The sequence below is a fragment of the Nesoenas mayeri genome, assembly GCF_963082525.1.
Source record: "Nesoenas mayeri genome assembly, chromosome: 2".
In the NCBI taxonomy this organism is placed as follows: Eukaryota; Metazoa; Chordata; class Aves; order Columbiformes; family Columbidae; genus Nesoenas; species Nesoenas mayeri.
The window spans coordinates 93,541,712-93,602,659 of NC_137543.1; the positions used below are offsets into that span (position 1 = coordinate 93,541,712).

General features: G+C 41.5%; 1 protein-coding gene across 1 annotated transcript; it reads right to left on the reverse strand.

The window, feature by feature from the left end:
* Nucleotides 1-24,062: 24,062 nt before the first annotated feature.
* ADTRP (androgen dependent TFPI regulating protein) lies at nt 24,063-58,537 on the reverse strand (the record flags this gene model as incomplete). The annotated part of the gene is made up of 6 exons (XM_080339624.1): nt 24,063-24,106; nt 30,909-31,060; nt 36,055-36,170; nt 49,118-49,219; nt 50,804-50,938; nt 58,385-58,537. 6 exons carry the CDS (start codon nt 58,535-58,537, stop codon nt 24,063-24,065), a joined length of 702 nt encoding a protein of 233 aa, XP_080195750.1.
* Nucleotides 58,538-60,948: the final 2,411 nt, after the last annotated feature.

Sequence of the window (60,948 nt, forward strand, 5' to 3'; positions counted from 1 at the left end):
AATCATTGGGCTGGAAGTTGATAATAAGTCTAAATGCCTATTTTTAACTTCCTTGAATACATGCAGGACTGTCAGTTCTATCATTGTAAAGCAAGTGGAAAGATCTACCAGCCCTGCTTGGAGGCCCTGTACTGAGCCGGTTTACTTTTATTAAATTAATGATTATTTTAGGTCAAGCTTTGCCAAAGTGAGCTCCTGGGGATACATTTTGTTTTTCACCTTTAAGCAATGACAAAACCAGCACACTACCAGGAGTGGCAGTGGCTGGGCTGACTAGGAAGGAAAGAATCATATAGGAAATAATTGTGTAGGAGGTTTTTAAATATGAGGAAGTAGAAACTGTGAGAGTCAGGTCTATAATAGATTTGTGACAAACACATATATTCAACTATAAGCAGTACCTGTATAGAAAATAGATCTCTTTTTGTTTGCAAGGCAAACTGCTCATTTGCAGTATCACAGTTCTAATGTGCTATTCTTGTTTTTCCCAAATGTATTAATCTCTGCAGGTACATCTGAACTGGAAAATTAAATCTGAGCAACTCTGAATGCTGGGGAAAATCCAGGCTGCAAATCCAGGATCCACACTTGTCCCTGCTGTGTGTGAGACTCCGAGAGGAAGAATGACCTGCAGATTTGAACTTTGGAAAACCAGTTGACTGTCCAGGAGTTGTGGAGCAGGAATGGGATGAAGGGAAGGTGACCTGTGATTCCTGCACAGCTTGGATACTCGCAAGGGTCCTGTTCTCTAGTAGTGGAAACAACAAAATGTCTTGACTTCCCAAACCATGTATTGCTCTTAACTGTCCTGTTGGGCAGACGGCTTTTTCTGTCTATGCAGAATGAGCACATTTCTGCAAAGAGATGTTATTTGGGAGGAAGGGAAGAAACAGTCTATAGAAGTGAATGACTGACATGTCAACTTTATTTCTATGGCTCTGTGTTTCTTCAGAAGCACAGATGGGGAGGCAGAGGAGAAGGGGAAAGCTTTGTCAGTGTGTGGATTACCAGTGAAGCAAAGGGCTGATTGTCTTAAATCTACTTCTGAAAACAGAAAGTAAATTAATGGCAACCTTTGGGTTTTTCTTCTAGAGAGACATGCAGGCAAATTACACTTGTTAAATAGCTTTTTTTAGCACTTTCTTTGATCAGGTTAACACTTTCTGTATTCTTAATTAGAAGCTGCTGAAGTGCTTGAAGATAAGTTTTGGTCCTTGCAAGATGAAAATGGCTAGTAACTTGTTAATCTTTATTTAATTTTTAAAATAAGGTGATCTAAACAGTGATTTCTGAGGTCTGTGAGAGGTCATGTAACTGGAGTTGGAAACAGAGCACTGCATAAACAGCAATACTCAGAGCCAGGCAAAAAGATGCCTTAAGGAAAAAACAGTGGAAGTTATTGCACAGGACACCTACCTGTATTTGAACATTGATGTTTTTCTGGTCATGTGGTGTTACAGCCTTACACAGCAGATCCTATCCTAGAGGCTCTCTTCGCAGCTGTTTCCTGTTGTGGATGTGCGGTATATACTCACCCATGCATAAATTCTGAATGCTTTTGAGAAATAATGAGGCGGTGCCCACCTTAGCCTTATTTAACAGCTCTACTAATTATTGGAGGGCCTGGTGAAAGGCACAGCCTTGATACAGCTATCTCAGCTGTTGAATTGGCAATCTTCCTGGCACTTTCTTTTTTGGTGTACTGCTTTCCTACCTGGAATGGAAAAACGCAGGTGCTTCTTTTTTGTTTGTTTATTTTTGGTTGTTTGTTTGTTTTAAATGCCTTTTTTGTTTGTTTGTTCTGCTCTTATTTGTTGGTGGTTTTGTTACAATTCAGCCAATCATCTCTGGCATTAGGCCTTAGCAAAAAGGCATTTATCCTGCTGTCGAAGCAGTGTGTTGTGATACCCTGCTAGGGATAGTGATCTTTGATGATGTCAAAGAATTTTTACAAAGCAATACCACAAATATCTGTGGTGTTTGTACTGCTGGTGGCAGGAATATCTGGAACAAAGAAGCAAATGAGCTGTGGGGTGCTTCAGATCTGAAAGAGAAGCCGCAAACCTCAAGATTGAAAATGGTGTGAGGTAGTAAGCTTGATCTGATTTATGGAAGTGCACTGTAGTTGCTTTCTGACTTCTGGGGCACTCTTGATCTGTCCTTCAGTTCTCAGAAGGACGCCATGAGTTAACGCTTCTCCTGTGAAATCTTGTGCTGCATCACATACTTCATGCATGCATGGCAGAATTTTGTAAGTCACCTTAGCCAAGGGTGTTGTGTTTGATCTGACATTCCTTTCCCTCCTTTCCTGCAGCCTATGGGACTTGGCCAGTCAGCCAGCATCAGTAATTAATAGTGAATAATAAATACTCCCTGCAGTCATTTTATGATCTGTTTGTTTGCACAGACTAGTCACTGAAAAATGGGAAATAGATGGAGTGTCTTGGACTGTTTATGCTCAATTTGTGGAGCAGCAATGAAGTGACTATGTATCTATTAAAGTAGGACAATACATAAATGGAAAGGATAGAACAAAACAAAACAAAACAAAAACAATTTAGAGATGGGTTTAATCTTCCTAGCTGGTGGGTAACACTACATTCAGACAAGTAGTTATTTGTAATATACTATGGAAGTATCTGTTTACTACCTCTTTATTGTGTTGTTAATTTTCAATACGTTGTGGGTGCGCCTGCGTATTTAGTTTTTTTAACCTGGTAAAGATTCTTACAATTATCTTCTGTTGTCATTTACTTAGGCAACTTTGAGAGGGACTAGCCCTGAACTGTTCCGTTTTGTTTCCAGAAAATAGCCAGAAGTGACAAAACTTGCCATATCTTTGTATTTCCTTGAAAGCGCAGATGTCTAAGGGAGCGCTGCTTTGCAAGGACTTTCGCAACCTTTGTTTTCGACTCCTCTGGAATGTGACACATTGTTATCGCAGTTGCCTAAGAAGGCTTTAGTTGCAGGTTTATCATATACTCCAGGCTCATGAGCTATTTCCCTGGGGACCACACGGCATTCTTGCTTTGCGCGGCGTCTCGCGGCCAGCCAGCACCATTCAATTCCTGTCCTCTTGGCATCCTGTCTTAGAAAATGACCTTCTCTCCTCCCTCAGCAGCTCCGAGCTGCTATTGAAAAAGTGCCTGCTGTTCAGGAAGACCCACAGGGGCGTCTGGCAAGAGAAAACAGCACTGGAGTCTAGGAAGTTTCAGTGATGCACATACGCGTGCACACACAGGCATCTCAGGAAAAAGTGGAGATGTTTATGTTCCTGTCTTTGAAACGATAAAGAATGCAGAAAAAGTCCAAGCATGTACAGTAAGAAACAGGTGCAGAGGAGCCCAGCGGCACACAAAGGGCAACACATAAAACCCTGGCTTTCAAAACACAGGCTGAATTTGCGATTTGCAAAGTGCAAATTCGTCATTTATTTCCAATGTACAGTTGGGCAGATGCCAGAGAGCGTTTGTGTGTGTTTTTATTTTCATGGGTTTTTTTTTTTTAACAATCCAGTTTTGAGAGGAAGAAAAAAAACCCCAATAATCCCTTTTAAGGAATTCATTGCCAAAGTGTCAAGGCAGTTCTTGAACGGCAACACTGTAGACATTAAGACATTTATAGGCTCTAGAAGATCTCTATAGAACAACATTATTAATCAAGTATGCACTCAGTTATGTTAATTGATGCCGTAAGTAAAGCTGTGTTAAATTTTTGGGAGCAGGTGCCAACTACCCCCTCTGCATAGAGGAATGACACTCCAAAAATCACTTTCTGTTAATAGGAAAAACTCTTTCCTTAATAATCTCAGAAATAATGTCAGGTTGTTTTGTTTGTTTGTTTTTTAATTCCATGAGAATTTTCATCATGGCGCAGAAAAACATTTAGTCTTATGTTCATTAAACTGTCATTCCAAACTTCAACTACACATTCCCAATTGAGAAAATTGAACAATAAATTCCTGATTTATTTTGTAGCAACTCCTTGCAAATCTTACAGTTTGTAAGTTAGCAAGATGGGTAAATGCATATTCAGCTGCACGTATGCTGTTTTCAATGAGCTAAAGGTGGGGTACCTACTTAAATTTCTTGCTGATATGTGTGTACCCTGTGCAGACTAATCAGTCTGATATTTTTAAGAAACACAGTCTAGCTACATTTTATAAGAGCATTACTTGTATGGAAACCCAGTCTGTAGGGAGCATTTGTATATGTACAGTGATTTTTAGAATACTTACATATATGAGTGTATACATGAAGTCTCTGCAGCATATATGCCTATAGTTACTTTAGGAAAAAAAAAATCATGCTTTTAGTGGGTATAAGATGGCCAATGTAAATCATAAGCTCCAGATCATAGAGCTGTCAAAGGTCTCTTAAGAAAAAGAGAGGAAAGGAGAAATTTATTCCACCTATTGCACTCTTACTTGGGCTGCAATATCTGGGATTAGAGGCACTGCCAAGCAGTCAGTGACCCTCAAAGAGCACAGTTGGGTAGGTCTGACTGCAGCCCTTCCATGGGATCATTTTGGTTGGAAGAGACCCTTAAGATCTTTCCTTCACCTGGAGGGTCCTGAGGCACAGAAACAAGGTGCCTCTGGCAGGGCTGTGTGTCCCCTGCATGGTCCCAGAGCTGTACAGCTCCTGAGGCTGGAGCTGGAGATGCCCAGTCATGTGCATCTCATCTCAGCCATGGTTTGGCCTTATCGAGGGGTGTGCACTGCAGATAACAGTGTCTATTGCTTAAAAAAACCAAAACAAACACTACCAATTATTGTTAAAGTGTTTTCTAGAATGTTTAAAAACCCAGCTAAGGAACAGTGCCCTAGGAAACCTTGGCTTGCTACCCAAGCATTTTTCACTCATATTTCAACTTCAAAAATAGCTCTTGTTGTTAAGGTTAGTCTCAAGACAATAACAAAGTAATGATGATGATGATAAAAAAACCTCTACCTCCCTCAGAGATTGGGTAGAAGTTCATACCCTTGATCTTTCTTTCAAATGCAGCCTTTTCCCATCATAGCTTTTAAGACATTTTGAACACTAGTGGTGATTAAAAAAAAAACCAAAACACTGTGGTAGCACCAAGCAAGAGTTTAGTCCCTTATCATTTTAACACTAGAGAAATCCCAAACTGTTTATTTTATTCTCTTCAGATACTTATCTTCAGAACTGACAACGCTGATGCCAAGTGCCAGAGGCTTCTGTCCCCAGGTATGTGCCTTTATTGTTCTCTCAGTCTCAGCAAGTTTTAGGGCTGAATGCCACCTTGACGGAGGTGGGCAGTTTTGGGGGTGAGAAGTACCTTAAAACTACAAAATCTTCCCTTGACTTTAGATTTCAAGGGCATCCTGTTGTTGCTCCATGTCAAGCTGTGTCTGGAGATGCCCCTATGCCATTCTCAGTAACTCTGTTCTTGATATTATATCTAGTTCTTTGCCTTGGATGCTAAAAGTCAATGATCAAAGAATAGTTTGGGTTGAAAGGGACTTTCAAAGGCCATCTAGTCCAAGCCCCCTGCGATGAGCAGGGACATCTTCAACTAGATCAGGTTGCTCAGAGCCCTGTCCAGCCTGGGATGGGGCATCTACCACCTCTCTGGGCAACCTGGGCCAGTGTTTCACCACCCTCATTGTAAAAAATTTCTTCCTCATGTCCAGCATGAATCTCCCCTCCTTTAGTTTAAAACCATTACCCCTTATCCTGTCGCAACACACCCTTCTAAAAAGTCTGTCCCCATCTTTCTCATAGGCTCCTTTTAAACACCAAAAGACTCCAATAAGGTCTCCTTGGAGCCCTCTCTAGGCTGAGCAAACTCAATGATGTAGTATGCCTGTGGTCTGACACGGTTATATGCTCTCATACTGCTTTTTATGTTAATCCTTTGATTTTGGTTTAACCACATACGTTTACATTGATTATACAATAAGCTCGTCAGGTAGGAATACTGAATCTATTTGCAGTTGACTATCACCACCCTTACTGTACTCAGTAATGTTTGTTCTGACGGATCCTCAGATCTTGCTACTGGAACAAAGCTATTGTGCTTTCTTCTTATTAAAAACAAAACAATAAAGATGTCAGTAAGTCCTTTTCCCTCTCAGGAAATGTTTAGTGGATGTGGTTTGAAGTTTGTTGGGTTTTAATCTCTATGACATTTTTATGTGCCAGTTGAATAGAAAGCTGTAAACAAAAACCTTACATTCACTGTTCCTGAAAACCTTTGGTAACAATTTTATATTTTTAAAAAATTATTTAATATTTGAATACTGACCAAAAAAAGGAAATATTTTTACCAAAAGTTTCTTCTGTTTTCAGCTAAAAACTTTCTAGCAGACAGCACACAAATATTTATAATGTTTATAATGTTTCTTTGAAGTTTCTTTTTAAAGTACTGTTAACAATAGAAGTTAAATCAGCCATAATTATTACTACAGTCATTGATTTTTGAAGGGCAGGCATACTCAATGAAGATAACATCTGAAACATGCTCCAGCTTCTTCCCAAAATAAACTTTTGCTTATCTGGTAATGACACAATTTTTTTAATGTTATCATAAAATACTACTGAATTAAACTGTTAATCTGAACTTTTAAAAGGTTTGAAATTTTGGAGGTTGTTTACTGAGTGGGATAGAAAACATAGCTGAAATCAAACACCTGGATTATATTGGGAGGTTGCAACGATATTTTTTTTTAAAAAAAAAAAAGGACAAGAAATTGCCCAACTGGACTAATACTGGCTCTGTGTGCAATATATTTTCATTCCTGACTAGTGAGATGATGTTTCTTTGCTGAAGCAATTACACATTCATTTCCCCAGAGGCCCATGTCCTCATGTAAGTGTTGACACACATTCTTCTGTAGAAGTTTTTGGTCATGTCCAGCTGAGGTCATGGTAATCAGAGATAGAAAAGACCCTTTGGATTGCTGTGTCTTTCTTCCTGCCAATGCAACTCTGCTTTTTGGGGTTTGTTTTTTTAGGAGGTGTACTTTCCAAAGATTCTTTTAAATCAATTATAAAGTGACTCCAGATGAGGCAACTGCCCTTTGCTAAGGAGACTGTTCCACATCCAATAAACCAGTCTTCTTGTTCTGATGTTTTCTTATATTTTCCTTTGCTGTGATTATTTTTTCATCTGATAGGCACCTGAGAATCTCCAGTAACAGTTCAGTTTGGAGCTTGACTGTCATTAGCTACTTCCTACTTCATCACGTTGTGCATTAGCTCACTCCTTGAGTAGACACTTGGTTCAGAGCCCAGCACGTGATGTGAACTTTCTTAGCTTTTTATTACTCTGTTTTTCAGCCTCTTTCTTTCCTAGGAACTCTTAAGCTCTCCTGAGCTTGAAGTCAAGTTTGCTACATGTGAACAGCAGAATGTCAAACAAAGTCAGACGTGCAAATAAAGATTTTGGTTTGAGGAAGATTTGGGTTGCGGGTAGGTAGATATTTGGCTTTTTTTCTCTGGATTTTCCTGCTACTTCTTGTTCACAATACCATCTCAGTTAAACTATAACTAGTCATTAACAGCATCTCTCCCCAATACCTCTTTTGACCAAATTTTAAAGATTGATTATGAGCTCACTTACTCTGGGCTTAAATCATAACTATATCTCTGTTGAAGGCAATAGCAGTTTTTACTCGTTTTCCCTGGAGTTGACTGGTATAACTCAGATGTTGTCATTTCCATTGTCATCACATGTTCTCTCTTGTATGTGCTAATGTATTTATTTACCAAAAGAGGCTTTTCTTTCCCTGCCTTCTTCACTGGGTACTGGATGATGGGAAAACCTTATGTTCTGTCATCTTTAAATAAATACCTTTGTATTTAAAAATGGAAAAAAAAAAAAAAAGTAATTGTTTTCAAAAGCTTCATGAGAAGGAGGCTGTTTTCTAGTTATAAGTGGTGTTTAAGTTGTAAACAAAAAGAATTGGAAGATTTGTTTTTTAAATCCCCCATGTTCATAGCAGTCTCTGCTTTAGTGGAAGGTTGGGCTGGATGATCTCCTTAGGTCCCTTCCATCCTGGGTTAACTCATGATCCTCTGAACCTGTCTGAGGTGACAATGGATAAGCTAGATACATTACTTTAGGAAATTTCAGTAAAAAAATTATTCAGTAGGAATTGTTGTCTGCTTCTCTCTTGCATAGCTATATTTTCATAAAAAGCCACAGAATTTTAGAATGATTTTTTATATATATAATTCTTAGAATCTATCTCTGTTTTCTTTGTGTGTTTTGGTTTTTTTTCCTAATATTGTACACTATAAGAGACCACGGCTTTGTCACTGGTAAGCTAAGTCACCTGCCAAGCTCTGCTTTGCAGTCCAACTCTTGCTTTTACAGAGAAGATAAAAGCTCAAAGGGGAAAAAAAAGCACACAGCAACTTTCAAGTAGCATGCAGACAGCAGGGTGCCTCATAGACATCTTTGCTTACACAGTCGCCTTTTGAAACACCAGCAATTATACTGCACAAGGCACTATTGCTACTCGTGTGCCCATTGTCAGCTTTTAAAATATGACTTTTAGTTATATTTCCTCCCTGTGAGACACTAAGAAGTTGCTTAGCATTTTGAGCAAGCAAGCATGTTTTCTAAAGCATACATCCCTTGACAACAAACAAACAAAAAACAGACAACAAAACAACCCATACCCAAGCAATCTGGCATCTTTTAGTGGCACAGGTTATTCATAGTGTAAATAAAAGCAAGGGCTGCTGTCTGTATTGCCACAGCAACCTCACATCTGGACGAGTACCACAAATATGTACAACACCCAGGAGATCATAAGGGAAGAAAACGAAGGCAAGTTGTGGAATAAAAAGTAAGTCTACATCACCAGCTCCAGTGTTAAAATATTTTTGATTCAATTAATCGGAGTTCTCATTCCTGGCCCTACACCACTGTGTTTTCTTTAAGCGCTGATTAGAAATTTCTAATAAGAAATGTTCTTTTAGGTTCATTGGACTCTTTCACATGAAGAGAAAGAAAAGAATTGAGAAGCTGACTAAAAGGCTGTCAGGTAACATTGTGCTTTCTAGATGTCTCTTCATCCTCATGTTGGTCTCACCGTGTACTCATAGAAACTGGGAATGCAGAGGCATTTAGCCAAAGGGTTTGGTTTGTGTAGGTACTTCCAAATGTCTCTCTGTTATACTCCTTTCTTATTCTGTTATTGGCACTAAAGAAAGAGATGGGGAAACTGAATGACAGAGGCAGAAAGAATTTTTCTTGGTGGGGAGGGAGAGGGAACAAAACCAACCAAACAGAAGACCTTTCCAAAATATCAACTGAGGCTTTAAATTGTTGTCCCTTTCTTCTGCTGGCTAAGTGGGTGGCAGCAAGTCAGCTAAACAAGAAAAGGACCAGAACCTAGTCTCATAAGGGTCATTGCCAGAAGAGGCAGAAGGTGGACCTGTTTTTTTTTTATCATCTGTATTTCAGTTGTATTCTTGTGCAAAGCAGTTGGCACAAGTAGCATCCCACCTCCTGTACCACCTCTCTGTGCTACACAGCCCTGCCATGGCTGGGTGCCTCCTGTGAGGGCAGACCGAACCAGGGCCTGGATTCATTAAAGAAATGGTACTCGTGTGATAATGTCCTCTTGTCACTGTTCATTGAGAAGCAAAAGAAGCGTGAAATGGGAGTATCTGCTGTTCTGGCCTTTCGCAGGAGCTCTATGTTGTGCGAGCTTAGTGTTAAGTAATTTCTTGTGTCTGTCAGATTTAATTACAAGCATTTTCAGAGCACAGGAATGAAACAGCTAGCGAAAAGCCTCCAGTGCAAAACTAATTTATGCCACTAATTTTTCATTGTGATATGAATTTGATACAGTGACAGATGAATTGTATTAGAAGTTACACTCAGCAAGTGGCACTCATTTTTTTCCCTTAGTGGCACCAGTTTTAACAAAATGAAAACTGTTCTGTACTCTGAAAGAAACACGCAAGGTTGTTTGGGACAAACTATGTGTTGTTTCTCTCACATGGAGTCAAATATGATTGATATTTATTACTGTATATTGGTTCTGAATGTACTTCATGTCTCCAACAGCTGCCTAGTTTAGATACCTACAGCCTTTATTAGTATGAAAGTCAGGGAGGGAATTTAAAAGGTAGGTATAATAAACGGTGTATTTAAATTTGGTTTTATTAAGAATAAATAAATTTTTTTAAATTTTAGTTTCTGAACTGTTAAATTCCAGGTATGAGTCACCATAAGATTTAATACCTATTGCTCTAAAAGGATATGGCTGCTTATTTGCATTTGAGGGGGAAAAATCTTCATCATTATGGGTGAATAGTCGCAGGAAAACTTGCATTAAATCAAAACTAATCAATACCGTACTTAAAAATACATTACCTGGGAAAGCAAAACAGGTACTTGAGAAGAGGGATACTAATTAGCATTCTGTTGCACAATTTTTTTGAGAAATCCTGGACAGATTGTACCCCTTATTTTTTTGAGAAAGAACAGAAACTGTTTGCTCTATTAGATCTGACCCCTGATCTCTTATCAGAGAATTGCTTAAATCTTTTTCCTTAAAATGTTGTTTTGGGTGGATCCCAAGAATAGTTGTCTCTGTGGACTTGGCTTCATTTGTTCCAAGAGCTGTAAAGGTCTGGTTTTGCTACTGTATTTTAAACCCCTTTAATTCTTGAGAAAAGGATAAATCTTACCCTTTAATTGAACTGAATGCGATTTTTGTGTGGTTGCATTTATGAACAAGCAGGTAACCATTCCGCTACAGGCATGAAGTGTTTTGCCAACAGCAGAGCTGTGCAGCCCATGAATAAACCCTGTGTTAAACAGATTTTGGTGGAAGGATCACTGCTATGTTTGAGCATAGCTGCTGTCCTTTTTTCTCACGATAAATAGTTCTAGAAGTGCTACTTAAGGCTCCTCTCTGTGGAGAAGCTATTGAGGAATAAACTAGTGTCAGAAATTAAAGAACAAGAGCCGGTCTCTGGAAAGAGGCAGCTGTTTCAGTAAGACACCAGTACTCTCTGCACAGCACCTCTGGGTCACCTGGTTTGGTCCCTTCCAGAGATGCTCGAGGGCTTTAGCTACTTGCTTTGTGTCACCTGAGCTCCTAACCACAATTGTAGTCTTCATTCTAGTCTTCATTGTGCTTCTGAGAAAAGCATAGGACCTAATGGGTTGCTGGGCAGAATAAAAACAAAAGGAAGCCCAGCTGAAGTGCTTTTAATGCCATGGTTTTTCACCACAACATTTGAAGATGGTGAAAAGCAGAGTAGAGTGGCAAACTATGCTTATTAGTAACTTGGATCTCTAAGAGGCATAATTAAAATGAAACAAGCAAGGCTTAAGTAGGTAAGACTAGCAATATAAGAGTTTCCAGATACTGAATCAATCAATTAAAAAGCCATTTTAAGCTAACCTATTGCAAATTTTGATATCAGCATTCATCGCAGTGATCCAAACATAACTACCTCATGCTTATTCCTAAGAACCAAAAAATGGCAGACTAAATAAGAAAGTATAACAGACTCCCTCAATGACACAGTCCATGATAGGTGAAATGTCAATAAGGGCCATATGGAGTGATATGTCAGGTAATAATCACTATGTGGCTTACCAGATATAACCTTTTTTAGCAGTAGAAAAGGGGAGTTCTGCTAAATTGCAGGAGCCAAAATTTGAATGTAGATTACATGCGACTGTTGCCAGTGCAACCAGGAACAGAATGTGTTCCACTATTTTCAACTTCTATGTGTGCTTTTATTTCAAAATACCTGATTGCGTGCATGGGTGATGAAGCTGTTTGTTTCTTCAGAGTCTGGATAAGAGCGAAAGGGGAAGAATGTCCAAATCCCTTTTTGTGTCTCATTATTGTTTTGGCACAGGAAGAACTCTCAATCAATTATGGTATTTGAATCCACTGCTACAAACAACGTACTTTGTCTATTTTGCTGTAACATCACTTACTGCCACGTTGTTGCCAAGGCACACCCATATCACCCCTGTCAGAATGTCAGTTCAGATTGGTACAGTGATAGGGCTTAATTCAGGTACCTACATGATGTGGGGCCACTGCCCACAAAAAAAAAGAAACAATAAACTGCTTCAAGCTGGTAAGCTGGTGGTAGGGTTTTGGAGAAGGGAGATCTGGAGAGGAAGGCAAGTGTGTGTGAATTAAACAAATAGGGAGCTGTAATTACAATAAATTTGCTTAGCTTGATTACATGATAACCTCAGTTTTCAGCTCAGTATGGCCACATGAACTTTGAGGCTAAAATTTTACTGAAATAATACATATAGCTGTATAACATTTACTAATTAAAAACATAATAATAGCAATGCATACTCAGGTGGATGGCCAAAGTTAAAGCCAAAAAGGTAAAGGGTTTGTAGGGTTTTTTTGCATGCGTTGACCCAAAGCCCAGGAAAGATAAAGGGAATGAAGTGAGGGTCATCTGCCAAGAGCCGGAAGACTCAGATTGTCTTCTGCTAAGTCTGGAGTGTTCTGGCCAGGCCTTTTAGCTTCATGTGTTTTAAAAGCAGCTTTTGGTTTATGTACTTTTCTATTTGAAAGTAATCCAGCATAAGACCCCTATGACCTGGTCATCGAAAGTACTGTCAGACAACCATTTCTCCTGACTTCTGCTGTGCTGAGTCCTACTGAAAATGCAGCCTAGACACATTTTCATATGTGCCCATCCAGAAGCAGTGGGTATCATGGAGTACCTGGGCCTTGTCTTCTCAAATCCTCGGTTTCCCTGTTTATGTACATGGTATTAAAGTATTTATTCCATTTTTAGGCTTAGTTAATTCTTTTGAGATACTTAGATTTTCTTAGATGACAAAGCCACCATACAGAGTTACTTTATGCCAGGTCAGTGGCTCCAGACTTAAACTGACATGATGCCACTAACTTCAGATGGAGCTATGCTGACACCCAACTGAAACTTCTACCCAAAGCACCTGGAGGTCTTTTCAGGCAAAGTGTTTTTTAATATGCTCTCAGGAGGAAAGTCAATCTGCTGAAATAGATTTTCTGATTATTATCCGCTGCTTAAAGCTTGGAGCTCTGGTCCTGGGTTACCAAAAACTCTATTAATGTATGGCACACTATAGACCTTTTTCTGAATAACACTTCATTAGCTGGGGTTATTAAGATTGTATAAAGTTTTCATGTTTGCCCTGGAGCACAAGTGTAGAATGGGAGAAGGAAGAGGAATGGTACTTCAGGGAGGTCCTGAGGGCAAGGTGAAGGGGAACTTTGAGAGGGAATATGGCTTTTTGTAGAGGATGGGTGATTGGCATCTGCTAGGGAGTAAAGTGTAGGAGGAGGAAGAGAAGAAGGAAAGGGGAGGAAAAACAGAGGCAGGAAGGCTTCCTTTTAGCTCATTTTGTTTAAGACAGACATAGAAAGTTGGAATGACAGGAAAGAAGAGAGGTGGTCCTAATGTTTCCAGCCCTTCCAGGGGACAAGGGCATGCCCTGGAATAGAAATTGAGAATCAGTTACAATGGTAAAACTTGGATTCAAATTTAAGTGCTTTCTTCAATATTTGGGCTTTAGAAATGCTTTCATGAATGGGCAGAGGGATAGACGATGATAGAAGTTCAAGTGGTGGCAGTGACCTGTCCTTAAACATCAGTAATCTTGTCATAGAAGAAATTGTGAAGTTTCTCTTGTAGGATGGCTGGGGAATAGAATGAAGAGGAACAAAGTGGAGCAGATGAAAGCAGATTGTAATACTAATTGGTGGTTATTGATTATTCTGTGTTATATGAAATGTTGTCATAAACTTTTAGGCCTAGTTAAAAGTAAGGCAAAGAGAATTTTAGTAGGGCACAGTCTGGTACAAATATGAGGGGGAAACAGATGGAGAAGATAGAGAACAGGAAAAAGATTTTAGGAGTATGAGGCTCAGAAAAAGATAAAACCAGCAGTCATCCTTGGAGTGGCTGTACCCATCAAATCACAAGGCAAAGAGCACCCAGATGTATTATTGCAAGATGGAAATGGAGCATCCTCTGAGATGCCAGAGGCTTAGTGGCAGTGAACCATTATGAAAATCATAGTAGGGATATTTAACCAAATAAAACAACAAACAAACCAAAACCTCAGCTCACCTGCAAAGAGAGTTTGCAAAAAAAAATAGTTTCTCACAAGCAGAAACCAGGGCCAGAGCTTGCCCGTGGAATTGCTGTGCAAAATGAATATGAAGTATTTACAAAAAAAAAAAAAAAACAACAAAACCCACAAAACTAGGTGCGAGGAAGGCAAGGCATTATGGCAGACTGATAGCTGCACTGTAGGAAAGTACAATGCATTTCAGACTGGAAAATGAGAAAAAACAAGAGACTTTTCATAAAGCGTAGGGTGTAAGTGGCACCTACTAAATTTCTTTCACAAGCAAGTGCAAGCTGGGTGAAGAACCGCATCCTTTCTGTTGTATTTTCTCTTCCCTTCAGCAGTTACTGTTGGTAGAACGCACTCAAGGTGCACAGATCCGCTCCCCATTGAGTGGGTGAGCCATTCCTCAAAGCTGTCATCCAAATTAGGCATCCAGTGCATAGCAGCACGTCTGTGTCACTTTGGCAGGGATGGAGCAAGCTACTCTCCTTCCCATCTCCCTATCCCCCCCCCGACTCCATCCTCTCCTTGCACAGGAATACCCTAACCAGGGAAGTATGCAGGGGCTGTTTAGTGACAGGGTCAAATCTATTTGGATGAAATTCCAGGGCTGCCAGGATAACAATGGCAGGAAGCGAGGTCCTTGAGCTGGCCCATGCTGCCCGCCCACAGCAGTGTGTTGTTGGCAGATGTGGCCAGCTGCTGCCCGCACTTGGAAAGACTTGTCTGCTCCCGGCACCACGGAGAACAGAAACCTCACTGTAAGCAGGGTTAGACAGCAGGAACCCCTCCATTAGTTATGAAATTATTCTATGACTGCACTGCTTGCCCAAACTTCAATAGGGACAGACTTCTTAGCAGGGCCTGTTACAATAGGACAAGGGCTAACAGTTTTAAACTAAAAGAGGGGAGATTCGGGCTGGACATGAGGAAGAAATGTTTTACAATGAGGGTGCTGAAACACTGGCACAGGTTGCCCAGAGAGGTGGTAGGTGGAAACATTCCAGGCCAGGCTGGATGGGGCTCTGAGCAACCTGATCTAATTGAAGATGTCCCTGCTCATGGCAGGAGGTTGGACTAGATGACCTATAATTCTAAATCTCCTCTTTAACCCTTTTAAGTGTTTCATGAGGTGGCACGTTAGCAAGCAGTGGATTCGCTTTTGGTCTTTGTTTCTTTCCCATAGGAAAACCTTCCCATGTGAACCCCAGTGTGAGCATGCTTTGCATTACAAGCTGAGATCTCAGACACTTTCAGTCTGAGGGAAATCACACTTTGCTGATTGCTCCTCAAAGCATATGAGGCAATGCACAAATAAGTTATAGCGCATAGGTTTCACTAGCTTGTTACTGAGGTTTTGATACAATGGTTTAATTTTCATTCCTTCAGCTACTGTTTTTGCCTCCTTCATTGAAACTCCCCATCAGCTAAGGCAGGTCTGCAACTGGACCAAACCCCAGGATGTGAGGCTGCATCTGGCACTTTCTACAGCCAGTGCTGTAGCCTGGGAGATGTTTGTCTGGTTCCGACCCTGAGATGAGGAGGAGGAGGAATGGGAGGGCTCATCCAAGTTAAAAAGAGTGTAAGCACATTTTCTCATTTCTAACATGCCATGCAGTGCTCAGATTGCTTGATAGCGACTGTATGGGAAAATTCCATCTTATCAATTTGTTTAAAATGTCTTTCTCATTGGGGAATAAGGAGACAGCACTCACATGCACAGACAGAGAATGTAGGAGTGCTTTGAGTGCTCTGATAATTGGGAAACTCCAAACCCCAGTAACTAAGCAAAACAAACGAGAAACTCCTAAAAGGCACCACTTCCAGTAAAAGGAAATGCATTTTTTTCTGTCAGCATAATGACCAGATTAACCTCATTTCCGTTATGACTTTTGTTTGGGTTTTTTGATTGGTGTGGTGAGTGGTGTTGTGTGGGGTTTGTTTGCTTATGTTTTTGTGTTTTTTGGGGGAGGGAGTTTAATTCTGGTTGTTTGGTTTTGCTTGCTTGTGTGGTGTTTTGGGGTTTGTTGTTGTTGTTGTGGTTTGTGTTTGGTTTTGGTTTTGATTTTTTTATTCCTCCCAGCTGATGACAAGAGGACACTGGTGGAACTGTGTCCCACACTGTTTCCTCCAGGTCATTTCCTTTCCTTCAACTCTGTAAGCAGCTTGTACCGTGTGGACTCCGGTGGTTGGACCTGGACCCACATGCTTGTTTCTCTAGACATACAGATGCTGACTCCTCTGAGGAGGAAGTTGCTGCAGCTGTACGTTCAGTGGAACATACTTTTGTGATGAGCATATAGACACGTCACTAGGGACAGAGCTTGGGGGATGCATCTGAATGGCACAGGCTTTGCCTACAGACTATGCTTTATGTTGATGATATTTTTCTCCCTTATAAGGGGTGGACATATTTAAAGAGAGCTTAACTGAGTCTCTCCCACAGTCTGGTCTTGCTGGCCACTTGGGGTTTGGGGTTTTTTTTCCTTTCTTTTTTTCTTCCTCTCTGATGTTTCTCTACTATTCTTCTGTGACCTTCTAACACTGCAGATCATTTATCAAGTAGCCAGCTAAATAGAGGCCCATTATAGCAGGCATTTGCATCACTTTGTTAGCAATTAATATGCTCTGGTTAGTAAATACATTGTAATTTGATAGCATTAGGTAGAAATAACAGCTGAACTATTTGCCAGAAATTCAAACTGGACTTTTTTTTTTCTTTTTTTTTTTTTTTAATTAGCTTTCATCTGAAATAGTTGAAGGGAGTTTTCTTGGCCTGCTTTGTTTTTCTATACCTATGATTCAGACTTGGGTCAAAGTTCAGCTCTAAATTTCTGTCAGAATCTAGAACTGAGATTGGGGATGACAAAGTAGACTGACAACTAGAAGTAAAAATGTGAAGAAAAACTTGGAAGTCAAACTTCCACATGATGTCCAATGTGCGTGTGGATTTGTCCTTTCTTTCAGGGCTTTATCAATAAGATGATAGGTTACTGATAAAAGATGAATTATCTTTATATCAGGAAATTTACAGCACAAACAACAATAATATGAAGTTCGACTGGTGACCAAGATGTCTGTGCCATGGCTTGGACTATTGATAGCGGAAAAGCTAAGCTGATCCTTAACTGCTATTTTTTGAACTACATGTAGCAATTAAATTCAGTTAATAAGGAGGGACTTAGAAATAACTCCTTTTTTAAAAATTTTTTCCCTGTATGCTTTTCTGCAAAGTCTTGAATTCAGTGCAGACTGCCCATAAGCCACAGGATATGTATATTTAATCGTGTTTCTATGATCCCTATGATATCCAGATATTTCATCTTCAAGTATCTGTTTTCCCCAACCAGGAGGATTAACCATTTTATGTTCCCTCACAAATAGTTGGTGATTTTTTCTTGAGAACCAACACTGGCAAAGTTGTAGTAGAAGCTGAAGAAAAGGGGTGAAAAAAAGCTGAAAGAAAAACTACTTCAGCTTTCTGTATCTTTTCCCTCTTTGCAACTCATTTTCTCTCTAGAATCACAGCTGCATAAAGGTATCATTTAAGGTGCAAACATGCAACCACTCTGCTCAAGAATAATATGCAATTTTTAGTGATATGAGCACGTGGACAGGGTACTGAAATATTTGTGTTTTGTTTTCATTTACACAACAGCCTAAAAACAGCTGCTTAAATTAGACACTTCACTATCTTTTAATATAAACTCTTCATTGTAATGTTTTTTTTCTCTTTCATTCCCTACCACTTTCTTATTCTTACTCCACCCACTTCCAATGTTTCTACATGCTTTTCAAATTGTTCTGCTCCTTTTGGGTTTATTTGTGCTGTACACCATCCATAAAGTAATCTCTGGAACTTACAAATACTTCTGCAAAGACAACAGTGGGAAGGCGGTTACACATCATATTATTTTTGGCTAGATCCTCCAGAAACATTGGCTGTTGTTTGACAGCTACCAAAAGGAGGCTCCTTTAGCCATGGAACAGTTTAAAGCCTGGGGGTTGTTGCTCAAAAGGTTGTGATCCACTTTAAGGTATGTGTGATTCAAGGTCAAAATTACTTGGCAACATCTGTTTTGGTTGGTTGGTTGTTTTTTTTTTTTATTTGGTTGTTTGGTTGGATTTTTTTGTTGTCATTGTTTTTTGTTTATTTTTTTGCTGGTGGTGCTTTTTGTGCAGGATTTTATTGTCTTTTTTTGGTGTGGGTAAGAGGCAAAATATCACCAAACCTCAGACTATGGATGAAAATAACATGCTCTATTAACTGTTGTTTCTTTCTTCTTGGACGGTTGTTACATGTGTTCACCAAAGTGAGCAACTTCCAGCTTATTCTCCCTGTGATTTTGACTTAATAACACAGTCTAGGTTGGTTGTGAGATGACACCATGGGACAGAGTGTGGGTTTTCTTTTGGGCTGGGGCTCATCTGGACTCCAAAGTGTGTAAATGAAATAATGCCTGTGCCCTAAGCCTCCACTGGTGCTTGAGGAATAAACACTAACGTACCTGTAGCAAGTTCAGGTGGCATGTCCTCTAGTGAAATATTAATTAACACTGTTTATAATGTCAAAGCAAACCCCAGTTCCCGCATCCCTGAACATTGTAGGTGATGTTGAAATAACCCACAACTGCAGCTTTTTCTGTAACTGAGGAGGTTTAGGTTGGACATGAGGAAAAGGTTCTTCCCCCAGAGGGTGGTGGAGCACTGGAACAGGCTCCCCAGGGAGGTGTCACGGCCCCAAGCCTGACAGTGTTCAAGAAGAGACTGGACAAGCCCTCAGACACATGGTGTGAACTGTGGGGTTGTCCTCTGCAGGGACAGGAGTTGGACTCGATGATCCTTGCGGGTCCCTTCCAGCCCAGGACATTCTATGATTCTATGAACTGCATACAACGTCGCAACGACCTGCAAGGGGGATCGGTGGGGCGGGGCGGGAGCGGAGGAACCTTTCCGGAATGAGACACGGCCCCTCCTGGGGCTGAGGGGCGGGCGAGCAGCCCCGGGGGTTACCCCGGGGGTTACCCTGGGAGCCCCCGCACCGCTGTGCGCGCAGCTCCGCGGGGGCGCGGGCAGGCGCCCGAGCGCTCCACCAGGTGGCGCTGTGGCGCCTCGGCAGAGCCGGGGCCGGGCCCGCCTTCCCCAATTCCCACACCCCCCCCCCCACAATCGCACCCCCGCCCCGTCTTCTGAAAATTAAAAATATAGAATAATCAAAATGTCAGAAAGTTCGATGGAACGAAGGTGCTGAATTTTGGCTCGTTCTTCTGAGGTGTGAGAGTCCAGCGGTAGCGATAACCCCACTTCAAAATGTGTTTCTTGCCGTTTTGAAGGACTGCTTCCAAAATTGCCCTTGTCTCTGTCAGCACCTAGAAAAGCCTGATGGAAACAAACGTTTAAGCACAGAGCTCCTCTTCTTCTCTACATGTGTCATCATGCCCAGTTTGGGCATGTGAAACCCTGCCACGGGCGCACACCGCTGTCCCGTAACCACCGCCTGTGCGAGCTCCGACTCAGGAGCTGAGACCGTTCCCAGGATTTTGGGAGCTGCTGCTGCTGGCTCAGGCAGGGAAAGGTGGTTTGTGGGGGACAGAGTTGGTGAACTGGGGGTCTGAACTCGTAACAGATGAACCCTTTCTGGGATGGACCTCATCCCAGAGCAAGGGGATGCTGCTATCGGAGCTTTGGATCCTGACGTGGAAGAAAAGCAGCAGAATGGAAAACTGGTGTTTTCAAACACAGGCAGAAGTGACGGCATGTTGTAGGACACAAACTTTTAGTAGAATCAGTGAAAAACCTGCCTTTCACCTGCCAGCTGGCAACGGCATTATTGCTAGGTGGTTCCATACCACAAACTTGAATGAATACCTCAAAATGAAAAGCAGGTGTGTGTTGGTATATGTAGGTTTCTGCCTCTTCTCCTTGAGGAACATTGTCCTTACTGACAGTGAAAATAGATCATCCTTTGTACTCGGAGCAGGTAGTTCTGTTAGTCTCAGTTGTAGAAAAAAGCGTTATTTTCTTATGTACATGTTGCTCTTCGGGTAGTGAGGGAAATTATCCTCTCAAGCAGAAAGGAACCTGAAGGTTTGCTTAAATGTTTTTAGAGCAGTTGATAGAAGGTGACATTTGAAACACCAAGTATTATTATTAAAACTTATAGCTCAGAACTATTATTGGGCTGTATCCTAGAGGTTTTACTCAAACCCATGTTTTTAAACATCATTGTCTGCAAGTTAAAGTGTATTGACATCAAACACCTTAGGTATTTGGTTTGCTTTTCAGAAGCACTGAGCCTCTGGAGACTTTAAAAACACAATAATTTCACTTTGGAGCTTTTGACCACTTGTTATGAGATCTGACCTATTGTAATTGTGTTTGGTTTATACCTGCTGTTTTTTCCAAACAGTTAGTTCAGTCACAAACGCTTCTTAGGTGTAAGCAATAGCTTTAGTTCAAGAACAGAATTTGACATTTGATATTGAGGTCATTCATTCCACACAGCAAATAACCTCTTCCTCTGAGGTAACCAGGTCATCGGTAAGGTTGAATGCTACCGAAAATTATGAACCCATATATGAATGCAATGGTATTTTTTTTTCCCCAATATTTACTGAATAACTTGCCTGGGAAATGGGTCTTAGTTTGACTCTCATGGTTGATTCTAAGCCTCGTCTTACCAATACCCCTGAGACTCTCTGGTTAATTTTGTGGCACAAAGTATTTAATTATGTGCTTTGCCAAGTGAATACAAGGTCTCAAATTGAATTTTAGCCTCCCTGGGCAACTATTTTAAATTCTTTGGTAAAATGTAAATGCATATTTTCTGCATGCTAGATCCTGGCCCCATATCCATCAAAGTAAATCTTCAGTAGTTCTGCTGGAGGCCTGGACCCATCCTAAGTTATGTTATTGAGGTCAGATTGTGACCCTGAAGCTCTGACACAGACTCGAGCCAAGAAATTTGTGTGGGAAATTGGGGAGGGCATAAATTAGCACTTGCCTATGCTTTTTGCAGGAGTAAACCGCTACAAAGGTGTGAGCTAACATGAAAGCTCATAATCGTGGTGGCTATTGCTTTCCAGCTGTTTCTGCTGGAAATAGGTCTTTGTGTATGGGATAGGTCCTTGTTTTCTGATGGTGCTCTATATCAAATAACAACCAATTTTATTTCCTCCCACTGTCCCCATCCCTCTCCTTCCCTCCAAAGAAAAATCGCTTAATCTTGTAAAAAGAAAGTGCAGAGGTAGGGTCTAGTAGTTTGTTGTTGTTTTGGGTTTGTTTTTGTTTGGTTGGGGTTTTTTCCCCTCTGGTTAATTTAAACCTTCATTTTCTCTCTCTGCCAAACAGAAGTGACAGGTCTAAATGGCGTTAGGAAATTGTGGTTGTCATATTGCACATTGTACTGTGGAAAAAATTAATTGCTGGGTTTTTTGCCTGAGGGTTTAAGCAGTGGTCCCTTCATCTGACCGGGTGCATGTTGTTTTCCTCCTGATTGAGACTGCGTGCCATCGAGCAGCATGAAAGGATTCCTGTACAGCTGCACTGGGTGAGTGGGCGGGCATCTCATTCAGTAATAACATCTAATTTATACAGCCATGAAAATCTACAGCTATAAATAAACAGTTCTGACTGACTTTGCATACTTACTCAAAATAAAATGAGAGAGAGAAAGAGAAACAGACTGGAAAGAGAATCTAGTGTCAGTGTTGTAAAGGCTAGATCCTTACTTAGAGTACCTCAGTAAAACCTTTTTGAAATCACAGGGAAAATGTCAGTTTGTGAACAGAGATGCACACTGTCTTACTTACAGGACTTTGTGTGCATCAGAGAAAGAAGCAAAGCAAACCTGAATTCCCAGCAGCTGTGTTTTGGGGACAGATGTTCCTGATCACTTTTTTTCAGGCTGGACATGAGGAAGAAGCTTTTTACAATGAGGGTGGTGAAGCACTGGCCCAGGTTGCCCGGAGAGGTGGTAGATGCCCCATCCCTGGAGACATTCCAGGCCAGGCTGGATGGGGCTCTGAGCAACCTGATCTAGTTGAAGATGTCCCTGCCTATTGCAGGGGGTTGGACTAGATGGCCTTTGAAGGTCCCTTCCAACACAAACTATTCTGTGATTCTATAGTTACTTTCCCAAAGGGCATGACTGGGATCCATTCCCTCCATGCAGGACGTAGCAGACAGCAAAGCCTCTTCTGAGCCCTTTTCAAAGAAATAAACACCCCCACTCTCACCCCAATTCTTCTCAACCCCCTGTAGTCCAGCAGCACAGTCACCACACCAGATCCTGAGGGTGATTCCAAGTGTGAGCAGGAGCTGAGGGTAATATCTGCCATTCACCTCCTCTGGTTGGATGTGGAAAAAACTGCCCCCTGTGTCAAGGACCAGGCTTTGTTTTGAGTTTCTGACATTTAGACTGTTTGCACTGGACTACCAGGACAAAATAAAATAACTTTAAAAAGAGAGAGGAAAAAATACCCCATAAACCTGTACAGGGAGTCTTTTGAACTTTCTCCTCTTCCCTAATTCCCTTCATGGCTTTTTCTTCTCTGTCTCTCTGAAATATTTCCTTTGACCAACATCTTTCAGCTGAATTCTTTCCATGTTCTCAGTTAGCTTCAACAGAAAAGGAAGGGGGGTGGGGGGTGTGCAATTGCTTACATTCTCCTTGCAAAGTTAGCTAGAGAAAGTTACATAGATAAACTGGGAATTACTGAATGCATGCGCTAAGTTAATTGAGTTAACTTAGTTCACAGTCTAGTCCTAGTATGTTAACTTCCCAGACTAGAATTTTATCAAGTGCTTAACAGTTGAGAAGAACAATCTTATGTATACACTTTTTTTTAAACTTTTTTTTTCTTTTCTTTTTTATGTCTCACAAGCAGCTTACAATATGTTTAGTTTTTACTAAGCTCCAGCAGCCTTCAAAAGATAAAAATAACACCCTGGTGAACTGTGCACACAGTAGCTTTAATCTGGGGGTTTTGGCAATGAGGATGGAGTTAGACATTCAAATACTGCGACCAGTTTCAAATCCTTGTTTAAATGCAGGGCTAATAACAGACATCTTTCTATTTCACATTGACCATTAAGGAACACTTACACTACTGTCGGTTTTGCCTGTTTATTGGAGTTTGCAAAGCAGATCTTCAGTGGTTTAGACATTAACAAGATGTTGAGGCTAATAACAGAAATCAACTATATTGAGCAAGATTAGTAAACATGTGAATGGAGTGTAATTATATGTCAGGCAGCTTTATGTTAAACAGTGCTTTAAATTAACATGCTTTCTGTCAAAGCAATCATACAGTCAGTATAATTAGGTTACTTTTGCTACAAGATTAACTGAAATCAAGAAAAAGGAAGAAAGTGTTGCATTCAGATTTCCTGTTAAAATGGAGGGGAGATATTATGCATATTAATATTCCAAAATGTTTCTCGTTAGAAGAACTTGGCTTCATGGTGAACCTTCTGAGCAGACTTTCCTAATTACAGCCCTTGTTAGCCCAATTTGTTATCTATCTAGCTTGGAAGTTATAGCACTGTTAAAATTATCCCTCCTCTTAATTTTTTCCAGACTTGATGAAGAGCAATCCAAACAAGAGCTGGCTCACATTCACAGGTCTTTTACAGAGTGGTGCCAAGCTCATGAGGGAGTTCATTTACCAGTGACGAGTTTTAACCATGGACACATCCTCACGTACATTGTGCAAGAGATGAGAAATCTCTGTAAACAGATGAACACAATTTTCTTCCTCATAGCAGTTGCAGAGTTATCATGTAAGAGGCAAACATTTCATATTTTCCACCAGTTTTCCATATGTCTGATGACATGATGGCTTCACCAGAAGCTGCAATGCATTGGAGAAAGGATTTATCACGGCTGCATTTATTTTCCTCTACTTCATGGCTTCAGCATTCATGGAGAGATTGTTTGGCTTGAAGAGGAGGATTCACTTGCCTTTCTGCCTGTAGTCCAGTATTACTATTGCATCTCCTGTTTGGAGGCAGAGGAGAAGAGATTGTTGGGGAAAAGAAGGCACAAGAGAGAAGTGGTCTCACAGATCAAGCATGCCATTGGGCCAGGAACATGTCATCCTCCCCAGTCTCCCAACATCCCTGGGGAACCAAACCTGTCTGGGAGTGGGAGCGAGATATCGGTGCACGGCTTGTACCTGCTGCTAATGCCAAAGTGCTACAGAAGTCAAACGAGACAAGGATGTCCCCAGCAACTGAGAGATCACTTGACTCCTGAGGGCTGATTTGAAATCTACCACGGACCACATCCATTGAGAATAACTGTGCTTTGCTAGCGCGGAAAATTATCTGCCCCCAAACAAACTTGGCTTGATGTAAGAGTATGTTGAAAAGCTTTAAAAATAAAACTTGTCAGGGAAGGCAGCAAATATTAATCCCTGCAGCTAAGATATCTGGAGCATCCTCACATGGTTGGCCAGGATGGCACAGGACCTGCTGAAGACCCACAGCTTTCTGGAGCACCTGTTAGAGACCAGATGTGCTACCGTGGGGCACAGAGTGTGGCAATAACCCAATATTTGTGTACCTTATCTAAAGCACTGTCTCTTCTTCCCTGCTGATCACTTAAACACAGGTGCTTTCCTTGTCCGTAGACCTCAGAGGCTCTGCAACACTGATTATTTTTTTGTTTGTTTCTTTCCAGCCTGCACAGCATTTGGCAATTGATCTGATATGGAACAAAATCCTGGCATTTCTTCCTTCCCAAATGAGCCTGTGAGTGTTGTGTGCTGACCAAACAGGTATTTTAAAGATGGGGGGGAAAAAAATGGCCCACCAAAAAGGAGACTAGCCTGTTAGGCCAGGGACAGCATATTAGCAAGCACCTGTTACTTTCTGGCCTCCAGTGATGAAATTGTAAGCCCTGGCTTGCCAGAGCTTCCGATCCCATCTCCCTCCAGTGGATCATCAGATAAACTTGTCAGCAAGAGTAAGGCATGTGACAGATGGTGCAGGTTTCCTTTAAACAGCCAGGCTCCTGTACCCGAGGGGTAATCTGCACCTCGGGGGAGTGACAAATATGAAGGATATAAATATACCATCACAGGTTTGCGGCACAACTAGGGTGGATGGATGAGACAAAATTCCAACTTGAGATATTCTATAATTCTATGAAAAAGTTAATACTCACATTTAGGTTGCAAACTCTGGGCTGTAAATCCTCTTAAACCCGAGTTCCATTCATCACTAGCAGTATAGTGAAATTTTAGATATAAACTTCATTTGTTCACTGAAAGAAATAGCCATAGCCTGGACTTTTATTCTTTGTTCTTAAAAGCGTGATAGAACAAATGAAGGTATCTTCTGGAAAGGAGTCTCAATTCAAAAATCTCCTTTGGAGCCTAAAGAAGAGAGTTTTAATAACCAAGTGTGGAACCTCTATTTGGATCTATAATGACCTGCAGAACATGGGCATTTTAACATTTGCACAAAAACTGCTGTTTATAAGCCTGTACAAGTACAATGGTAGAATGACTTAGTGTCCCACACAGGTGCCCTTGGCACTCCTTCATTTGACCTTCTGGTTTCTGCAATCTCCATGGCTGCTCAGGAGAATGAGAGCATCAAGAATTCAATTGTACTACAGTATTGCTTTGTATTGCATGGATTCGTGAGCTGTCACACAGGCTGGGTTTCCTGATAGCTGACTACAGGGTATTAAAGGAGCTTGATTTCACAAGCATGTAAATACAAAAATAAAATTCAGGGAAAAATAATCAGTTCCTAAAACATGTTATATGTTTCTGGAAAACGCATTTCATGCCAAATTACTTCAAAAAGAAGAGGAAAAATATGTTACAGAGAAGATTGCCATCTAACTTTAGCTCAATGTTGGGTGAATATATTTCAGCAGTGTCTCTGTAAGATGTTCTAGAGGTCCCAGAAGACCTGGAGAAGCACATCCATCCATGCCCTGGGCACAAGGAAGTTACCCCACCATAAGTTTCTTGAGAGCAACGGCTCTTATTCTTGTTGTGCTGCCTTATCCCTTGCTTTACAATATCATTTATTTGGCTTTGCCCCTAGTGTTCCTCAGCCAGCCGTTGGCCAAAGCTTTCCATTCCTAGGGACAGCGAGCAGTCAGGCATGGGGCTGTTGGAGCTGCTGCCCACTCTGGCAGCCAGCCTCCCTTCCTGCCCCATTTCTCTCCCAAAAGACAGTTCCACCACCTGGGGGTGAGCATTTTTCTGGACTTGGCAGAGGCTTTGCGGCTGTGAAGATCTTGAAAGTGATTTGCTCAGCATCCCTCAGCAGGCATTTAAATTACTGGTGGAGCAGGTAACTGTTGCTATATCATGTGTTGAAATGAAGCAGCTGAATGTGGTGGGTCTTTTTTATGTATGTATGTATTTATCTATCTATCTATTTATTTATTTATTTATTTATAGTGTGTTAAGTGGAAGGCAAATGAATCTGCTCCATCTTCAAATGCTGGTGCCAGAGAAGGGACCTCACCTGAAATGTTGCTTTGTCTGATGTGCAGAACTTCAATCTGAATTTCTCCTAGGTATCTGGTTGTCTCACCAGAAGCAAAACCCCAGGGAAAATGGCTTGGTTTTATTTTGGGGCAGTTCTAGTTTGACTGGTCAAAGAAACACGAGAGCAGTTGCCTGCGTGATGTTTTCTACCCGTCAGGACTGAGAGAAGCTATCACATGGTTCATCTTTGGTGCTCAGACCCTGCAGCCAAATTCTTGGCTGAGGTAAATTTATGGCAGTAAAAGAATAAGACCATTGTTTCCAATTATCCTCTTTGGAGTTTCTGTATTGCTCAACATTGTCTAGTACTCTAGAAACTCTGGGATTTAAAACAAAAAAAAAAAGTCATTACTGGTACTATTTTCTGTGCCTCTCAGGCTGTGCAGCTGGGTTGCCTTAGTTACCACCAATCCAACTGTGCAAGGGGAGGAAGAGGCACATGAGAGATAATACATTTTTAAAACCTCCAATACAGTATGAAACAGTTTGTCTATAAATAATAAAACAAATTTAGGGTCTGGCATCTTTTGGCTGTTCTGAAAAGGAAAAACAAGGTTATATTATTTGACAGCCTGGATTTTCCAGCTCTCAAAAATGATACTGCATCTTTTTGCTCAAGCACAGGACGTAGCTTTAAGAATAACTTGCTCAAAGCTGAAAGCTGCCATCCATAGACTTTGCAATAAGTTGGAGCTGAATATGTATATATATTTACAGTGAAAAAAATAAATATTTATGTAGCTGGTTTTAGGAAAAGTGTTAGTGGCCTGAAGCTATAAAGGAACATGGAAAAGAGCCCATATGAAGCATGGTACACTGTGGGCCAAGCTTGATTTGCAGCCTGCATTCTGCCAGAGGATGTAAGTCCAGAAGGAGTGTCCAGTTCTGGGCCCCTCAGTTCTGGAAAGACAGGGAACTGCTGGAGAGAGTCCAGCACAGGGCAACAAAGATGATGAAGGGAGTGGAGCATCTCCCTTATGAGGAAAGGCTGAGGGAGCTGGGTCTCTTTAGCTTGGAGAAGAGGAGACTGAGGGGTGACCTCATTAATGTTTACAAATATATAAAGAGTGCGTGTCACGAGGATGGAGCCAGGCTCTTCTTGGTGACAGCCAATGATAGGACAAGGGATAATGGGTTCAAACTGGAGCACAAGAGGTTCCACTTAAATTTGAGAAGAACCTTCTTCTCAGTGAGGGTGACAGAGCACTGGAACAGGCTGCCCAGGGGGGTTGTGGAGTCTCCTACTCTGGAGACATTCAAAACCTGCCTGGACACCTTCCTGTGTAACCTCATCCAGGTGTTCCTGCTCCAGCAGGGGGACTGGACTAGATGATCTTCCAAGGTCCCTTCCAATCCCAAACATACTGTGATTCTGTGAAGGAAACCAGGCTTGCCACTGACGTGAAGTTATTTGTTAACCACTTCTTGTACCTTCAAATCAATGCAGCTTATCTGAACACAAACTCAGACAGCTTTCTTCCTTCAAGCAGAAAGGAAAGAAAAATGAGCAGCTGCCCTGGAGCTTTCATCCCTGCCTGGGATGAAGCCTGTTCACAGCAGTCCAGGCAGGTGCCACCAGCATCAGATCTAAATGCTTGGTAGCCACAGGTGTTATGATAGATGGTGTTTCAAGATGTGCCTGTAGGAACTTTTGAATTATTCTGTAACTCAGACTGTGTCTTTGGGGGATAAAGCAGGCAGCAAAAGGGAGGGCAGAAGTGCCCTTCCATGTGTCCTGTCTTTTGGGAGAGGGAGGAGGTGAGCAGGGTGGAGGGTGAGAAGAAGTGAAAACATTTGTCTTCTACCACCACAGATTATTTTGCTTTGTGTGTGTGTGGTTTGTTCATTGGTTTTATTTTGTTTTGGTTTGGTTTGGTTTTATTTTGTTTTGTTTTCCTCTTTTTTTCTCTGTAGGTTTATTTTAACTGCAACATCTGCCTTATTGTGATGGGGAGGTGAGACAGAGAACAGTAGGATGAATAAGAGCCATTTTTGCTGTGAGAAGAAAGGTATGCTGGTATTGTGTCCTCATTCAGTTTGCAGCTGTTTTTACTCTAGCAATGCCGAGCCAAAGATTTGTCTCAGTCAGGAACATATTAAAACCCTGGCACACTGTAATTTGGAATATCTTCCCTCTGGCTGTGTTTCAATCCTTATTGGGACCCTGTTATCAATACCAGCTTAAGGAAGTCCTACCCTTCCCTTGAATAGACACAGCCAGGAAATGGACTGGGAAAATGATCCAAGTTGAAAACAGTCCCTGCTTGCAAGAAACAGGCATGTGTGGTGGAGTAGGAAGGAGTGAGTAGTGGTGGGCAGGAGCTTACAGAGAAATTATTGCTGCCAAAGCCTCTTGTATTATCAAACTGCAGCCTCGCGTACCAGTTTCCAGCTGTTGGGGTGTAGCTTCTTTTGTTGGTGTATGGCAAATCTAGGGGATGCTGCCATTCTTCGGGATGAAGAGTTGAGGATGCACATGAGTTGGCACAGACAGTGGGAACCATAACTCAGGGGGAGCATCCTGCACGTGGATGAAGGCACCATGTAATTGTTAAGGCTGCGATTTTGTGGCTTTTTTGGAAAATATCAAGTATGCGTGGAGAGGCAGACCCACCACACACAAGGGGCCTCTCTGGATTGCAAGATCACATTAGACATCAAGGGAAGATATCGTGTATGCCAAGTTTAAATGTATTCTCTGAGGTTACATTCATGCTGTCACAACTGGGGGTGATTTTCAGCCTTTCCTCTGTGCACAGAACAGAAAGTTGAGTGCTTGCACTGGTTTCTTAGAAATATCTTGAATTAACATCCCTTTATCACATGAGTATATCTAGTCAGCTGTTCAAAATGTGTCTAATTCTTGCAGATAATTTGATCTCTGCTTGGCACAGTGTTCTGTCTGGCCAAGTAACACCTTGGAAATAAAATTATTTTAATTTTTATTATCTCCAACTTATGTATCAGGCATACTCTAGGCCCGAAATTACAAATATGTACTCAGTGATGAAAAAATCTGATACTTAGATGATAAAAGGTCTGATACAAGATCTGTACTGTCTTGCAGCGATGCTGTGGTCTTTGATAAAATACAGAGGCAAAAGTTGTTAGTAGTAATGGTTACTATTTATGTGATGCCTCTTAAACTAGAGCTAGTGCAGAAAGGCTGCGAGTTTGTTTTCATTTACCAGCAATCCTCATCTCGTATCATGTTTATGCAAGAACAGAATTCAGCCAGAATTTCCAAACATGGACATGTAGGGCAAGCATCTTACTTGCAAAGGTATCAAGCAGTGAAGCTGGTTATTCAGCACATTTGAAAGTCAATCTGCTGCTTTTAGGTAACTGAGTGCGGATAGTGAGAGACCAGCTACAGACACTCTACTTTGGCTTGACAGGCATGTGAGACTTCACAAAATGCATCAGGCATCAAAAGTTTCCTGAGAACAGAGGGAGGTTGTCTCATTTATTTTCAGAGGTGTTTTTGCAGGGTTTTTTCTTTCATCAGAAAACAAGTTTAAGAAATTGCAAATGTTCACATATTTGTCCTAAATAAAATACACACGTTTTCCTGACAGAAACACTTTCATCCTCAGAAACTTAATGTTGATTGAAAGAGAGGAAACCAGAAAGGAAACTAATAATAATAATAAAATCCCAGGCCAAACCCCCAAAGTTGCTTCATCAGTTCCCTCTTCCAACTGTTGAATGTGTTCTCTTAAACTATTTTTTTCTAACTGCTCATTTGTCCGAGGAGGCTGACTTTCACTTTCTTCAAATCACTGCTGATTATTCCACTAATGAAGCAGAAGGGAAATGTTCTCAACAACCTGTCAAAACTTCCCGAAATACTGCTTTACTCATGGAGCTGCTGTGATGCTTTCACTTGGATGCATTGATGCTTTCCTATAAATTGTCAGTGAACAGTGCCATTCTCTAATCAGAAGCACACCACAGATGCAGGTGTAAGAGTATCAGCCAGAGAGGTTTTGCTTCTCTGGAACTTTATTTGAGAAGGAATTAGAAATTCATTGATTATGCTGGTAAGAGGTGCTGCTCAAGCCACATTAGAGAAAATTGGCCCAGATTTTATATGGTAACACTGGGATTCTTGCCCCGATTTTTTGGTCTGTTTATTATTAGCTAGTTAGGACCTGGCAATCTCTATCAGACACCCAAATGCCGGCCCCCTTCCTCTCCCCACCTGCCTAGGTAATCACAGGAATCCATTTTAGATTATTTTTTTTCTTATGGATAAAAGTGAAAAACAAAACTTGGACTGACCCCATATCATACGGTTGAGGAACTCCCCGAAGCTGTAGAAAGTGACGATGATACCAAGGCTACCAGCGAAAAAGGCTACTAGCCCGGCCGGGTTGAACAATGCAAAGAGAGGATATACCCACTCTCCCGTTACAGAATAAATCCACAGGACCCTAGTCAAAGAGAGAAATGACTTTTGGTTAGGACCATTCAGTTAGAACAACCACTTCATGATTTCTAACTCCTGAAGGGCCAAGTTATCAAAACAGTCTTGATACAGACAAAATTAGCTCAGCTGTTGATACATCTCCTCACATTTGGGCTATTTGCTGTGAAGCACACTTGAGCCACTGCTAAATTAGATGGGTTTCAGGGCAGGCTGAAATGCACATAATGTTCTGCCGTCACCCCGGTGGCATTGGCTATTAATGGCAGTAACATAGCAATAAAATAGCAAAATACTCAGAAATGTGCACTTGGCTTATTCAAATAAGCTCTTATGTGTCTGCCCTTTAGTTACAACAGCTTTTCAGTCCCTATCCAGATCTTGAGGATCTGTGGAGACAAAGTGATGTTTTTCACAGTCTCTATCCTCCTGCTGTTGACCATATTTTGTGGGGTGGAAAGAAGTTTTCAGGAGTGGAGAGGGCAAGGGGTATTCTTCAGAACCTCTTCTCTCAGTTGAACAGGAGGAGCAGGTAGGTAGGAAACAGAGATGTAGCTGCTTTGTTCTGGAACCATTTGCAAAGCAGCATTTGTAAAGGGGAAAAAAGGGAAAAAGGATGTCTGCTTTACAGGGCTTCTTTTCCTCTACTTAGGCCTTCTCTTTCTGCCTTTTTCTTCTCTCTGAAAACATCTGTTAGTAGCTGTCAGTTCACTGATATTATTTTTACTGTTTATAGATCGTAAGAATGACCGGTAGCAAATGCCTGGATGTAAGAATACAAAAATGGTCTTTATATATTAACTATAGTACAAAATACGTTTTTATGGATGCAGCTATATATCTTTGTATTGGATATGTAGAGAATATAGTAAAATATTGGGCAGGCCTCCAGTGATTGTTATGAGGATGTGCCATTCTAATGACAGGCAGCACTTCCCTAAAAAGAACCTTTGGGTCCAAGGAGTCCTAAAAGGTTTAATTCTTGACTTAAAAAAAAAAAAAAATAAAAAAAAAAAAACAAAAACAAACCCAACCAAACAAAAACCCCCCACATCTGAGGAGTTTGCCATACTTTCCACAGCAGTGTTAACACAGGAATGCAGTCCCAGTGTCTCTGAAAGCACCCAGCCTGCCGCTTTGCACTGAGCACCATGCCTCAAAGAGAAGTGACAAACCAGCTGGCCCATCAGCCTGAAAATGTGTCACGAAACTGAAGAATGGGAGCATGCTAAGAAAAAAAACCCCACATGTCTGAAAAGACAATTTTTCATTTCTCTAGTTAGAGCAGAAAAAGGTAGGGCACGACAAAGGAGTTTTTTTCCTTGCCTCTGAGGAGAAATTTGTTAATCCTCACCTAAGAGAGAGAGTGGGGAAAGGGAGGGGTTTGGTAGTGGAGCTGAGTTGAGCATGGAAATGTTGTGTAGATATTCATTTCCATAATTTAAGATAGCTTCTTTCATCAAACAAACTGGGCTGTAAAACAGCTACGTAATTTAAACAACAACAAAAACAGCCTGCACAAAAGGCCACAGCAAAGCTGAGAAGAAATACCAAATCCTGGATGCCAACAGGAGCCCATGCAATGTCAGTAAGCATCCTTCACTGCGTAGGGCTGCTATTTTCTTAACATGCCTTGAACAATAAAACAGAGAGTGTCAATTGTCTATTTCATATAATGAGGAACTAAATTATCTTGATCCAATTCAGCCACCTGACATGCCTGATATGAAGCACTTCCACCCAAATTTTCGAACCTAAACAAATGACTATGCAGAAGCACTAAAGTACTTTCAGCTTTCTAACTTGGTGGGAGCTGTGTCTTGCCAGTTGTGTTGGTTGGGGTTTGTTTGTTTGTTTGTTTTATCTTGGGGCATGCCTCCAGATTCCTGAGCTTACTCATTTTTATCACAGAATAGTTCACAGTTTTGGGGTTTATTTATTTTGAGTTTTGTTGTTTTGTTTTGTTTTGTTTTCTAGGGATTTCATAAAATGCACCCCACAACTTACAGATGCATATTGCTTATTTTTCATGGATAATCACCTGTGAAATATACATGCAGGATTCAGAGGCTTATTATTTTGACAATTTCGTTTTACCCAATTTCAATTTTTACCAAGAATTTACCTTGGATATCAGTAGTGAGTCAGAAACAGACAACATCCAGAATAATGGGGAGGATATATTGAAATAACAGGCCTGGGTATAACCAAAGTTGCCAAACTGCTATAGGATAGAGGACAGCATATACATACCAGGGAGAGGTGATGCACTGTCATAGTACAGGAGCTGGACTCAATGATCCTTGTGGGTCCCTTCCAACTCAGGACATTCTATGATTCTACAGCTGGATGTAACTGGGGAAATTATCTTGTTCTAATTACCTGTTCATTAATGATAATGGAACCACTGCATTTACTGAGGGAAAAAATAATTAAAAAAAAAAAAAAAGCATCTATAGGGAATTATTAAATGGGATGATCCAGAATGGAGAAAACATATTAGCCACATACAAGCTATCTGAGGCTGTGGTTAATTCAAAATTAAGAGGTTGTGAGCTGAAAATGAGCACACAGTGAAGAAAAAATATTTTGATTCCTAACAGAGGTGGAATATGGGCATATTACAAGAAAGCCATTAGCCTCTAGATTTAATTTGGTTTGGGTTTTTATGTATTTTAGGGTTTTTATACAGAGGCAATCTGTAATGATTTATATTCCCTCACAAAGGTAGTTTGAACTTTTCTCCAGAAACACATGCAAAACTGTGAAGATTAATATTTATTTTATACTGATCTATTACCACTGAAATGGGAAAGGGCAATCTATTGTTACTTCTTCTTAAGATTTAAAATGTCAGTTTTAAAATTTATATAGTCTTCAGCATTTTCAATGTGATGACTCCAGGAGTAAGGTATTACCTAATGCAACCAGGGGATTCAAGGTCCATCCTTGCAAGAATTAACTAACATGCCTAATGTTTCTCTTCACCCCGGTGTCCCACAACTGAAGACGACCTCTCCTTTTGTAACACCACAGGTATCCAAAGCCCTGTGCAGAGGCAGGTACCTGGTGCAAGGCATCACTGGCTGCCCGGTTTCTCGCTGCCTTGCTGGGACCTGTCAGTTCTCAGCCCACCAACACTGGGGAAGAGAAGTTCAAGGAGAGGCTCATTTGAAGGACAGTGCAGTGTTGCTTGCAAAACGTAAGGTGCCCAAATGGGGCTATTAAATAACTGGGTTGTAGCACTGACAGTAAAATACATACACGTGTTAAGATTTCAGTGCACAGGCTAAAGCATTTTTTAGTTAGTTAAAAGCTGCTGTCTCTGGTTACAGGGAACCAAGACAAGGAGGGAAACAGAAAGCAGATGGGAGGTGGTTCTTTGCTGCTTCAGGAGGAGAGAAAGCAGCAATATTGAAATCCTAGTATCTTTTATCCAGTTATCAGAGCCTTGGGATACAGGGCCAAGTTCTCTAAGGGACCCCCTTCCACTCAGGACCCTGGCAGCACCGTGTAACATCAATTCAGAGAAGATACTGGGAGAGCTCAGATGTGTTAATCCTTGTGTAGATCCTCATCCTTTGATGAGGATTCTGGCCCTGGTGTGAACCATTTCTCTTGTGAGGTGAAATTACTCAGCTGATGGGGACTTTAGGAGAAAGCATGGCACATGTGGCTGCAGTAGTCACCTGGAGAGCTGTCTGGTCTCAAAGACAGTAAAAACCAAATGTCGTCAGAAGACAAGAAAAACAAAGCTGATGTTAAACAACAGAGTGAACCAGAGCATAGGAAAGGAATTTAGGAAGCCGTGGTTGTAAGCCTATTAGGCTGTGGGCTGGATAAGGATAAATGGCTCCCAACTTGGTTACATAAAATAGAAATGAAGTCCATGGCTTCCACAGCCACTTTGGGGGGTTTCAGGTCACAAGAGTGTTTCAACTATGCAGTTTTTCTATTCCAGATTTTCATTCTGTGGACTGAATGGAGTTTCAAGCTGAGAGTGAGATCTGCTGGATAGGAATGGGAAAGATGGATTCCTTCATAGTTCCCAGTGACTTCTCAGAAAGTTTTGCATGAGGACAAGGCCCCTCCTTGCTGACCAGTTGTTCTGTATCCTCCACCCTGTGCCTAGGTACTTCCCGAGCTCTAGAAATTGATATCACAGTGTACCTTGAAACTATATGGACCTGTTCCTGAGCTGAGTGTCAACATAAGGCATCATCAGAGTGGGTCGAAGTGTTGGCAGCTGCCCATAGTTAGATGGAGTGGCCAGTGCCTCCAGACCTTCACACTGCAGTTGGGATGCAATGAGCAGGAGCGGATGCAAACCCAGCTCCAGTGGTCTGTGATGCACACAGGAGGTGGGTGGAGGGTTATGGGTGGAGTGGGGGAGCCTAGTTAGATATAGTTCATTCTCTTAGGATAATCTTCCCACAGGTTGGAGATCAACTGTGGCACATTTCTGGAAACTTAAGTGGTGTCCGTGGGTGGAGTGGGATGTGGCAATGGGGGAGATGCTTCCTCGCTACCTGTCAGTTTGCACCTGGCTCTGAGTATCATTTTCTGTCTCAGGTTTCTAAACCCAGTTGACAAATATCAAACTGAGTTTTACTCCTCTTCTGCTCCCATGACCTCCAGGCCTTTGAGCTTTGGTGGTTTTGCAGTGAGAAGACAGCAACCAAGGTAAGCTTCATGGTACTGGTAGAAATGAAAGGAGAACTCCAGCTCAGCAGAAATAACTCAAAGTACCCCAGAGTTTATGACAGTTTAGTTGCCTTTCTATTAGAGGTCTCAGGATTTGTATTGTGTTTGAAGAAACCCACTCTGCCTGTGTCTGGAAATAGTTTTCATGGGTCTCAGTTGAAGTTTAAACAACTTCTCCACAGAACAGACTACTGTCTCCCATGTGTCTGGGAGGGAACGTAATCTAAGTACAGTGTTCAGCACAGTTTTACAAAGTAGATTACTTGAAGAAAATGTTTTAAAGTATGTAATACTTACCAGCTGATATACAGTAAAAAGACACATCCCAATAGGATCAATCCCTTCTTCTTTGCTGGGTAACGATGTGGTGTGGCAAGGATTTCCAGGACAGCAATTGGCAATACAGCCGTGTGCTGAGGAGAAAAGAGAGTCCATCACTGATGGGTCGCAGTGCCTCTCCTTTGGTCATTGTTGATCGCAAAGCTCATGAGCCTGCCCGTGAGCAAAGCAGCATTTAACAATACTGAATGTGAGTATATACAAGCACACATACGTATTCTTTTTTTGAAGTGAAGAAGTACCCCTGCGGTAACAAGCATGTAAATTTTTTTGTTAGTAGACTGTAAAAAGTACTGGAACAAAGTCTACCTTTCAGATGATCTGCATTACTTTATAAAAGGTGAATTTTCCTTTTACATTTTCTAATGCAATAAACTTTTTGTTAATTCCCATTAGAGTACAAAAGACTTTGATGTCTATTGTTATGTGTGCTTGAGGATGTCAAAAGTCTCTTCCTTGAACTCATTAAGCAATTGCTGAATTACTTCATGATCTCTTCAAGCTGTTATTGTATTTTATAGATTGTCACTTATTACTTCAGTGCAATTGCAGTGATTCTCTTTGTAAACTGAAGAACATGGTGGTAAACAGAGGACTTCAGTTAGCTGTGATTCAAGATGATGAGGAAACTTCACCAAGCTTAACCAAGAGTTAGTAAAGACTTAGCTTGCTGGAGAAGCTTTTTTTTTTTTTTATTCTCTCTTTTATTGTCAAAGAGTTTTAATTGTATGAAGTAGCTTCAGTTTCAAGGACTTTTATGATGACCACTGTCTGACCACAGAGGATTTTCTGCAGAGGACAGACAGCTTGGTAGCACTCACTGTTTCACGGTGGGCAGCTGCCTCCCAGAAGGATGCTCCTCACTGTGGGGAGGTTGGGAGCACAGCAGAAGTCCTTTGGGCTCAGTTGTTAAATGGAAAATTCTGCTGGTATGCTGAAACCTCAACTTGTTGGCTGATTTGTGACAACTTCAGAAAATAATCTGTCGGGGTGAAATTTCCCTGCTGAAAGTTTTGTAAGATGCCTTGAGCAAACAAGTGATAATTTCAAGTTGCAATACCTAGGACAGAAGGCTAAACAGTGCTGGGGAACACACAGCAAAAACAGCCAATGAGGTGCAGCTAGAGAAAACAATAGCAACAAATGTAGCTGACTAGTTGGTTAAATTCCCATTAATAAAGCAAATAATTTCACAGGTAGATGGGGAATAAGAGGGCAGGGCAGGAGAGAAAAATAGATTTTTTTATGAGAAAAAACCACCCAACTAATGATTTTTTTGTTTTACCTAAAGACGCAAACCCCTGGGTATATGGTATGAAGTTTCCTCTTGTACCAGGAAAGTGGTTCTAGTACCTTCAATGTATGTATTTGTCAGAATCTGTGCTGAGTATCTGATAAGGTAGAATGGTGTTCAAGTTTTATTGCTGTATATTTATAGTATCTGTTGCCACAAATACACACAAAATTCTTTAAATGCACAATGAGTTATATACAGCATGCATGAAAACATTCTTTACCTATTTGATTAAGAGGCAGACATCCATTCTTGTCTGCCGCTGCCAAGTGACAGCTCTTGGGAAGCTACATGTGCTCCCTCAGGAGCTGCTGTTAATACTTCACTGTCCCACTACCAAAATAGCCCTTCCACCTCAGTTATCATTTTGCAAAGAGATAGAAAAGATTTACTTAATGTTCCAGTTCCTCTCACTCATTGGCCCTGAAATTTCCTTCTGTTCTGTTTCACAAAGATATTCTTCAGCTGTGCAACCCATTTGGTTGATAGCAGAGGTCTCGTTGTATCAGTACAAGTGATTCCTGGATTCATTTAACCAGAAAAATGTCTTCACTGCACATATATGTAATCCCTGTAAATATCTTTTAGTCAGAAATCTATGTGTTAAGCTGCTTTTAGAATGATTAAAAGAAAATTTGTTTTCCATAGGTGGTCAATAGTTTGTCTTTTAATAAAACAAAAATGCTCATGCAAGGCAGCAGTGACAGAAAACTTGCAGTTTGTCCTAACTTGTAGTCTTTAGCCTTTTGCAGTGGATCTGTCCATTATGTAAAGTGGATTTAAGTCCTGCTTTTTCATCTGACATCCAGCAGGCTACAAAATTCCTTTGGGATACATGAAATGTCCTTGCTAGTCTTTTCATTAATTTAAACACTTTTAACAACTATAAGCTGGTTGTTTCAGCTGTATTATTGCTGTCCTAAGAGGGATTTAGTAGGAGTGACCTGGTGAAATAATCCTTTGTTGAAGTGAACAGTTTTTAAGTGGGGGTTATTTTATATACTTATTTCCTCAGTTTAGGGCTTTTTGTTCTCAGAGTGAATGTTAAATAAGTACAAGTCAGCAGTACGATGCTGCTTTAATGAAAAAAGTGTGTGGCATTCTGGGATGGTATTAACAGGAATGTTGTGTGTAAAAAAAGACCTGGAAAGTAACTGTGCTGCTCCACTTGAATTAATGAGGCCTTGGCTGGCACTCTGTCTCTGATTTAGGGCACCTCATTTTGACAGGTGCAGATAATTTGAAGCGTGTCCAGAAAAGGACAGCATAAACAGTGAGAAAGTATGAACAAGAAAGCAGTCCAAAGACAGGGGTAGAAATCAGGACTGAATGTGGTGTTGTGTCTGTTGAGAAAAAGAAAATGAGAGGGTATTGAAGTCTTGAGAGGCTGGTACAGTGATGACTGTGATGGGCGAGTTGTCCATGTCTATTGTGGACGGGACCAAGAGTGATTGGTTCACTTTTCCTCAGGAAGATTTAGCTTTATGCTGGTAAACATGCCACAAGGGCAAGTAGGGAAGTGAGCACCTCAGGGAGCAGGGTGAGCCCCTTACAGGAGAAGCCAAGCAAGAAGCTGAGTGTGATTCCGCCAAGCCCCCTCTGGGCATCTCTGATCCAGCCTCAATTTTCCTCTGAACCAGCTGTCGAGGGCTGTGCAGACTCCAGAGCTGGTGCAAGTAGATGTATCCAGAAGCAGAGGATGAAAGCATGGAGAAATGGGGGCTCTCCTGACAGGGGCAAGCTGTCATGACTAAGATCACCAACTTCTCCACTCGCTTAGCCAACTCCCTCTCTTTCTCAGTTCATACACCTTTGCGCTACCTTACAGTAAGTGAACCCTACAGGAAAGGGGAAAGATGAGAAAAAAAAAACAAACACTTTGCATCTCATTTGCAATTTCTCATTTGTTTCACAGCGGGGAGAGGCATCGCACTGGGTGACGACCGGAGGGACCCCGCAGCAGCACATCAGCAATGTGCGACCAGCATGATAAAGTCACGGGGAGCAGCAAGCTGGGTGCAACAAGGAGGAGCTCACTGCTCTGACACATGCGTTGGCACTGCGGATGAGTGGCAAACTGGTAGGGGTTGCGAAAGACAGTTGGGAACTCAAAGTTTTCTTCTGTGATGATTTTTAAAATGTTGATTTCCATAACTAGTAATTTTTTGGTGGGGATCTCCAATTATGGAGGAATTAGAGAAAATAGTTGGTGGCCTCTACATCAAAATAAATTTGAAAGTCACTGGTAAAACTGGGAAATTTGGCTGCTTACTGAAGTAGCCAAGAGTTTAGTGGAAGGGGTGGATTCAATTTTCTGCTCTGCCTGATTTGCAGGGGCTTTGAGCAGAGTTTCTCAGTACCTGGAAGAGTGTTTCCATCTCCAAGAGCAACAAAAGCATTCAGGAGTGGAGCTGTCTGCCTCTTGTTTTATGAACAGTTTGTTAAAGGTTTTTGATGTATCCTGATTTGGGGGGAAAAAAAAAAAAAAAAAAAAAAGAGAGAGAGAGAGAAAACAAAAAGAAAGAAATTTGTTGTAGCATAGGAAAGCTGCTTTCTTCCCAAGTCACAGAATCACAGAATGTCAGGGATTGGAAGGGACCTTGGAAGATCATCTAGTCCAGTCCCCCTGCCGGAGCAGGAACACCCAGATGAGGTTACACAGGAATGTGTCCAGGCAGGTTTTGAATGTCTCCAGAGCAGGAGACTCCACAACCTCCCTGGGCAGCCTGTTCCAGGGCTCCGTCACCCTCGCTGTGAAGAAATTTCTTCTCATATTTAAGTGGAACCTCTTGTGTTCCAGTTTGACCCCATTATCTCTTGTCCTATCATTGGTTGTCACCGAGAAGAGCCTGTCTCCATCCTCGTGACACTCACCCTAAGTCCAATGTTGACACTGGCACATGACTTAGAGTGTGTGCTGTGTCTTCTGTATAAATAATTGTATCTCTTAAAAAATATTTTGCCATATGTTAATCCAATTTTATTTATTAACAGATTATTAGCTTATTCCTAGTTAAAGAGATCCACTGTATATATTAAATAGACACGATTTTTGTAGGGCCATTTAAACTTGCCATGCAAATGCCTTCTTGAGACAGGTTTCTACAACAATTTTCAGCTAATTCATCCATACCCAGGATGAAATTTTTTTTCCTTTTTGGATATAAAACTTCTGTTGTTCCCCCCCTGCCACACACACACACTTCCTTCTCATGTACTCATACACCCCCCAGCCCAATAAACACATGGGAAAGTCTTCCCTTGCACTTCTGCTATCCTGGAGTCTGCTGGTGACTTCACACATCTCTGCCGAGCCCAGTTTGTCCATTAACGGTAAAATCACAGTGGGATTTCTATCAAATAATTGATTGTGTTTATGAGAGCAGATGCGTATTTATACAGCAGACACCAGAGGAATGTGTGGTTGGCTCCAGGGTGCAAAGCCTGCCCTTCGCCTACAACACGCCACTGGCTTTCCAAGTGATTTCCCTCTCACAGCCGATAGACGTTGACTTTGGCAGCATCGTTAGTGATAGACCATATATCATGGTTAATCACATCTACTTTAAAGACTTCTCATATCCTTCTCAATAAAAAAAGATGTATTTTCTCATTCAAGTTATTTTTATCATAGGTCTCCAGTGCATGGTCATTAAATATACTTTCAACAGTATTTAGCTGTGCTTTATATGGGTAAACTGATGTATGTCTGAAGAGTGCAGTATTTGTATGAGAACAAAACAAAATATATAGCTTTGCCTCTTGCCTTAAAGAAAACTTAATAATTAAACTCAGATTGACACAGATCAAAACATTGGCAAAAATTGCTGGAAACAGTGACTCATTTTTTATTTCAATTAACAGTTTCTGAGTTTCACATGTAAACAGTGAAACTGTCAAAAATAATTATCACAGAGGGAGAAAAACCCTATTTCACTCCAAGGTAAGGAAAACAGGCTAAAACAATAGCTGTGGGTACTGATCAAGCCATCAATGAACTGAACTGAATCAGAGAGTTTTTTGCTTCTCTTGGCGGGAATCTTGTTAGTACTTATTTTTATGTTCTTTGAAATATTAATATATTTACTTGTCTAACAACCTCTGTTTGTTGAGAAAAGCTTTCAGCTTACAAATTTTGTAAGGACAAAAGTATTTTAAATTCCTTTAAAAAAATATATGTATTTGTACAGAGGAAACATAAGTTATGGAACTTTCAAAATTATCAGAGACATTTTGTTAACTAATCACACTTATAATCTGAATTCTGTTTCCAAACATTTGATTTAAAAATCCTCTGTGGCTCTTTTTGGCACGTGTTAAGATTTTTAAGTTGGATTAGATTTCTTTGGGTTTTTTTCCTGACAAACCCAGGTGAATCTGAACTAGTCGTAAAACTGCAAAATTCCTTTTGTTGCTTGTAAACTTTGGAATATGTATGAAGGGGAAAAAAAGGTTTCTTAAATGTATGATGAACTTTATCGGAAATACTGGCATGATAACTCACCTCCTGCAGAGCAAATGACATTGTAACATTCTCCTGCTCCTGTAATTTTTGTTTCCTACCCTGTGTTGTATGTTGTTTCCCAGGATGCATTTCAGGTTCATGAGTTTAAACTGAGATATATAGTCCTCTCTGCATATTATTTCCACTGATTGGTAAGACCACATGGAGTTTCTACATCCCGTATATGTTATTTTGAATCATTTGTGAACTTGTTCATCATTACAGCCTCAGTTTGCTGTTGAGGACGTAAGTAGGAGCAAGTTTCCAAGGGCTGAGGAGGCAGAGTTGGGTCAAGTCTGTGCTCAGCTGCAGGCTCCAGCCTGGGCTGTTTTAAGCCTATGAATAATCTCCCCAGAGATGCTGAGATCACTCCCAGGCCTAACGCGTGCGTGGCAGATTGACTCAGTTTGACCCCGTTTGACTCCGGAGTGAAGGAAATGATGCCTCGGTTGACCATGGCTGTTTGTTTCTCATTTGTCTGCATTTACATACCCTCCTTGTCTGCTTTCCATTAACATGTGGGACTTCAGTGGCATTTTTTTCACAAACATTTACCACTGGCCAAACTAAACTCCACGGGGCACAGTTGGACACCATCAAGTGCTTTTGAGAAACTGCCCGTGATTTCTCCTTTCAGACAAATTCCCCACAGAGCTTGTGTGCTGACAGCAACTCGTGGCTGATACCCATGCTTGTATCTTCTCTGGCGGTATGTTACTGCAAGGAAAACGCAATAACCCACTTTGGTGCTGTCTTTTGAGGCTCATGAAGCCAGTGTTCATTGGTTGACCCTTGAGATATTTGCTCAGTTATTCAGCTCTTTGTTGGGAAATGTCCTCTTGTCTATGGAAATTTCCTTGGGTTGAATGCTTTTATAAACAATTACAGCCTGTGCTATCTGAGAGTAATAAAACTAAATGGCTTCCTGTCACCATAACCTCTATTTAGTTTTATACTCCTCATAATTTTCTGAATCTCTGTATGCTCTCTCCTTTCTTGGCTTTGATTTGGAACAAATTCCCTCTTTTTATTTATTATGCTATGATACTGCCTTCATTCAAATGCCTCATTTAAAATTTTCTTTTGTGATCTGTCCTTACACATTTTTTTCCTCTCTTAACATCTGGGGGTTTTTTAGGGTGGGAGGGGCTTAAGCATAATTGTTCATTTAATTTCTTTAACTAGTATGTTGCCTTGATTTAAATACTCAGTTGAAGAAATAATTCTCTCTCAGAGTTACTACCTGTCTTTTATATTCCCAGCCATTAGTGTATTTTCAGAGCACCACAGGTTTATTTCACGGACTGAGCGGGAGGCACAAGGAGTCCTGTTACTGAGCGGGTGTGGGGACAAATTAGTCAGGAAGCTATTGCTCAATTTAACTCCAACCACCCTCCTCTCTGAACTGTCAGCTAATATCTGTTTCTGCCCTTTCCAGGTCTATTCATGCTCAGCTGAAAAGCAAAAAAATTTTTTCTGCTTTTTCTGAAACACGTAGGCAGTTTGGGAGTGTTACTGTGAAAATGGATGAAACATCAAACCAGTTGTGTGATCAAAGGTGAAAGAGCTTCAGAGATAACATTTCCTGCATGTATGCACACATTTTTGGAAATAAGACCCTGGCTAAATATCCTATTTCTTACTAGCAAATGTTTTGTCTCCATGTCAGTGCCAGAATTTTAATTGCATTTCTCCCTGACATAAGATACGTAGTCTAAGGAGCTGATGTTGCACTGCAGCTGGAAGTTGATATGAGACTGCAGTGACACATCCTTTGCTGTGGGATATTTGTCTCCAGCTGTTCCTTGGCAGCCTGGGCTCGGAGACTGCACCTGTGTGTGCCAGGGTAGCGGCAGCCCAGGAGGATCCCCTGCCGTAACATTTGCCTGTGAAACACATACTTTCTCCTTGGGGAAATAGGCTTATGTCAACAAAAACGGAAACTTAAATATATATATAAATATATAAATAAATAAATATAGATATTAAAATAGATATATATATTTTTTATATATATTAAAAAAAATATATTTGTTTAATATATATATATATATATGTAGTGCTGGGAAAAGCCTAAGCACCTTTTCTCTTAAATCTGCGAGGTGATTAATTTTGTGTGCCATACCCCTCACACACACACACACACACACACATTCTTCTTCTTTACCAAAGCTGGAAGTAGTTGGAAGGTTATGAATGTCCATAGTTGCCAGACAGCTTAAAACTGAGATACTGTGAAATGCAAAGAAATGGAAATATTTCTCTCAAATAAATATGTAGGAATGATTAAATACCAATTGAAAGGAGAATCCTTTCACAGTATCACAGTATCACAGTATGTTTGGGATTGGAAGGGACTTCAAAAGATCATCTAGTTCAATCCCCCTGCTGAAGCAGGAACGCCTAGGTGAGGTCGCACAGGAACATGTCCAGGTGGGTCTTGAATGTCTCCAGAGAAGGAGACTCCACAACCTCCCTGGGCAGCCTGTTCCAGTGCTCTGTCACCCTTACTGAGAAGTTTTTTCTCAAATTTAAGTGGAACCTCTTGTGTTCCAGCTTGATCCCATTACCCCTTGTCCTATCATTGTTTGCCACCGAGAAGACCCTGGCTCCATCCTCGTGGCACTCACCCTTTATAAACATTAATAAGGTCACCCCTCAGTCTTCTCTTCTCCAAACTAAAGAGACCCAGCTCCCTCAGCCTTTCCTCATAAGGGAGATGCTCCACTCCCTTCATCATCTTTGTTGCCCTACGCTGGACCCTCTCCAGCAGTTCCCTGTCCTTCTTGAACTGAGGGGCCCAGAACTGGACACAATATTCCAGATGGGGTCTCACCAGGGCAGAGTAGAGGGGAAGGAGGACCTCTGTTGATCTACTAACCACCCCCCTTGTAATACACCCCAGGATGCCATTGGCCTTCCTGGCCACAAGGGCACAGTGCTGGCTCATGGTCATCCTGTTGTCCACCAGGACCCCCAGGTCCCTTTCCCCTACACTGCTCTCTAATACGTAATTTCCTAACCTACACTGGAACCTGGGGTTGTTCCTGCCCAGATGCAGGACTCTACACTTTTCCTTGTTAAATTTCATTAGGTTATTCCCCGCCCAACTCTCCAGCCTGTCTAGGTCTCGCTGGATGGCAGCACAGCACTCTGGCGTGTCAGCCACTCCTCCCAGCTTCGTGTCATCAGCAAACTTGCTGATAGTGCACTCTATTCCCTCGCCTAAATCGTTAATGAATGTATTGAATAATATTGGCTCCAGTACAGACCCCTGAGGCACTCCACTAGGTACTGGCCTCCAACTAGACTCCGCACCATTGACTACCACTCTCTGGCTTCTCTCCTTAAGCCAGTTTGAGATGGTCAAAGATGAACCTCATGTGGTTCTTGTATACACATCTGGAGCAGGACTCCAGTTAGAATGGCCTGGACAAGCGGGTTCTGCTCCACATGTTGATTTTGCACCTTCTTGATTGGTTAGTGTTGCAGCAGCTTCCTAAAAGATCTGTAGGAAGATATAATCCTTCACACAGATGTCCTCATGTAGGAGTAAGAGTGACTTGTGTTCACATAACTTATTTTCTTTTCCAAATGGGAGTAAATCACACTGATCCAAAATAACATTTCTGTTGACATAGTTGTGTCCACACCAGGGAAGGTAACGGTTTAGCTGGGTGGGTATAACACAAGCAGCTTGCAGACACAAACAAACTCCATGATGAGAGAGAACGTGACAAGTCTTGCTGGTGTTCTTACCATGAGCGCATGGTGGCTTGCTTCGGTGAAGGAAAATTACTCGTATGCACCCAGGTTGTTCTTTCACTCCCCTGTATTTTCCTTTTACATTCAGTTGCTGCTTAGCTACACTGGGGCCAAGTGCAAAGGAGCTTGAGAGGCTCAGGCCATGTTGGGGGATCTGTTGTCATCTTCACTGAAAATGTTAGGTAAGAAGTTTTTCTTCTGTGCCTCGATTTACCATCACTCCTTATTATTCTTAGTTATTTAGCTTACAAGATCTTCAGAACACGTACAGTTCGTAACTATGCATCATTAAAGTGCCTAGGAGATTAAAATGCTGATTTTTATCAAGATGAGAGGGTAACATGACTACAGAATAAATTAGGAAAAGAGACAGGAAAAGAGATGTCTAAACTAAACTTAGTTGCAGCCTGAAAATAAAGAAAAGCATTCTTTTTGGAAAAAAAGAAAAAAAGAAAAAAAAAAAAAGATTGCTCTTTACAACACCTGTGTCTTATAGACTGAAAATATTACCTTCCTTTACAAAAAGGCAATTGTACCGTTACCACTTTTGGGAACACATCTGGCCAATGTAGATGTGTATCTTTTCTTTTGTTATAAATTGCAATGGTTTTGAATGATCTCTTTTGACCCACCATTGCCCCTCTTTGTTTAGCATTCAGTTCTGTCAGGACCTTCAAAATGTAGTGTTCCCTTATACTGCCACTAAGTTGAATAATACATGCATATTCTTTAATCCAAGCTGTCTCAAGCAGTTAGTTGCCTTCTGGAGACTATCCAGACGTTTCTTGAAAAGAGATGACTAGGAAAGAAAGAAACAATTTCACTTGATGAACTGACCAGCATATCTTTTGTCTCAGTCATCTTTCACTTAGAAAATCTTGTTCAAATAAAAAAATTGTGCTTGAGACATGAGCAGGTTGTTTGGTTTTTGTGTGTTTTGTTTTGGTTTTGAGCCTCATGAGGCTCAAAGCTTTACAAAGGTGGTAAAATATAATTATCCCAGACAAACAGGAGTAGAAACTGAGTCACAGTCCTTGGGTTAAACTTAGTAGAAAAGCAAAGAGGGAAACCGTGGTACTCTGGAGTATTTGGCCTCCTTCTAATACTAGCAAGATTCCTTTCTGCATAGCCATCCTTTCTGCAAAACAGAAAATGTTTCTGCTCAGGGTACAAAAGCATGCCTAAAATGTAATGCTCTCTGTACAACTCTGGGTTACCAGGTGGGCAACAACACTTCCCCACTGTAAGAGCACTGAATGTGAGAAAAATAAATGGCTAGTTCATTTTTGCAAGGAAGGTGCTGCAACATCACTGTGAATTCAAGGAGCTTGGTATTCCTGAAGTGTTTTTGCAGGATTATTTTTTAGGTTCACTCTTTAGTTGCATAACAACATATGCTTTCCCTATTTACAATGTTAAAATAGACCAAGGTAAAAAAAAAAATACTCCCACTGCAAATGATATGTCACTGACATCTACTACTGATACACCGATGTCTTTTTCCACCAAAGCCAGCTAGATACTGCCTCAATCTGCCATGAAATACCTGTAAGCTCAGAGCCATAAAGTGTAGCAATGTGCAAAGAAATGAACCCAAAGAAAAAGCATCTGCTTGACAATCAGAACCTGGAGATTGTCCCTTAAAGTGTTGGTAGCTCCCCGGATCTCCCTAGTGTTTCCAGCAGATATTTAGGGTTGGAAGGAAGAAATGCTTCAGCTAAGCCTGAAGGCACTTGTTGGAAGGTGTCCCAAAACGTGGAGATTGTCACTAGCGGGGATCAGTCTTTTTTGGTGGCAGATGTTTTATGCTCAACAGTGACTGGAAGGAAAATTTGCCACCCAGCAACTGTCAAACGCAAGATGTCTGCAGTACGTTAAGAGCTTTAGAAATAAAATACTAGGTTGTGATAGAGGTTTGCTTTATGTGAAGTTACTCTCTCGTCAAAATAATTTTGAGGAAGAATTGTTTTCCTTTTTTAACACCTGTTTTTGACATTTCTGAAATGGAAAAGCTTTTTGTTGTTGTCAGAATGACTCTGTTATGAAATGTAGATGTAGGTAGAGTAAGAAAGAAGTTCTAACAAATACATTTGAGGGATTCCTGCAAAGAGCTCTAGCACATGAAATAAAAATGTACATTCTAGCACCTCTCAACCTTCCCATATCATAAACAAATGTGTAAATGGAAAGGGCAAATTCTCAGCTGTGCGCCAGGATTAAAACAAGTAGCAAAGCCTATCTCCTCTCAGCTCCACCCTGAGCCCTCCCATTCCCCAGCACTTCCACTACTGTTAAACTTCAACCAGTCACCCATCCCAAATCCTGGCCTTGAAACCAGCATGGTGCTGAGGACACCAAGAACATTTCTTTTTGGTGGACCGTGGTTTTGAAAGAGAGTGGTGCCCATTTGCATTCATGTGGAGGTTTGGACAGCCACCAAAGGGCCTTGGTGGAGATGGCTTGGTCGGCAGAGAGAGGGTGATAGGTTAAAAGTGCACGATGGCTGCAGTTCATCACTAGGATATCAGTAATGCAGACATGCCTGTATGTGTTTGGATTCCAGGCACACGTATCTGAATACACAGAGCTAAATCAGGGCTGCTGCTCAAAACCTTTATCAAATGTCCTCAGCCAGAAACCCTGAAGCCTCCTGCATTTATCTTCACCACGCAGCGGAACTGCTGCAGTGGGTTGCAAAGCATTGTACTTAAGAAATGAAGTCTGGAGAGAAATGAGTCTTCTGTGCAATTATTTCATACTTTCTGGCTCCTCTGATTCAGTCTAGTGCTGAACCTCTCCCTTCTCTCCCCCTTCCCATTTGCCCCACGAGGCCTCCCTGACCTTATAATCCACCCACGGTTTCCATGTTACTGTCAGCCTCCTTACACTTGACTGATGAGAAATATGTGATTATTCAACACATCATAAAAACAGCCAGAGCAAATGAAGGAGAAATCTGGAAAGTATTTATAGAAAATCTGTAAACAATCATTGCAATTCAGCTATTCAAAGCTGTGCACACATTAGCTTATTAGCTGTTGAGCTGTCAGATGTTCTTTGGTTCTTTCACCTTTGTTAAAAATTAGGAACTGCTTTGTTAAACTCTCAGCCATTTTGTATTTCGTACATTTCTGTTTGCAGAAACAATTTATTATTTGAGCCACAATAACTGATGTTTTTTTTCCCCCTATGACTGCACATCATTTCATTGACTTCAGAGGTTTGACAAGCATCAATTCACTGACATTCCTTGTGTGCTAAAAAGGTTTCTTGAGGTGACTTCAAGCACATGCATCTGTTTGCTGTGTACAGGCCAACATCAAATTTGGAGAAGTAGGAAGGAGGAGGTGAGAAAGAAGAAGCCATGAAATTCTTCTGAAAAGCGACACAATGCAATGGAGAGACATGTGTTGCGAAGTCACTCTTCTCTGTGAGAGGCAGGGGTGTTTCTTACTCACCATAGCATGATTTAACCAGAGCGGGATGACTCCATCAAGGCTTTTGGGGTAAACCAGCTCTCGATTGTAGGTATACAGTATCCAAAAGGATATAGACACAAACTGGAACCAAAATACAAAATGAAAGAAATTTCAAAATGGAAGACAAACATAACTGATGGGATTTGGCTAGTGCCTTCATTTCTGAGAAGGCAAAACGTCTCCTACATGGAAAGTGGTGATACCGCATGATAAACTCACGTATCTCACATGTTACAACATAAAGAAAGGAATTTACTCTGAGGTGCAGTTTTCTGTGTTGATACTGTGAGGAAAAACCTCCTTTATAAACTGCCAACACTGACGTTTTCTGTGGAATACTGATTAGCTTTAAACTTCCCCCCCCTCCCCACCCCCCTTTGCAGATGGGATCTTTTGGTGGTCCAGAAGTATTCCTTATTCCTCCAGGGATTGGCTGTCAAACCACAGCACTAGTTCTGCTCAGTAACAAAGTAAAAACAGATCTTGGTAAGAAAGTTCACCTAAAACTTATCCTTATCTTCCCAATTGATAAGCTTAATTCCTAAACTGCAGGTGCAAGCTGCACTGTGGGCATCCATTTTTATCCCAACAGAATTTACAGTGGGAGAACTTAACTGGAGGAAATGAACCCTGGTATTGGTTACTGACACATGGAAACTGATTTGAACTTTTTTGTCCTGGCTTCATATTACAGTATCACAGTATCACGGTATGTTTGGGATTGGAAGGGACCTCAAAAGATCATCCAGTCCAATCCCCCTGCTGGAGCAGGAACGCCTAGGTGAGGTCGCACAGGAACATGTCCAGGCGGGTTTTTGAGCACACTTTGTGCTTGGGGTCGGAAATCAAGGGTGTGAGATCCTGGAAGAATCAGACTAACCTGTGCCTCTGTCCTGCGGGCACGGTGAGGATGCCTGGGGGGGACGTGACAACAGCATGATGAATACTGCTGTGCAGGGAAGATAAATTAGGCAGTCATTCTGTCTCCATCCCTGCCAGGACATTTTTTAGTGAACCAGCTGGCTGGGCTGCTTGTGGACCAGATTTAAGCAGCGCTTCTCAGCTCTTCGATATTCAGAGGCGGCTGTAGGCTTCAAGTACATGGAGCAGCACCTTCATGTGTAAGTATCCCATCAGTTCCCGTTCAGCCCACAGCATTTCAATAAACAGTATTGTCTCTGAGGGAGTAGGTGGTTTGTGGTGAAGCGGATGTTAGCTGTCGCTATAATTGTTGTCCTGCAAATATGTTTCTCTCCAGCACTTATTTAAAGCTACACTGGAATCAGACAAGGAGATGTGAGATTTTGCTTCCTCTTAGGTACCCTCTCATGTCCCCCTGGCCCATGCTGCCCTTTAGAGAAATGCCCTAAGTCGACAAATCCACAGCTATTTGGACCATGAGATTAACAGAGAGGTGACACCTCATTCATCCTTTGGGGTCAATCTGTGTTCACTTGGGGACAGCAACCCTAAAGTTCATGCAAGAGGCTTTGCTTTCAACCATGACAGGCTCAGCAATGTTTCTTCTTCTAAATAGTCCAAATCCATTTTCAAATGGTAAGAGAAAGCCTACAGTTTTTACCTATTTTAGACACATGCATGTTATGCTATACACACCCCTAATCATTTATGCAAACATTATTTTTGTGTACAGAGGTTACTTACTGTGGACACTGGGAAAGCCAGGACACTGAAAAGAAGGTCTCTGCTGGAAATTACGCACTTAGCACATCGCAGTTTCTTAATTAGTCTCAACACATCAGCCAGGAAGGACACCCCATAGAAGACAGCCTGCAAAAACTAAAGTAATTACACCTAATGAGGGAAACTCATCCAGCTTTAATTAGCACGTTCCTCAATGAACTCTGCTCTTGCTCTTCAGGGAGCAGTTTTGTTCATGAGCTGCAAACCCACGTGAGGGAAATAGCTGTTGGCTAAATCTTTTTTACTAACTGAAACTGATTAAATAAAGTTGTTTAGGAGATAACTTTAACAGTATCTCACTTAATAGACTAAACAGAGATGTGTGATGTGATTCAGATGGGAGGGTTGGAAGGACATGTTGAAAGCCAGCTCCTTTCACACTTCCTATGGTAATTGTTACGTTCAATATATCGGAGCATGATACGACAAAATATACCAGGAAATGTTTCCTGTAAAGCAATTGCTAGAAAGGTTCTGCCAACAATACAGGGCCTTCTTTCCAGGGACTCACAGTGCAGTTGATCTCAGTGTCAAGTAGCTCAAAATGCTCTAACATGAGAATTATGTGCAGAAGTTATCAAAATTTGATTGCTGAACTTGGAGGGATTCAAGAAAGGGCTTCAAGTGCTTAGAAGCAGAGTTCCTGAGTTCAGTAACTAGAATTGTATAAGTTAAACTATTTATAACTAATGAAATTTGGAGTTGGAGTGGGGTTGGTTACGGTGGTTTGGTTTTGGGGGGTTTTTGCGTGTGTGTGGGGGGGGTTTCTTTGAATCATTTACGAGTAATGAAGGGGGAGTTGTTTAGGAGGATGCTAGGAGGACTTGGTAAAGAACTGGTGCACAATGCACAATAATGCACAATAATGCACAATAATGCACTGTGTACTAAGTGCACAGTGACAAAACAGAATTCTGCAAATTGTGTATAAAATTATCAGAATATTGTGGCTTAAGCCAATATCACTTTTCTGGTTACTCTGTTTTCTCTCCTAACACTACACAGCAGATCAGGTTGAACCAGATTTGTCAGATATAAAAAAGCAAGCCCCAGCAGAAAAATACTTATCCTGCTACCTTCCCTTTGGTACTGAATCTAATTCAATTCTGTTAACTTACAGGATGCCCTCTTCTTTTTAAGGCTAGGTTATCCCAGAGTGATGCAATATGGGCAATTCAGCCTGCTGCACTCCCTGGACCAGCTAGGGATGCTTAAATGGAAAGAGACTGTTACAGCTTTCAAGATGAGATCCTTTTGCCATGATCTTACTCTGAATCAGATGTTTATTTAGAGTGAAAAGTCTGAAGTTGTGGCCAATTACTTCATCAGTTTCTGAAGAGGCTGAGAAGGGTGGTGCTAGGGAGGGGACAGAATTAGTGCAACACTTTTCCATCAGAAATTCCTCTATTATCAAAATATCTGAGGGAAGGAGGGGCCTATGATTTCACCATGCCCATTGTCAAACAAAGGTTTCTGCAAGCTTTAGTTTGCAGAGACTGAGTCTTCCTGGGGAGTGAAATGACCTTAGTTTGTGTGACCCAAAGTATCAGTGCAGTTGTCCACAACCATCCCCATCCATTTGTGGCTTCCAAGCGAGGGGAAAAGACACGTCCTTCCTTCTCTATCCTTGCCACAGTCTGGATGGTCCCCACAGTAGACTGCAGCCTGGTGCCACTGGTGGAATGTCCCCTGTCCTCACACAGACCCACTGTGATGGAGGTGCGGTGGTGCTGACTCAGGCTGGATGACTGGTCCATGGTCACTCAGGACCAGGAATTGGAGGTCATGCACCACTTGGTTCAGCTGCAAAGCCCTATCAAAAGGGTGGCATGAACAGCCACGTTTTTACACACAAAAAAACCAAGCAGCTTCATCAGAACCCACATACAGTTTTGTTCAATTCTGAGGCACCCAAACCAGCTCTTTAAAATGTGATTCTTTTCCCATTATTGCAATTGGCCTCTGTAACTGCGGGCACAATTTCTCAGTAGGGATTCAGCCCTCCAAATCATGGATCTGGTTCAGAGGAGCCTGTACTGCAGTGCAGCAAACCCAAGAACATGTTCAACCCACACATGTGCCTCAACCCTTGGCCTTACCAGGACACCAAAATACAAGTCCTTGAAGAGCTAAAATAAGCCTGGTAATAAACAGAAGCTCTTGTTACACCCTGTAGAGTAAGCAGTAACTTTCTGTAAAAAGCATGAAAAATGAACATGACGGTGGTGACAGTCTGGTGACACATGGTGACTAATAGCCAATCAAGCAATTAGGGAGAGGCCTGGTTCCCAGAGGATGGGGTTATTATTATCTTGTTCATGGTCAGCCTTACATTAATCATGGGCCAGGGGTAGGCTGCTTCTTTCACCCCCCCTTCAAAATTAACTAAAACAAACATTTCTGAAAAGAAACAGTCACAAACCAGCCACATTCTCAGTCTGGTAAATATTCTATCATATGCAGGGGAGGACAATGTTATCTTCTGTATGGAAAATGCTTATCTGAATGTGTAACCTGACCCATTTCTCTGGCTGAACATGGAGAAAAGCAACTCCTAGAGAAGTCTGAACTCTGTCTCAGAAGTTCGGTTTTGCACTGCTCATAGCTCTATCCTCGTCCATCTCTGTGGTTTCAAAGGGGTTTCGGTCAGTTTGGGATTATCCTGTATTTTCAGGAGCAATGGAAGGATAGACAAATAATTTTCAAGCCAGGAAACTGAACCTGGCTAGAACCACTCCTAGCATTTCAGTAACGCTCAGTCTGGCAGGGTGCACTGCCGGTAGACTAGAGTTTACAGGCTTGTTCCTACAAGAAAGGCACATCCAAATCTTGCAGCCCTTTACTAATGGGAAAATGTTGACATAAAAAAATTTAAAAATAATAATAAAAAAATAGTCAAATTATTCCAGATGTTCTGTGAATTTCCCAAACAGCAGTGCTGGCACTCACAAATCCATTGCAGCCACTCATGGAATATAAATCCACTGGCTGTAAATAAAGAGGATCCCCTAAAGTATTCCCACACGAACAGAAGGAAGACTGGAAGCATTCAGAAAGCTAACAATCAACCCAAAAGGGAGAGTATGGATGTGATTATCCCTGTTGGAGGGATGCTGCTTTCCTCCCTAGGCCCTGCAGAGCTCCATGGCACTAGGTGCTGAAGAAATACTTAATTTGGCCAGACAAGTTTTCCAAGCTGAGAGTCATAGTGACAAAAACAAACCTTAATTTTTATCTGCTGCAGTGATCAAAGGGGTGTTTCTGTTTGACCTGACATGATTTACTTTCACATATAAGATCTATCCATATGTGTATATTGAAATCTCTAACTACTACAAATAAAACAGGCTCCAAGCTCTTCCCTTAAGGGGAAATAAATCCAATATTCTGAGTAGGCTATTAGACATAACAGTCAACATTTAGTGCAGACATGCAGCCATTCACATGATAACAAACTGGATAATAGATATACTAAATACTGGGTCTTTTTTTTTAAGTAAATAAAAAACAGCTTTCGGAAGAATTGAAAATATTTCAATTATGAGAGACAAAAGCATAAGGAATAAACTGGGACAGGAATGCAATTAATAGTTTTTAAAGGTGCAGTGTTATTGTTATACAGTGATTTACTAATAGATTTAGAGTAGTGAACAGATTTGTATGAGCTCTGATATTCAGGCCAGGAATGATTCAGCTTGTACTGTTTTGTGTCATAGACAAATGAATATAAAACCATTTCTATCTGTCATTTCTGCTTGTTCAATAATTGGTCAATGAACTCCTTTGATCCAAAACCCACTTATCTTTTTTTTTTTTCTCCCTACAAAAAAATATTTCCTTTCTGAATCCTGATTGATATGATCATTAACTAGAAAAATGAATCTGAAGTAACATCAGGGCTGTAGCTCTCTGGGGAGAACTGCGTGACTAGTGAGGAATTGAATGAGGTGCTAAAAGAGGGTCATATCTAGAAGAAATTCTTCCAGCATCCCTCCAGCAGAGTTAGGAGTCAAACTGCATTTCCATCCCCTGGAAAATGTCACGTTTCCCAGTATTTCCATTTCAGATCAGAGCGAACTGGCCACGGCAGATTTCTGCAAAAAGACATTTTAAAATCCAATTCCAAACAGCTAAGAGGAATTTTGAGGGAGAGGACTTTCCAAGCGATTCAGGTGGCCAGTGCCAGCAGCCAGGCAGTCACAGCCTGGCAGGAGACAGGCAGAAGATTTGGACAAGCTTTCTGTGTGCCTGGCTCTGAGATAAGCCTTCAAGGCATGGCCTAAGGGGAACCTTTTTCCCCACTCTTCTTCCTGGGACCATATTTCCCTGCATCCCGAGGTGTTTCCTGAGACTACTTCCAAAAGACTCAGAAATGAAACACATCAGGTGTGCACCTGATAGACCACCCTCTGGTTGACAGCCATCTCTTTTTCCTTGAGGTCCCTCAGCTGCAACAGGGAGTGTTTTAATGCCAAATCATGGGACAAGTATTCTAGGTCCTGCAGAACCCCACAGGGAGCTCCACACTTCCTGAGTCCTATTGTCTTCTCACCCTCTTCCTACGTTATAGCATGTCTCAGAGAACTTTTGTCACTTGGAGATACCCACAAACGCCATCCAGATCAATGGGAGAAGGGAGGATGAGGGCATTTCTCTCCCTGAGCCCTTTTCTCTTTTTGGCAATCCTGTAGAAGAAGGACTACTGGCCATGAAGGAATGATTTTGTGCATCTTGCCCCATTGTCACATTTTCTGCATGAGAGACAGGTAACATCAGGCCAGACCATCTCCCTGTTGGCTGACAGCTCTGTTTTAGCATCAGGATCAGATTAATAAGTGGCTAAAACATGGGAGACAAAGGACTAGTATAGTGGAGCAAGGGTCCCTGCTCACAGAGATTTAATGAGACCTGACCTGTTAAGCAGATCTGCAAATGAGCTGCAAAAGGAGTGAACATGGAGGTGGAAAAGCTTTGTAATTTTTCTTTTTTTTTTTTTCTTTCAAGGCAAAGCCTGTCTGCAAAATTGCTGAAGAGTCTTAGGATACTGAGTGCCTGAGAGATCAAATAGCAGGTGAAAATCCATGTGGATAAGTGCAATGTAATGCATTTCAGGAAAAAAAAAAAAGCCAACAAAACACAACCAAGAGAATACTGCAATTGTATGTTTTTCAGCAGTGAGTTCTAAACTATCACCATCCAGGAAAGAAATGTTGGACTTGCTGTGGATAGCACGCTCAAACTGCCATCTCCTTGCTTATCAGTAATCAAAAAAGACAAATGGAAAGGTAAGGATTGTTAAGAAGAAATAAACAGACAAGGAAACACCTTTAGGCCACTGTATAAATCCATGCTGTGCTTATAGCTTGACCACTGCAGCCTGCCCTACTTACCCTTTCCTGAAACTACAAAAAACTACTGCAACTACTGCAAAGGGTGACAAGGATGTTTTAATGAAAGAAGCAGCACTTTGTGAAGAGAGATGAAAACAGCTCGGACTTCCAACTTGCAGAAAAGAATAACTGAGGGAAAAATCTGGTAGAGATCCCTAATGAGCAGGAAAAAAAAAAAGTGAACAGGGATGAACAATTAAATTGTAACACAGAAGTAAAGAGACATCCAATTCAGTTGTCAGGAAGCAGCTTTACACCAATAAAATGAACTGCTCTTTCATGCAAGGTGAACTTGCGTTGTGGCGTTCATTGCCACAGGATAGGGAAGGTATCATAAGTATAAAAGGTATGTTTTTCCTTTAGATAGGTGAAGGGAAGGCTTTGATGGGTATTAGCTACTTTGGCCTGGATTCAGGTAAACAGGTATGCCATTGTGAAGGTAGAGCCATAAAAAGTTCGTTTTACACTTATACCTGCTCTTGTCTTGTGCAGCCTTTCCCTGATTATCCACTGCTGGTCACTAACAGAAGCTAGATGCTAATTTCAATGAGTATTTATGCATCCTAAAATATTGGGAGATGAATTACTTGCTTTATCCTCTTGATCTCATGCTTTAGAGCTGTGTTATCTACTGGGTGACAGATCTCATTATAACAGTGCCAGGGGATGGAGATGCTGTTTTACCTGAGGGTATAACTGGTAGTTTAAGGGGCTGGCTTTACCCAAAAACCAAAGGAGAGGAGCAGGGCACACAGGAAACAACTCGCCTGGGACTTGGCTGGTAGAGTTTTAGTCTACTGACATATATTCCATCAGGAGGAACGGAATATCCTCAAGGTTGTTGAACCCTCACCATTTGATTGCTGGTATTTCAGAAAAACTAGTTTTTAAGACCACCACAAAAAGCCTAGGTGTACCAATATGGAGATAACATAGCAACAAATCATACACATGCCATCTAAATACAGTGATGTACGTGCTGTCACCCTTGTGCATCTGGCTTGGCCACTGAGAAGGGTGTTGCGGCTCCCTCAAGCCCAGGCTGTTGTAGCCACCTCACCTGCCATTCATCACCTCTTGGTTGCAAGTATTTCACTAAATCACAGGATGGTTGAGATTGGAATGGACCCAAATTTCCCAACTCCCCAGGGGTCTCCAAAAGCCCCACTTGGAGCTGGGGGGCCTTTAGGCTTCCATTGAACTCCATGGCAGGGTGTCTACTTCTGAAGAATAAAAGTAGAGGTAAAAACACCCCAGGCCAGACCTCCCACTGGTATTTAACTCTGACAGTCACACAGAAGGAACAAAGGGCTACGGAGGTCTCTGTGGTCATCCTTCAGATTAGCAAGTGTCCCTGAAATATGTCCTTTGTAGGAACCCTCTCCACATGCCTGGTCCTTCCACCCCACTGCCACCACCACCACCACGAGCCACTGCTGAACCACTTGGACCATGAATAAGCCTTCTCTCTTGCTTTCATTTTGTTTTCTAACTTCTGAAACCTTAACATATTAGGAGAACCAGAATATATAACGGTCTACATTTTTCTGTGTACTTTTAGGAAATGCAGAGAGCAGTTGATAGCACTGTTAAAACACATGTAATAGTGTCACAAGCTTCTCTCTCTGCAGGCTGGCATTTCTTTCGCCCGTTCTCTAAACTGATTTTTTAACTAAGCATGTACTCCGAACAGCTAAATTAGCACAGTGCTATGCTTTGTTTTACCTTTTCTATAATTTACAGGACTTAAAAGACTATTAAAAAATTGAAGTCAAACTCCAAGCAGCATTATAATGAGTATTGATTTAAGGGTTAGATAATAGGCATCAAACTTGCACATGTCCTGGATAGACATATTCTACCTTTCTGCCCTTCTCCTCACAGATAACTTGCCTCTTTCACAAAGAAACAGCTAGCTTCAGAGTACATTTTTAAAGCCAAGGAGCTTGCCAGCTGATATTCTTTCTGAATAAAACCTGTGAATACATTTTGCAGCATAACCATGGATCCCTGCTTAGTTTGCTCTGGGATATAAACCATTAAAGGAAGCAGTTTAACAGCAGCAAATATACCAGCTGCATATGTCTTGAGGCACAGATGGCAGATAAACAAATAGGCATATTGGTATCACTGTACAACAAGATTTGCTTACCAGATTGAGGACTGTCAAATATTTCCACTGCCCACCATAAAGGAACACTTCAGATGGCTGCTCTTCTGTTCTCACATGCGCGATTGCATAGACGACAAAAAAATACCAGACAAAAACAAGGCAGTGGTACACCGTGAGAGTAGATATTTCCATGCTTTAGTTAAGAGCAAGCGATAATCAGTCCAAAAGCAGCTTTTCTCTTAAGGTTCTCGACCGCTGTGCATGGGAAAGGGCAGGGCAGGAGGGTTTGCTTTGGAACAGACTGGGGACACTTTGCCACTTCGCTCCTGTCGAAAAGAGTATGCACCAGGCTGTGAACTTCGCTTCTGTTTGTTTCCCTTTTCACTGTACGGATAGGCTGTGGGGTGGGAGGGATGAGAAGAATAGGCTTATTCCCCGGATTTAAATGTCTTGCTCAAGATTAGTGAAGATTAGTTGCAGAGTTACATAAGTTTTTTGGGTTTCTTTTTTTTTTTTTTCTTGCAAAAGTGGGGGAAGCTTTGCTACTGATTTTGTATAACAGGCTGTCGTGCTGTGGGTAGCAAGTAAAAACCCGCAGCATTTTATTCCCTCGGAGCTACACATGTAGTCATGTCCCAGCTCATCTTGGGAAGCCTCTGAAACTGTTTATTCCTTGTGCCAAAGGAAAAAGTGGGAAATATAACAGTCTGTGACAGAAAAACAAGTTGATTTGTTGATGGGCTATGGAGGTGGCAAGGAAGCTGAGAGGGTTTGTAGGCAAGGTCCTTGGGGTTGAAAATGACTGTGAGCATTGACATGCTCTTGGTGAGAAAAGGCTCTGCTGCTTTTATGGCACTCCACGCAGCTGGGATCCTTCACAGTCATGCACGGCAGGTCAGCCAAACCCCAAGTGGCTTTGAACCTCCATCAGGGATGGAGATGCGGGGCAGGGGCCTTGGGTGACAAACCCTAAACACTGAGCAGGGTGTCTCACCTACCTGCCATTCACCTTCAGGCAGCCCCTCTTCCCTGGCAGGACATTATCTCACCATCAGGACTGGGGTACAGAAAAGAATGGATACTCATGCAATGACCCTAAAACAAAGGAATCAATAAAGTTTCCATGGAAATGCTCATTTTTCCCTCCCATCCTGCCTCACTGAGCAGCCCTAGTTAGCACTGGAAAATACAGATGGCATTTCCTATTTGGGACAGAGTTTGTGCAATTGCAGTGCTGTCGGCATTAATTGCCACAGGGTCCTTCGTGAGGAGCAGGTACTGTGCCCCAGCCCATGTCTAGACCTTTCCCACACAGGACGGGGTGAGGAGGTGCTGTTCTCTCCCCTGTGGAGGCTGTCTCCATGGGCAGGGATGGGCTTCAGCCAAGCAGATTGCATGAAGTGATTTCTTTTTTTTTTCCTCCCTCTTCTAACAGGCCTACAGGCAGCATTGAGCAATCTGCTGTGTTTTGGTTTGTTTTGGTTTTTCTATTGCATTTTTTTTCCCCCCTGATACTGGACGTAAGGCTCCATGTGGGATGAGTTCCTATGAAGTCAGATAGCAACGTGCATGCGTGTTGGGAAACAGCCCTTGCAATAAGGTACTTCAGTATCCTCCTATGTTTCATTGACTTCTCCCCTAATTCAGATTACCCGCATCCAGATTCCCCAGGAATTCCCGCCATCACAATCCAAAATAAATATTTCTGCCTCACTTAGGAAAAACAAAGATGTAGATTCTTTTCTGGTTGTTTGAGGTTGGAGGAGAAAACTCTTTGCCAGGAAAAAAAGAAAGAGATGGGAGTATGTTTTTTGGACTCTGACATCGCAGCAGAAAAGTTTTCAATTGCCCTTATAGACCTTCTGAGGACAGGCAGTGCTGTCCTGAGCTGGTTCCTCTGCTTCTCCTTGTTAAGACTCATCCCTGTGACAAAAGGCATAGGACTTAGCACTTTTTATTAGTTATTTGCATACCAAAAGCAGCGGGCACTCTGCACTTAACAAGTTATCTTCACACCACTCTTTCTGAGGTTTTGCTATCGTGCAACTTTAAAAATGGGAAGGCATGTGCTTCTCCTCAGTAGGTGCCCAAATGCATGCAAATGAATGTAAATGTATGCAAAATGGCAAGGTATGTATTTTCTTTTCTGGAGAATCTTGGCCAATATGGCTGGGAAGGTGTCAAGTACGGTGACAGTTTTCTGATGTGGACACCTGTCCCACAGACTGAGACCATCTGCTTTGTTTTCCCATATACAAGAAGCAAACTACATATCCTTCAGTCTAGATAAGGAATGAAGTTCAGATGTAGAAAAGTGGTAAAAAAAGGATGAGTGCCAGATAGGATCTGAAGTCTAACACCCCACACTTCATGAAGACTTCATGAAGTCTTTCGTATTTCACTTCAGTGAGCAAATACACTGGAAAGGCCATATCTTATGCCTTCTCTTCATGGGTATGGAGAACATCTGCTCAAGGTTCAGTGGAACAAGAAATTCAGCTCTAAATTTTTTTGCGGGGGGTGAAGAGGAGGAAGAAAGAAGGAGCACACTAGGGCACAAGCAGATGCACTGCTGAAGATCAGAGGAGGCTCAGAGGTGACCT